Raw genomic sequence first — 72,089 nt, 5'->3', positions numbered from 1 at the left:
TCCTTCCTGGCAAATGTACTAGAAATATAGCTTGATGTTTCAGTCACTTTTGAGAAAGTTTGATGACAGAATTTGAATGAATGTATTCTAAATAATTACCAGTGACATTATTCAACCTCCCTATTTTCCACTCTTCTTCCAGAAACAATTTCATACTTAAAATACAAAATTCAACATTTTCTGAGAACCACACATATATTATCCACACTTTAAAGAAAAAGTAGTTATAAAACAGTGTGTCTTTGCTTAGAAGACATCTTCCTATGCCTTTCTTGTGTTTTGTTTGGGTGGTTTTGATTGTTTCGGTTTGGGGTTTTTATGTTTGTTTGTTGTTGTTTGTTTGTATGTATGTTTGTTTGTGGGTTTGTTGCCTGGTTTGTTTGTGTGGTTTTTTTCCTTTGGTAAAAAAATGTATTTCACTGTCTTTGAATGTACATAACATCCTAAATGGATTCTATTAAGTCAAATACTTATCAACTGCCCATTTAGGCACACCCATTATGAACAATTCCTTTTAAACGTGCCTTCTCACCATTTCCTCCCATCCTATCTGTTCCACAGCTCCAAGTATTTTTTGTTGTTTGTTGATCTTTTCCCTTAAATTCCCTCCTGTTTTTTATTGTCCTATAGATAAAGACAAATCCTCTCAACCTAATGTTTCCCTGATACCTTTTTTCATGTCTCACATAATTTTTCTCACTAACTTTGCTCCAGCTACTGCAGGACAAGTATGGAGACCTTTACATGTAGCTGCAAAAACCAATCCACTGACTGATTTATTCTACTGTCCAACAAGGAAAATGGCTAATGTGACTGCCTTTTGGAAGAAAAATGTGTCTCTGACTCAAGGATTCTGACAGAGATCGTAAGATCTCATGAGATGTCTCAGATCATGAGAGAGAGATCACGGGGGGTGGGGGAGAAAGATTAATACTGAATAGAGTTGCAATTCTTTCCCTTGATTAATTTATTTTGGTTTGTTGTTTTTTTTCCCCTAGCCAATCTCTCATCTCTCCTCCAGCTAAACTCTCACCTATCTTCTATCTGTTCTTAAACTGTGTTTAGTATCTGACTGAGTGTGCCAGAATTCCCCAAATTGAAGTTCCCTAGATTGGGCTTGTTCTTCCACATGTCACGTTTGTATCATCCTTTGTATCTACACGAACTATTTCTCTCTGTTCTGATTTCATATTACTTTAGGTTTTAGTGTTTTTCAAAAAAAAAAAAAAAAGAAAAGAATAAAGCACAAAACTTCACTAATATATGCTGAAGTCTGTAAATTCTAAAGTAATAAACATAATGAAAGATAAACTGAGCTGGATGTGGCAAGTTTTCAAAGTGACAGGAGACATGTTTTGGACATGTAGTATTTCTATACATAATTTTTCTTTTTTGGGGATGGGCAAGGTGACTTAAAGTGAGAAGCTAAAAAATGTATTGTAAGAACTCCAAACAACAAACAAAAAAACCCAAAATACCCCTCTTCGCTTGCTAGCTAATAGCTCTGTCATGTGCTTATCAATAGCTTCTTAAAAGATTAGCCTAAGATTTTTGTAGGGTTCCAAAAGTCAAAGCTGATTTTGAAAAGGCACAGTGGAGCTGGGGGCAAATATGCACGACTGCGTAATACATTGCAGTACTAGGAGAGATACTAGGGTTTGGCAGTTCCAGTAAGTTTAAATTAATATTTACTTCAGCCAGTATTTCAATAATGTTAAGATGTCTGTCAAATTTTTAATAAAATCTTTATACCAGCATTAATTTTATTTTAATTGATTAATGGATAAATGAAACAAAAGTATCAATTCATATAGAACACTATAATGGTCAGCAGACCACTGAAAGTTTTTGAGAATTAGTAAAACTTTTCTAGGGACTACTGTCCTGGGTTCATCTGTAAAAGTTGCTTTTCTCCTTTTCAGTAGCTGGTGCAGTGCTGTGTTTTTGACTTTAGCCTGAGCACAGTGCTGATAACACACTGATGTTTTTAGTTGTTGCTAAGTAGCGCTTACCCTCATCAAGGAATTTTCAGTCTTTCATGCTCTGCCACTGAAGAGGGGCACAAGAAGCCATGAGGATGCAGAGACAGGACACCTGACCCAAACTAGGCAAAGGGGCATTCCATACCACAGCACATCATGCCCAGTATATAAACTGGGGGGAGTTACCCAGAAGGCTCAGACTGCTGCTTGGGTCAGCCTGGGTATTGGTTGGCAGGTGGTGAGAAACTGTGTTGTGCATTACTTGTATTTATTGTTTTCTTTTCCTTTTCCCCTTTCACTTTTATATTCTCCCCTGTCCTGTGTTCAGGACACGATATCTTCCCTTGTTATTTCCCTTATCATTATTACTATTGGTGGTAGCAGTAGTAATAGTTTTGTATTATACTTTCATTACTGGACTGTTCTTATCTCAACGGATGAGATATACGTTCTTTTGATTTTCCTCCCCATCCCTTTGGGAGCAGGGGGGAAGAAAGTGGGGAGTGAGCGAGTGGCAGTGTGGGTCTGAGTTACCGAGAGCTTATACCACGAAAACTGGAGGCACAGCTACATGTTGGGCAGAGAAGAGATTTGGTGCAGCCATATGGAGAACAACTTGGGGGTGTCAGTTGATGAGAAAATGAAGATGAGCTGGCAGTGTGCGCTCACAGCACAGAAAACCAACCGTATCCTAGGCTGCATCAAAAGGAGCATGACCGACAGGTTGAAGGAGGTGATCCTGCCCCTCTACTCTGCTCTCATGAGATCTCGCTTGGAGTATTGTGCATAGTTCTGGTGTCCTCAACATAAAAAGGACATGGGACTGTTGGAACAAGTCCAGAGGAGCGCCACGAGGATGATCAGGGGACTGGAGCACCTCCCATACGAAGACAGGCTGAGAAAGTTGGGGCTGTTCAGCCTGGAGAAGAGAAGGCTGCGTGGAGACCTCATAGCGGCCTTCCAGTATCTGAAGAGGGGCTATAGGGATGCTGGAGAGGGACTCTTCACTACGTACTGTAGTGATAGAACAAGGGGTAACAGGTTCAAACTTAAACAGGGGAAGTTTAGATTGGATATGAGGAAGAAGTTCTTTACTGTGAGGGTGGTGAGGCACTGGTATGGGTTGCCCAGGGAAGTTGTGAAAATCCCTGGCGGTGTTCAAGGCCAGGTTGAATGAAGCCTTGGGTGACATGGTTTAGTGTGAGATATCCCTGCCCATGGCAGGGGGGTTGGAACTTGATGATCTTAATGTCCTTTCCAACCCTAACTATTCTATGATTCTATTCTATGATTCTAACTACAAGAGCAGGTAGTAGTCAAGTTTATAAATGTTATGTAATAGTTGATGAATGTAAGATTTCAAAAGGCACCTCAGCTTTGATGGAAATGTTTTATTTGTTCATTGTTTAAAATGCAGAAAACTATTGTTGTGTTACAAAGGAAAACTAATTGAAACACATAGAAATCAGAATGTGTGTTCATAGTAAACCATTCTGACTTCACAATAAATGAATCTGCTACTGAATTTATTCATTGAATGAAACAATGCAACATTGCTGCTTAGTTTTTTCTATAGCAAGCTCTACTTGAAGAACTCCAGACCATGTATCTCAACTCACTATTTTTCCTTACATTTAATTTAATACATAACACTAGAAGCTCGCTGAAATAATTTATGCAGTTTGGATGCTATGTTTAGAAACTTATATGAGTCCCTTATAAAGTTTTCCATATACAAAAGGGACCTACTTCTGAGTTCAGTATAAAGTTCGATTGAAACAAAAGTGTCTGATGGCAACTTATGGAAATATTGCAGAAGGTACAAAGCAAAGGTGTTCAGAAATTTAAAGTGAATATTTTTATTTCTTGGTCATATATGCGAAAATATATGAGAAAACAACATGGAAAGATAAAGGACTTTCCTCTGCCTTCCTTGGAATATTTTAATACTTGCATTTGGTTATTCCTGACTATCTAAGAGACCTATATTGGGAACTGGGAGAAAAGGATGAGGAAACAAATGTCTTTGTAACTGATAATATAACTGATAATATTTTTAAAATGATGCATCCTTACACTCTTTTTCTTTCTAAACTGAATCTATTATATGACAGAAATAAAAATAATTAAAATATCAGAGGGGGTTATGGACAAGATTTTTCCTCTACTCAAGCTTTACAACACACCGAAGGATGTGATTTCAGACGTAAAACATACTGCTAAAATAATTGTTTGTCTAAATCTGTTGTAAATAGCTTCAGCTATTCTAAAACTGTGCTGTGTGTTATCCCAGGGAAACATCTCCATGCCAGAATTTGATGAACACTCTCCTATGTTCCCTTTCTGACAAGTCTTTGCTGTGTTAGTAAGGTAAGGTAAACTGCAAACAAAGCTTTGGTTGTGGAGGATCCCACTTGTGTTAGAGAAGAATAAAGTTTTTCCTAGAGATTAGTGACTAGGATCTGACATAAGCAATGTCAATGAGAAGTTCAGCTAGAAGCAAATGAACTTTGGTGGACAAGTTTCTTTTCTATCAATAACGAACTCCTCTCCATCCCTCTCTGTCTCTTTTGATTTTCTTTGCCCTCTACTTCCATTTGTTCCTTCTCCTTTCTTCTTTCTATTCCAATTCTTGTGTCTTACTTTAATGAAATTTTGAGAAACCTTTTTTTCTGCAACTTTTACCTTTATATTTTCTCTTTTCATCTTTAGTGTCATCTCTATGGAGAAGCAAATTCATTATGTGTAAGAGGCACTCTCAGCAGTATAGGTATTGCAACTGCAATATTCCAACTTATTACCTTTCTTCTGCTCAGCAAGAAGTGTCATCTGGGTATCATAGTTTATTCTGGACTAGACCATAGCATTCAGACTCACATCTTGTATCAGATTATGTATCTGAATGTATTGAGTATATACACATATAAGAATTGCATGAAATTTTTTCAGAACCATGTTATACTAGTGTCTATTTTTTCACTCTTTCCTAAAACCATTTCTGAGTTACTGCTTTTGACTCTTCCTTATTTATTGCTAAGAAATTTTGAATGTCAGCCCTTCATGTTCCAAATGTCTTCCTTATTTTTCTGAAAATATTCTGTTGTATTAAGATTCTAAATATCACACACCTTAAAACATACCAGCATAGCAAATATAATATTTTTGTCACAATCTCTCAGTGCTCTGAGCACTGTATCCGTTGTGGCTTCTTGTAACATGTATCTAAGTTATAAGTTCTGCATTACTCAAAATAGAACTTACCCTGTAAGTAAGATCAAAAATAATATTGTTGGGTTTAAGTGCTTATTTACATGGATAATTACCAGCAAGTTGCAAAAGGGCAGAACAACAGACTGTTTAAAAATTTTATATAAGCTATTCATTAAGAAGACTGGTTGGGAAAAACTGAGGTATAAGACCAACTTTTTTATGATGCCATAATGAAGATATCCACACAACAATGTAAAATAAGTGTGCTCAATTTTTGATCCAGACTAGTTTGTTGTGTGATGATTACTTATATAACACATGCCAGCAAGTTCCTTAACGTAATTGAATTAATACAGACTGCTGGCTGAGCATAATAAAGCCCTTTAGAATTTTCATGTAACTTAGAGCTCTTTGAATTATGAACATAGTCTCATATAAAGCAGTGTACATGTCATAAGGTGCATATTCTTTGTTTTTCTTCTCATTGTAGATGAAAAAGCTGAAACTTTAATCATATTGGCATTTGTTGTAGTTACAGAATATACCACAGAAACTGAAAATGTAAGAATGAAAGAGTAACCGAAACTGGCTTTTGACATTAATTGGTTGAAAGAAGATTTTTTTCTTTTTCTTTTTTTCTTTTTTTTAAGGGAAACACATGGTATGGCAAGTCAAGGCAAAGCAAAGAAAGGCAAGATGAGGTGAGGCAAAGAAAAGTGAGGCAAGGCAAGGCAAGGAAAAGGAGAAAGAAAAAGCAGAACTTTCTTAAAAGTTTATAGCTGACTTTATAGTAAAGGTGTTCCATAAATAATAATAATAATAAACTAAACATAATGGCTTGAATAACTGTTTCAAACAAACTTTACTGAAAAATTAAACTTGCAGTGGAAGCAAAATAATACAGAAGGTCACTCCCAGACAGCAAGACGATTGCACTACTTTCCCAGCTACCAAAAGGTATAATTTAACACCTTACTAATCAGTTTCTGCTGGATTAATGTACCACAAATTAAAATGGTTTATTTCCAAATAAGCTTCCAGAATGTCTGAGGATATTTCTAGTCCATGAAACAGATTCTGTGCTCAAGACAGATTCCACAAAAAACCTAACAAAAATTAGTCAGGTAAGTAGCTGGGAGCTAACCCATTTAAAGACAATGAAAGACTGGCTTCAGTGAGAGTCTGACTATCCATGCAGCTTACAGAAACAAGCTTGATGTGAAAGAAAATGGTCAGTGTAATAAATCGTCTACAAAGCAGTATTTTAAAGTGTTCTATCTGTGAAGGTTAGCACACCAAATATCAGGGACCCAACTAAGACCTTAGACAGTGTCTGATAGTAGGTGAACCACCTTGATAGTAACAAGAAAGAAATTATATGACTTTCCTCATATGTGAGCAACATAAGGGTTTCTTAAGTATATAAAACACTAAAAATGAAAGAAAACCCCTAATGATCAAACTCCATCCAGGATAAAAATCTGGTTTTGATTGGTGATACTTGGGTGTTGGTTTTTTTGTTTGTTTTCTTGCTCTTTTTGTTTGTGTGTTTTTTTTTATTTTTTGTGGGTGTTTTTTGTTGTTGTTGTTGTTATTTGGGTATTTTTGTTTGGTTGGTTGGTTTGGTTTGGTTTTGGTTTTATTTTGGGTTGTCTGGGGTATTTTTGGGGTGTTTTGTTTTGTTGTTTTTTTTGTGTGTGTTTGCAGGCTTAGGGTTTTTTTTTTTTTTCCTAAGTTAAAATTGTGTTCATTTTTTATGTCTTAGAGCAATGGTTGTTTGGTATACATTCTTGGTTGTTCCTGAGATGCATTACAAATGACATAAAAATTTGCAAAAGTCCCTTTCATCAATAGAAGTGAGTTTTTCAAAGTTATAAAGTATCGTTCCACTGAAATTGAGATTTTTTTTGTTGTGTTTAATTTGTTGCTAGTTGTTTGGCCTTCCAGTTTGTTTTATTTTGTGATTATTCTGTGTACTTTAAGAAATCAAATTACAAGATTTTTTTATCATTACTCCAGAACAGATTTATGGTTTTCACTCTAAAGTATCTTCTTCTTTTGATCATGAATGTGATAGTTTTATTCATCATAAATAAGAAATATTGTTGGGAGGGAAAAAAGATCACTATGAAGACAGGTAGACAGATTAGATAGATAGATAGATAGATAGATAGATAGATAGATAGAGAGACAGACAGACAGATAGATAGACAGACAGACAGACAGACAGAATGTAGCTCTGTTCTGATACCTGGTTTGTACAGATTGTTGTTCTGGGTGGCAGAAATTTAGTGGCATTTAGTAGCAAATAGTATAACAAATACAAATGTATAATCCACTCATCAGAAAAAAATCTGGCTTGGACCTTAAGAAACATCTGAGATGAGATTTTGATTCTCCTAAGAGATAAATACTTTCTTCAATCCTCAATCCGCAAACAAGTAGAAATATGTTTTTAAAGGTATAGCCAACTGATCAAAAATTATTAACTTGTTTTCACTGCTTATTAAGGTAGTACTTATTAAGCATACCTATTCACCTTTTTAAGGAACATATTTGTGGATTGAGTTTCTCTAGTACTTATTAGTTAAATCTGTGGCAGAGTAAATTCTAATAAGGAGGAAGCATATTCTACAGAGACTTTTCATATGCTGGTTAGAATTTGCCAGAGTCATTTATATACATTTTTAATTAAATGCATTGTAAAGCCATCTGGCAAATGCTGTTTGTAGTTTTTTATAGGGCCACAAAGACCTTCCAGGTTTTTGCTCTCAGTTATCTCATTTATAAAGCTGTTAGGTAATTCTTCCTTAAAAGTAAAGCTCTTTTCTCTCTTTCTTTCTTGCCTTTTACAAGATGTTGAGTTTGGAAGATTATTCTTACCAGGTATATGCGGTGGGGTTTGCAGGGTTTTTTTTTTTACAAATCTGCAAGAAGGCATAGGTTGTAATTTCATTTCGGTTATCCTATTTTTTGCAGTTTTACTTAGAAGGTGTATTTCATTCTGAAAGTGTCTGAAACACTCATGAATATAATAAAAAGGAAGAAGAACAGTGGCAGAATTCACAAATACATGCTTTACTTTTTAAAAATGGGAAAAATGGATTTAGATGAAGTGTTTCAAATAGATTGAGTGGAAGCAATGAAGATGTTAAGGACAACAGAGAAAAAGATAATGTAATAAGAGAAGACATGTTAAAGATTTTGCTAAGAGTTTTTAATGCCTATAGGAATAAAATCAACTTCATATTTCAGAATAGATAATATATTTAAATGAGCTATAAAGATAAAATAGGTATTTCCTTTATATGCTAAGTTTCCAATTTATTATTGTTCACTGAATTGCAACATCTCCACAGAAATGTAGGATTATTCAGGTTGGAAGGGACCACAAGACATCTCTAGCCCAGTTCTCAAAGCACTGTTTAAACTGAATACGGATCATATAGCGAGGTGGGTGCCCTGGAGACAGAGGATATAAAGAAGGCAAAGGTGCTGAATGCCTTCTTTGCCTCTGTCTTTACTCCTGCAGACTCTCCCCGGGGGCCCCAGATTCCTATTGCCCCAGAAGGAGTCAGGACAAAGGAGGAGTTTGCTTTGGTAGATGAGGATTGGGTTAGGGATCAGCTATGCAATCTGGACATCTATAAATCGATGGGTCCGGATGGAATGCACCCACGGGTGCTGAGGGAGCTGGCGGAGGTCATTGCTAGGCCACTCTCCATCATCTTTGGTAAGTCGTGGGAAACGGGAGAGGTGCCTGAGGATTGGAGGATGGCAAATGTCACACCAGTCTATAAGAAGGGCAAGAAGGAGGACCCGGGTAATTATAGACCGGTCAGCCTTACCTCCATCCCTGGAAAGGTGATGGAACAACTTATTCTTGACTCCATTTCTAGGCATATCAAGGATGAGGGGGTTATTAAGAACAGCCAACATGGTTTTATGAGGGGGAAGTCATGTTTGACCAACCTTATAGCCTTCTATGAGGAAGTGACTAGGTGGAGGGATGATGGTAGAGCAGTAGATGTGGTTTTTCTTGATTTCAGTAAGGCATTTGATACTGTCTCCCACAGCATTCTCATAGATAAGCTAAGGAAGTGTGGGCTTGACGATCAGGTAGTGAGGTGGATCAAGAACTGGTTGGAAGGAAGAAGGCAGAGAGTTGTGGTCAATGGTGCAGAATCTAGCTGGAGGTCTGTGACTAGTGGAGTCCCTCAGGGGTCGGTGCTGGGACCAGTGCTGTTTAATATTTTCATCAACGACCTGGACGAGGGAACCGAGTGTATTCCCAGCAAGTTCGCTGATGACGCTAAACTGGGAGGAATGTCTGACACACCAGAAGGCTGTGTTGCCATTCAGCGAGACCTGGACAGGCTGGAGAGTTGGGCAGGGAGAAATTTGATGAAATTCAACAAGGGCAAGTGTAGAGTCTTGTATCTGGGGAAGAACAACCCCATGTACCAGTACAGGCTGAGGACTGACCTGCTGGAAAGTAGCGAAGGGGAAAGGGACCTGGGGGTCCTGGTGGATAGGAGGATGAACATGAGCCAGCAATGTGCCCTTGTGGCCAAGAAGGCAAATGGCACCCTGGGGTGCATTAGAAAGGGTGTGGTTAGTAGGTCAAGAGAGGTTCTCCTCCCCCTCTATTCTGCCTTGGTTAGGCCGCATCTGGAATATTGCGTCCAGTTCTGGGCCCCTCAGTTCAAGAAGGACAGGGAACTGCTTGAAAGAGTCCAGCGCAGAGCCACAAAGTTGATTAAGGGAGTGGAACACCTCCCTTATGAGGAGAGGCTGAAGGAGCTGGGTCTCTTCAGCTTGGAGAAGAGGAGACTGAGGGGTGACCTCATCAGTGTTTACAAATATGTAATGGGTGGGTGTCAGGATGATGGAGCTAGGCTTTTTTCAGTGATATCCAGTGATAGGACAAGGGGCAATGGGTGTAAACTGGAGCATAGAAGGTTCCATGTTAACATCAGGAAGAACTTCTTTACTGTGAGAGTGACAGAGCACTGGAACAGGTTGCTCAGGGGGGTTTTGGAGTCTCCCACATTGGAGATATTCAAGGCCCGCCTGGACAAGTTCCTGTGTGATGTACTCGGTTACCCTGCTCTTGCAGGGGGGTTAGACCAGATAATCTCTTGAGGTCCCTTCCAACCCTTGGGATTCTGTGATTCTGTGATATCACTCAAGCTTTTGTCTAGTTGGATATTGAAAACCTTCAAGGATGAAGATTCCATATCTTCATTGGGCATCCTGTTTCAATGCTTAATTATCACATCCTTGATTTTTTTTACCTCTCATTATATCTAGTTGGAAACTCACATTTCAATTTGTGATGTGTCAATGATAGTGTCTTGTTTGCATGCTGAATAACTTCAGTAAAAAGTCTGCCTATGTCTTCTTACCAGGCGGGGGGGCTGGAAATTGATGATCTTAAGGTCCCTTCCCACCCTAACTATGCTATGATTCTATGATTCCTGTGGCAACCTCCTCCTACTGGAAGTTAGCTGCTAAATCTCTCACACATAGCTTTCTTGTCTCCATACTAATAAACCCAGCTCCCTCAGTCTCTCACACAGGTTGTGTGCTTCATCTTCTGACCACTGTGATGGCCCTTTGATGTACTCACTGAAGTTTATCAGCATCTTTCTGGTACTAGACAGCCCAGACCTGATAACAATGTTTTACATATCATCTAACGAGAGTGGAATAGAGGAGACTGATAACTTCTCCTAAACTGTTGCCTATGTTTCAGTGAGTCCCTACATCATGCTGATGCAGAGCTGTTAGTCTGTTCCTCATGCAGTACTTTGCATCTGTTGAATTACATGCGGTTTCTGTTGGACCATTTCTATACCAAGTTTAGGATCCTCTGACAGGTCCTCTGAACTACAGCTTGTCAAGTGCACCCCTCTCCCTACCCAATCTGACACCATCTGCAACCTTGATGAGGGCATGTTCTATCTCCTCCTCCAGCTCACTGATAAGCAGAGTATGTTAAAGGACAGATCTTTGCTATGCTGCATGATAGAATAACTGCAACTGTAACCAAATTTAATGTAGATTATCAAAAACCAACCAGTTTTGATCCTCACAATCCAGCCATTTTCATTCCATTTAGTAGTCCATCCACTCTTTTCTATTTAGTGTCATCTTGACTGTGTTGTCAAAACTCAGATACAAGAATGCTGTAAGAGATTGTGACAAAAGTTCTGCTGTAGTCGAGGCAGATAACATATGCTGCTCTTACACTTGTTAGATCCAAGCTGGCTGTTTCCAATCACTTTCTCCTTTTTTCAGAGGCCCAGGAATGGTTAACAAGAGGACTTGTACCATGTGTTTCCCAGGGACCGAAGTGAAGCAAACTGGACTGTAAAGAAAGACCTGAATTCTGTTTCTTCCCCTTTTTAAAAATGGCTTCAACATTTGCCACATATCTTTTAGTTGTGGTTATTACAATCATAAGTAAAAAGTCAGGAGCTGCTATTCATATTACAAGTAAAATTACGTGGGCATGGTATCCTGGGTTCAGATGTAGCAATTCTTTTTCTCCTTCCTAGTAGCTGGTGCAGTGCTGTTTTTAACTTTAGTCTGAAAACGACGCTGATAACACAGCATTTAGTTGTGATAACACACTGATGTTTTTAGTTCTTGCTAAGCAATGCTTATTCCAATCAAGAACTTTTCAGCCTCATGCTCTGCTAGTGAGGAGGGGCACAAGAAGCCATGAGGAAGCACAGACAGGACACCTGACCCAAACTTGCCAAAGTTGTATTCCATACCACAGATATGATTTGAAAAAATGTAATTTCAAGCACATCACATAAATATACATTCTGAAGGCTCAGGCACAAACTCAAAAACAATTGGCATATCACAGCTGTATAAATTAGTTATTTTCAGAGCTGCAAATCTTGTTGGGAGTTTAGTATAAAGAGGAACTAACGTTATAACCAAAACCAGTTAAAAAAGTGAAGTGAATATTTGAATGCTCATATGTATTTTCACTCATCCAGAGGTATATAAAGTCTTACTTGTTCTGATCTATCACAATATTAATTTTCTGTACCACATATTCAACACATACAAATGTATTAAAGGACTGCCGAGGAGAGTTAGAAAATACAGCTGTATAGATACAAGGACTTTTTCACAAGGAAAATGCAGTTGGATTTCAAAAGAAATTTGCTTTGAATTTTTACTGTATTCTTATAAATTTGAGAGATTTTTTTACCAATTTTATACTATAATTTTTCTTTTCGTTTTTATAAACAACTTTTTAATTTCAGCTTTATAATATCTAGAATAGTATTTAAGTAGAATATTCCCATTATAACAGGTATTCCCTTAGAACAGATTTTTTTGTTTTGTTTTGTAAATAACAAAAAAGAATGATAATGAGTGATTGCATTTCTTTGGAAATTGGGGTGTCATTTCTTTAGAAATGCTCACAGAGTTGTCTCTCAACACCGATAATATACGTAACAGTATCTTGCAAATATTTAGCACTTAACAGTTACTTGTATTCCACTTCAAGAAGAATTTAATAATTTCCAGTCACTACAGGACATGAATATTAACAAACATTATTTAATTTTCAATAATCATATTTAAAAGGATGTATTTGTACACTACCCACCAATATTCACTTTTTAGTGTCAAGACTTACTCTTATAAATGCTGTCAAATAAGCTAATATCCAATGTAATTACATGGAGTTGGTTAAATATTATTTAGCTTCTGCTTTGAAAGACAGCACTTAGGAGATAGATAACATGTTCAAACATGTTGAAAATTTGTATGCCTAATGTTTATTCTGATTCAGTGTTAAATTAATGCAAGTCCCAGACTAAGGATTTATAGAGTGCAGGGTGAGAGACTGAGTAATGAGCCTGGGAGAAAAGGAAAGATTACAGTAGACCTTAATCAGGACATTTCTCAAAGATCAGGAGACAACAGTAATAAATGGAGAACGACAAGTCTTGTTATATTCTGTAGGCCTAGATCTTACAGTTTATTTGCCTGCAACAAGCCTTTATCAAACCATCTGAGTGGAATGTTCAGCTTGGTTTCCCATAGTGGAATGGCTGATTCCTGGTTTTGACTTTCCATCTTTTCTAGTGTGTCCTTGAAGACTGACAAAAACATTCATTTCCCAGATGACTTTCTACTCTGTTTCACTCCATTTTGTTGCTGTTGCATTTTTCTTTTTTCACCACAAAACAGTTTTCTTTATTTGTCTAGTATTGCAGTTCAGAGTAATAAGAATAATAATATGTATTTGATTAGGCAAATGTTTTTCAGATGGTCACAAAGGTTTCTGTTTACAGATCATTACTTGAAAAGAGTTTATTTCTACTGCTAGTATTTTTGTTTGTTTGGCTTTGTGTTTGGTTTTTGGTTTTGTTTTCTTGTTTTTCTTTTCTTGTTTTTGTTGGGTTTTTTTTAGTTGGTTGGTTGGTAGGCTGGGGTTTTTGTTTTGTTTTGGGTTTGGGTTGTTTCAGGGTGGTTTTTTAATGTTAGTTGTACCACTTAATTAAAAATGTAAGAAACAAACAAAATATCCACAAAAAACTAGTGGCTTCTAAAATTACCATTTAAAATTGTCTTTTTACTCAAGCACTTTCTTTCTTTTTCCTTTTTTTTTTTTTTTCCAGAATGTGGAGAAAGGGAAATATTCATATAACATTATTTTAAGTTTTGTTCTGAATGATTATAGAATTTACCTTGACAGCTTGACAACAAAAAATAGAGGGTCAGTGTTTTACCTTCTTTCTTTTCTTTAGAAAATGAAATAGTAAATCCATTTGTTGTGTTTCAGAAATACTGAAACCACAGTCATGTTTTCTTTTTTTCAGCTAACTCAAGAAATTAACAGACTTTTGGGAAAAAAAATAAATAAAAAGTCCTAGCAGATATTGCAAATAATGCACCATAGTTTTCAGTTTGAAAAAGAAAGAAAGAAAAAAACAAACAAATGAGCAACAGCAATTTTGAATGAATTGTAATAGATCTCATAGCTGGAGTAATTCAACTAGCAAGTGTTATGCGTCAGACATTCAATTGCTGGTCACCTAGCTGAGCTGGTGAGATCAGAAGAGACAGACCTGTTTATTTTGGTGTCTTTGAATATTTTATGTTTATAATCTGCCCTACTATTTCGTGTAAGTGAATGGTTAATATCTTTCTGTTTGTTCAGAGTTTAACACACATGGCTGTGTACACAACTCAGTAACTTCTGTGCTTTAGGAAGACAAAACAAGGCAACTTTGAGTATAAGAAACTTTCCCTCCAGAGAGATTTATAAATACTGTGATGACCAGCAAATGAGCAGTAACTGACTCCTGAAACAAACATGACAAAAAATATTTTATTCTTGTAATTAAAAAAAAATAAATTGTGTGAAATAAAAAATGATGAATTCTTCTGCTTGATTAAAATAGGCATTTGGAATGTCATAAACTGGCACTGTGCAGTGTAAGGCACACCGAACAGTACTGAGATGAGAAGTGGAAATCCCAGTCAAAATTTAAAACCCCAAAAGTTACATGATCTGCAATGATGAATTAAAGAAACCATGCAGTTTAATGTGACACATTAAAGGTAAGCATTAAGCTAACAAGACAAATCACATTCTAAGTGAAGTCATGCTAAAATGTATCAAAACACTGTTCAGCAAAGGACAGTGGGATGAATTTAAGTGACCACAAAATGGAATAAGTTTATGGCCTGGGTTTAGCAGTAGCAGTCATTTTTCTCTTTCTTGGTAGCTGGTGCAGTGCTGTGTTATGACTTTCAGCTGGGAACAGAGCTGATAAAAATGATGTTTTGGTTTGGCCAAGGTCTTTGTGGTCCTCATGCTCTGCCAGGGAGGAGGGAAGCTGGGAGGAAGCAGAGACAGGACACCTGACCCAAACTGACCAAAGAGGTATTCCATACCACAGCACGTTATGCCCAGGATGTAACTGGGAGTGAGCCGGAAATGCGAGGGGGACTGCAGGGTTGGAGTAGGTATCAGTTGGTGCTTGGTCGAGCTGGGGGGAGCAAGTTATCGGTCGCCTGGTGATGGGGTGTTGTATTCTCTTCCCTTGTTATTTCCTTTATCATTACTATTATTGGTGGTAGCAGTCGTGATTTGTGTTATACCTTAGCTACTAAACTGTTCTTATCTCAACCCGTGGGAGTTGCATTCTTTCTGATTCTCCTCTCCGTCCCTCCAGGAGTAAGGGGAGGGCAAGAAAGGGAGGGGGAGTGGGTAACAAGCTGTCTGGTTGGGTTCAAACCATGACAGTTTATAATGTTCCAATTACTGGAAACAGTGACCACAATGTATGCACCACAGGTGATGACTTGATGTACAGTAATGTTAACAATATTTTAAAAGCACAAATTATTCTCAGGTTCCTAAATTGTTTGAAAGGATCTGAAAATAGCAGCAATTCCACCCCCTGTCAGAGGGGGGAGAGAAAGGAAAGTGGGGCATGTATACAAAATCCCAATATTAAGAGCAAAATACAACATAAGATGTAGTGAAATATTTTAAATGTTTAATACTGATTCACCAGCTCTGTAATTGTGAGCAACAGAATGAGCAATAGAATTGGAGCTCTTCACCATGAGCATAATTTTCACCTATTTGAAGTGCTTACATGAAATTAAGAAACATAGTATGTGAATGTCGCATTTTAATATAAATGTCTGTGTGACCCTTATGATTAACAGCATAACAACCTATTTGGAAACAACTGTCCTAAAAAGAGATTAAAAGATGCCATGCAATTTCCTTGAAGATCCATCTCACAGGGTGAATACATTTCAGCCACCACCCTATTGATAAGAATAATTTGTTGTCTACATAGTCACATACCTGGGGTAAGTAACTGAAAAAATCCTTATTTTGGGCATAAGGGAAAAGTTACAAAGTGCAGGAGATTATTTTCTTTCCGAGAAGAAAAAATAAGAACATATTAAGACCGTAAGAATGGTTGCTGGCCTATGTATGACCATCAATATCATGAGAAGTGAGATTAGATAGGGCTTACCTCTTAATGGATTTCACAGATAGTTTTTTTTCAGTGATCTCAATCTTTCTTACCTTAGAACAATGCTTCTGTGAATTAAATCTCTGCTAAATATAGGCTGAATTCATTTTTTCCTGCCTTCCTGGCTCTCTATACTGAAAGATTATATGAGAAAAACTAAAATCCTATTTTGATGTGAGCATAAGAGAAAAAGACTTCAAGAAATTATAGCAGAAGAAATGTATTTTTTTTTTCTATTTTTTTCCCCTCCACAAGGCAAGGGCTACTGCTAATGAAAAGTATATTTGATCTAGAACATGCTCTGGAAACTTTCCTAACATAATCATTACCAGGAACTCCGACAAGAGCCTTATATTTAAAAGAATTAGGTGTTCATAATGTCCGGACATTCAGTTCTTTCAAATTAGTGCCTACTTAGAGAAGGCATTGACTTAGGATGAAACACGCTCATATCAGTAATGGTTTTGCTTTACTATGAAAAATTAGTATGTTTTAAAGAATGCTGTTGTAATAAGATAAATTGCAATTCTTGGAGTAAAACCAAGAGTAAGACTTGAATTTGGTTTTATGCAGGAATAAAAAAGTTCCATTAAATTCTGTCTTCAAGAATGTGAAAGGGAAAGCTTTGCTGTACAAAGATAACCAGAATAATATCTAAAAATGGGAGATTCTTTGTCATGTGGATATCCTAGTAGATGGGATTCATGATGTTACTTCAGAATATGAACATATTGAAAATAATTTCAAGAGTACTTGTAGAAAGGAGCAGATAAGCTAATTCATGATAGTATTTATTTTTAGAACATGATGGACAGGTGTGCGACAAGTTTTTTTTTAAATCACTTCTTATAATCTATCTTGGAAGCTAGTCAGTAGTCAAAGGGAAAAAACATCAATAACTCATCAAAACTAATACTACTTATACAATAGTTTCTAATAAACACCTAGCAAATCTTAATCGTGTTGTTGACCTATTACTTGCAGCAGCTATGATACTGCAGGTTGAAATAAGGAAGATTCTTGAACCTAGGTAATGCTTTTTTTTTTTTTTTTTTTTTCAGCTGGCACAGTACAGCAAAGTAGACTTTGAAAGCTGGAAGCAATTGCTTCTTTTATCAATTGTCTGATGAAACAATGTGAAGCCTTAATATGTACTAGTTTATGGGATGAAAATTTATTTAAGAAATTTATATCAGTTTGTTCAGAGGTTGGTGTAAGTTCTTCTTACATAAAGGATCTTGATACTTTTAAAGTTACTATGAATTTAATGTTATTAAGATTGGAATTATTGAACGTGAAATTAATTTATGATTCCAATGAAATAGCGATAATAGCTACACTGATGGATGATTTATCATGCTAGTCTTTAAACCAAAAATTTCAAAAGTCTTCTGAAAAAAAAAGAAGGTGGGATGTCTGAGAAATGTGTGGTTAGAAGTTTTCCCAACATAATTCTTTTAATATGTACCTGGTTTTTATTTTGTCAAGACAGAGACTGGGATTTTAATGAAAAAAAAAATGCGAGCAAGAATACTACAAGAGAGCATCTTTATTTCCAGTTATAGAGGCTGTTACTGCTGCTTTAATGATTTTACTTTGGTAATCCAGTTAATTACTAAATATTTAATTCAATAACCTAAGTATTATTTTCTAGGGAAAGCCCTCCATAACATGGCAATATTAAGAAATGCTAATCTAATTTAACCCTAATCTGAAAATCAACAATGTTTACTGATGTTCTAACAAATCATGAAATAGTATAATCTCTGTTATGGACATCAAACTAGAAAACAGCAAAATAGTCTTAAAAAATTATGTCATTTATAGTAGTGAATTTTCTTTTGTCATTTTTTCTTGAAAATAAGTAAGAATTATGTTAAATTATAAATGTATTGGATTCTGGTGCTATTTGTAATTATTACCTTAGACCTTTAGATAGTGTTCGGAAAAGCATAAAGATCTCACATACAGATGGAATATTATGTAGTAGGCAAAAAAAACTAGATTCTAATTATTGCAATATACAGAGAGAAGAATGAAAGATAGTCATTAAAAACCTGCTGAAGACTGAAGAAGAAATTGTTTCCATCCTGATTAAAAAATGACCAAAATAATTTAAGCCAGATGGCAATAGTTATAAGTTAATTGAAGAACCCATGCTAAATACAATCTTATTATTGAAACAAATTTCTCAAATTGTAGGGAACAAAAAATAAACCAGAAATTAATGAACAATCAAAGAAGAAACCATGGTCAAGCTAATAAAATTACAAATCTAAAATTATAATTACTTTACAGTTATTTTCTTACTTTTGGAATTACTGAACTCAGGAATAACCTCTGAGGTTTAAAAAACAATTAGGTAAAGCAGATTCTAGAAAAATATAATTTAAATGGTACTGGAGATGGAAGTATAGCTAAAGGAGGCTCAGTTCCATGACTGTAAGTCTCAGTCATGGTTTTCCAGGCATCGGCCACTGGAAATTCAGAAATTAATCTGAATATCATTGCATATATCAGTAAAGATGACTTCATAACTTTCCTGTGAAGTACTTCTCTAAAGTGATTTTATTTAACCAAAGTAACAATCTTATCTCAGGAAGCACTGCAAAAGCTGAAACCAAAATATTCAAAGCATCTTTGGATAGAGCATCTGTGATAGACAAGACCTAAGCTACTAATAAAGCATGAAACCTGCTGACAATGAAAAATTATGAATGTATTATGAATTTTGATTACAATAAGGGTGTGTTAGAACAGAGTTTAAAACTGCTTTTGAAAAGCTGTACAGTACTAGCACTGTTGTGGTTTAAGTCCAGCTGGTAACTCAGAACCATGCAGCCACTTGCTCACTTCCCCTGCCTTCTTCCCCTCCCCAACTCCCGGAGGGAAGGGGAAGAGAATCAAAAGAATGTAAATCCCATGTGTTGAGGTAAGAACAGTCCAGTAACTAAGGTATAATACAAAACTGCTACTGCTACCACCAATAATAATAAGGATAAGGGAAATAACAAGGGGTGAGAATACAATTGCTCACCACCCACTGACCAATACTCAGCAGGAACTAAGCAGCAGTCTGGGCTTTCCGGGTAGACTCCCCCCAGTTTATATACTGGCCATGATGTCCTGCGGTATGGAATACCCCTTTGGCTAATTTGTCTCAGGTGTCATGTGTTTCCTCCCGGCTTCCTGTTCCCCTGCTCACTGATAGAGCATGAGACTGAAAAGTCCTTGATCGGAGTAAGCATTACTTAGCAACAACAACTAAACTTCAGTGTGTTATCAGCATTGTTCTCAGACTAAAGTCAAAACCATAACACTACAACCACTACTAAGAAGGAGAAAACTGCTACAGCTGGACCCAGGACACACTGTCAATGAGGAAAATGGTCAGGGAACAGTTTCACCTGTTTAGCTGCATACCTGTCCATCTGAGGCTACTCTTGAAGTGGAAAGGATTGGACACTCTCCAGGTATAAGTCATCTGACCTAATTTGAACGTTTTAGGATTAAATAAATCAGCTTCTAAATACACATTAATAATGAAGACTTGTTCAAATAAATCTTTTGTGGAGTGTCTGTTAAGATTGTAGGAACATTCTCTTAAGAATCCGTAAGATATTTCTAAGTATTTATAATAATTCTGCTGTAGCAGGTGTCTCAGGAAAACAGCTTGCATCAATATAATTATTGTGAACAGTTAGGAGGCCTCTATGACCTTCTGAAAGTGGGTTACTTGCACAACATGGGAGAAAGGAAATTTTCCTTAGGTACAGGAAGCAGAATGGAGAAATGCTGGATCTAATGGAATATCTCAGAAAAGCAAAACATATACAAAAGGGGAAGGAATTTTTTCATTAGATTGGACATGCGAAGATATTATTCACTGAACACAAAACCAAAACAAATGTAAGAAAAAAAAAATGTTCCATGATATTCTAAAACAACAGCACTGCAGCTATAACAAGTTTCTCTGTACTTTTTTTTGCTAGACAGTCTAAATTTAGAGAAGTTACAGATTTTTATAAAATTCATACACAAATAAGTGCTTTAATTACTAAGATCCAGGTAAAATAAAATTTCATAACAATGAGGGTAAAAGGAATCCTAGCACTGATATAAAGATGAATATGCTAATACTAATGCAGAAAAGCAAAAATACACTCATGGTGTCTTCTTGCAGTTAGAAAAAGTCAAGATGGTATATTCATATCAAATGATGATCAGGATGAAATACCTCCCACTCACACAGTAACTCTGGAGGTTGTTAGCAGCTACTAAAACTAGATATTTTAAAATGTCTTGCATACAATAATTTTGGAAAAGATGGCTGAAGAGCTCTCTGGACAATTGACATTGATTTTTTCAATAAGTCTTGGAACACTAGGAAAGCTCCAGAGGTCTGCAAGAAAATTAATGGGTCAATATTTCAAAAAGGCAAGCAGGATGAGCCATATAAGTTTATGTCCATAACCTAGCTTTGATCCCAGGAATACACTGAACATTTCATGCAGGGGTCAAAGACTAAAGGATTCAAAACAGGTAACACAGATAATATAACTTAATACTGATTCACTGAAAACAGAATTTATGAAATTTCTGGTTTTTCTTCAGACTCCATGCCTGACATATGCCATAGCTCTGATGCAATTCTTAGCTGTATGTCAGTGTTCTACTTCATGTGTCAACAAATTTTAGAAACAAAGGACTTCCTGTGCTGCTAAAACAATTCATCAACTCATTTTTCATATATGACCTCCAGAAACAGAGAGACATATTAATAGTAACTGAAGTTTTTACCCTATTCTCCAGGAATGTAAACCTAGAGTAACACTGAATTTATTTTTTTTTTTTCTGAGAAAGTACTATGGTTTTATAATTATTTGTACCTTTTTTTTTATTGTTATTTTACTATGAATTTTATCTGGTGGATTTAATAGGGTTTGACTTGGGATTTCTTCTTGTTTTGGTTTTGAATTAGTGTTTGGTAGGGCATACAAAACTGATACTTTTCCAAAAGTGCCAACTTATTCAATAAGTTTTTCAGCCACTTTTCATGCAGTGGGTTCTCAATTTTAGACAGCTTTAGTAGCCTCTTTTTAATCACCTTCTACTCATAATTTGTCTTCACAACATACATGAGTGTCTAGATCTACATAAAAGTAGTGGTATGCATACTGTGTATGGTAAGCACATAACAGATACAAATTACCCTTTGTATGAACTTGCACATCCTTCTTTTAAAGTCAATCTATTACTCAACCTTTCAAGGTCATTCAAATCTTTCCATATGCTATTTTAATCTTCTACATTAGTAGCACCTCACATCACTGTATAATTAGAATATTTCATTAGCAAACACTTTTTTTTTTTTTTTTTTCTTTGAGCCAGTCACTAATATCAGTCTCCTTAAAATGATCAAAGACAAACTCAGAAGTTTACTGAAGTCGGGGCAAATTAGAGTTGTCACAATTCTCTTGACTCAAGAAAGCTATTAGATTATTCTGGTAGAATCTACCTTTGGAAAAATTATTTATTTATCATGTCTCTATATCTTTAATTGCTGTTTTCTTTAAAATTGGTGTTGTGTAATGTCAAGGTCAAATTAATTTTTGCTCTTCTTCTTCACATTACTATTATATTTGCTACTCTTCCAGTGAAATGGTATCCACCATGAACTAATATTTTTAAGTAAAAAACCTTTGTCACTGAGTTGATGACATCATATGCAAATTCATTTAACCTTTTGAGAGAGAGCTGATACAGAAATCCTGAATATTTTTCATTAAACCACCAGTTTTCAGTTCTAATTCCCCTGAGGTATTGTATTCTGGGCCATATCCTAGCTACAATATCTACTCATATGTCTGCCTTTGTTTTCTTTTGTATAAAAGAACATTTAATATTTTGTTTATTTAAATTTACTTTGTAAACTTAAACTTGATGTATGCTTGTAACTCACTAATCACTCAGACAATTTTCCTTGATTATCAGCAATTTCCCACTGTTTGTGGGGTTTCTGTGAACCACCAGTTTACTGGTTGTTTTCCTGTGAGATTTACAGATCTTTTCTCCAAGCTACTTCAATACAGGTACTTACGTACTCCCTTAAGAAACAAGAAAATTTTGGCAACTGTGAATGATACAAATCTTGAATCCTCTCTCCTTTCAAGTTCTTCTGACTAAATTGCTTCAATAAACAGTTTTGTTAGCTTTTTAGAGTATTCTTGTTTGATAGAAGCAACAAAAAACAATTATGATCTTGGTTTTAGTTTAACTTTCCAGGATAGAAAGTCAGAAATATGAGGGTTTTGCCATTATTTGTGAAATATAATGGTGCAGTCAAATTTCCGTATTGGTATTACTTCCAGTAGCACTATCTCAGTAACTACTTAAAAGGTACTTTTTTTTTTTTCTTTTTTTTTTTTTCAGAAAACTTCACAGAGCATCTGCTTTGCATACCATAATGGGGAAAGCCACAAGGTACTCTGTAAATCTCAGTAATGAAGTCTGCATTAAAAAAATTGTTCAAAATTACAAGGTCAAGCTGAGAAGACAGAACCACCACAGACGTCCTGGGTTGCTACATTTAAAAGCAATTTAAATGGTGAAATTCCTGGAAAATGCTCTGTGCCATAAAAGAAAGATAAAAACAATCAAACAAAAACATTCTTTGCTGCTAACTTTAAGGGAATATTACTCTCTAAGACCCAGATTTGTCAGCCAATTTAAACCCAGGAGTAGTGTGCACAGGTTGTGTCTTTTTCCTGATTTATCTCTGTTTATGACTAATGGCTGTTATTTCATGGAAAGTAAACCCACCTTTGCCCTTATCCTTACCAGGAGCTGTAAAGTTACACACCAAAGGAGGAAAACATTCATTATGATTCTATTGATGATGAACAAATGCCTTGAAACAGGGACTTAATTTCAATAAACTTCAAAGAAATCAAGGCAATATGTATCAGTCATGTTAACGTTGTCATTATTGAGTTTTCTTTTCATACCAAGCTGCTGAAGAAATTAATACACTACAAAATCAAATTGCATATTATACTATTAACAGGGAATTATCATCAATTGATTCTGTTGTCACCAACTTTCACTGACAAATCCACTTTTTATTCTTAAACTATATTAAGAGTAACCTGGGAAAAATACTTTTACCTGAAGTACTAGAATTCTTGGTACACTGATTTCTGCCAAGGAACATGTTTTCGTAAAGACAAAATAAGGTTATATCTTAAAAACAAAAACATACTTCAAAGTATAGGGCACTTATTCTTTAGTTATTACTTTGTCCTGAAAAACTTGATGACCATGGTGATTAATTTGCTAAAGATAAGACCCTGATTTAGTGCTGTGTCAGAAAGACTAAATAAAGTTAAAATTAACAAAAAAAAAAAAAAAAAAAAAGAAACAAGATTTTGCACTACTTCTGTAGTTAACACAGGTAACACTGATCTCCTGCAACGCACCCTTAGCTCAGTTTTGCTATTCACACTACTGTAATGCAGTATCTACATTGTGTCCACCGAAAAAAAAAAAAAAACCGAAAAAAAAAAACCCAAATCAAGCCCAAAACAACAAACAAAACAAAAAACAACCAACCAACAACAACAACAAAAAAAAAAAAACAAAACCAAAACCAACCAACCAACCAAACAAACAAATAAAAACCCAGAGTAGATGAAATTCTTAAGTTATTGGAAAGGGTTTCAAATGGAATCATGAGGATGAGTAAGGAAAACAGTTTTCATCATTGCCATGAACATTCAATCAATTTATTTTGTTAAGAGAAGATTAAGAAATGATTTAAACACTATAACTGCTTATGTGATGAGTAGATTTGTTAGATTTTTCACATTCACAATGGAAATTATTATGAATACAAGCAAGCTAATGTAGGTATTAAGCATTCTAAGGATTCCTTGAGTAACTGATATGTGTATATTTTAACACTACAGTAAGTATAGAGTTTATAACATTTCATTAAGTGTTTGGAGTTTAACACCTGGAAGTAATGCCAATTTAATTTAACAAGGTAACTGATCTTTGAAATAATTTTTGCAGCTTAATAGCATTTTCCTGTCTCAAATTAATTTTTAAAATATCGAGGTGGGGTTTTTTGTGTTTAGGAACGGCACTCCTGAAGTCCTCTTCCAGAGTTACATTTACCTCTATAACTTTGGTCAATATGCATTGAGATGAGCAAAATAACCCTTCACAATAAAATTATGCCAAGCACAGCTGATTGTTTACTTGCACTTGATCCAAACTATAAAATGCTTCTGCTATTCAGGAGAATGTGTAGATGAATTACTGAGGCTCAGATTCAAATGTTAGCGTTGATCTATTTGCAGTCTTGCTGGGACTGGCAACTCTCTGATCTTGTATTATTGATGGTATTTGAATATGATTACCAACTGTTATTTACAGTATATCAATGGTTCTCTTTTATTCCCAAACATTCATGAATGGGCTTTTGGGGGCTTTTTTTTTTTTTTTTTTTATTTGTACGTTTGTACTTAAGTCGTAATTTTGTAATTTGTACTTTTGTACTTATAATTAAGAGATACAGTGTGGAAGAATATTATGTTTGGCTTGAAAAACATGGATACATTGATAGATTTTCTATTTGCAACAGTATCTACTTCTTAATTTAGGTTGCAGCCTTACCCTGGATAGAAAACTCTTAAGAACCAATCTGCTTGAGAACAGCTGAATACATCTTGTCAACAGAAAAGACACAAGAGACAAGCTAAAATTTTGCATATGTAGTTGATTTCACTTTTAGAGTGTCTTACTGGAAACCATTCATCTCTGTTAAAAGTCACCAATGGTGGTGACCTCTACTTTTTCTAATGCCCAGATGGAAAAATCTCCTGTGTTGCCAGTTGTTTTCATTTTCTTAAAAAGAGGTACACAGGGTCCAATTGATTAAGATCCTTATCCTTCTTAATTAAAACTCCACACTGCGAGAAGGAATCTTACATAGGAACAGAGAAACCCAATGCATTATCTATACAACCAGAAAGATATACAAGCCTCATGAAATGGATCAATTCAATGTCCATATTCTTATTTTGACTGCATCTTTGTCTTTACTAATGTACAGGTATTTCTTAGAAGACATTGATTTCCAAACAGCTTGGTGACATATTTATGTCATTTCAGTTAGAAATAAATTATATTCTACAAGGATGCAATTGTCTAAGGTATTGATGAGACAATTTTATTAAATGTGTCAAAAAAAGGACAGAGCTTTATGGTAACAAATATTGTTATTGCTAATACTATTTTTAGGAGAGGTTTTATTATTCTTTTCTTTATGACTTCTGTGTAATTAAGTGGGCAATGTTCTGTTTTTATGAATATCAAGTAAATCAATTTGGCAATCAACTACCTTGTATATGAGAACTACTTTATACATCCTAGGATAGCCATTCTTATGAGCACAGGCTCCCTTCTATATTGGCTGAGGTAGAATACAGAAATACAGGAACTGATAATGATCTTGGTTACTCTAAATCTGTAAAAACATTTTTCACTCTACTGATAGGCAAAAATAAGATTCTGTCAACATTTTAAGATCTCCTGTATATGTGAGGGGACAGAACATGCCTAAAATCCCTGGCAGTCAGAGAAGTCAGTGAAGACTAAGGAAAATTTGAAATGTCAGAAGACAGAAAGAAAGGATTAAGTTGCCTATCCACAGGTACCTAATCCCATTTAAAACATTATACCCGTATGCATATCTGCACAGGGACAGTAGGTACAGCAGAGACCTTACAGGATATTTGCAATCTCTGCAGCCTCTTGAAGTGGCAGCTGATAGCTGGGTGGTATTTTCCATGGTGCATTAACATTAGAAATCTTACATCAGGTGAATGCCCCAATGGTGTTCATGCAAGCAAATAGTTCTCCATGACACAGTGACTGAAATAACTCATCTAAACTAAAACAGTTGCTCCCAGATAGGCATCTTTTGTCATCTGGCTTCTCTTAGGATATCTAAAATGTACATGATACTGTTAGATGTGACACTGGGCCATTGGGACTGTAAAATGCTGAAGCAGCAGCTGGAGGATTGGGCAGATAGATATCCTATAAGACCAGCCCTAGTACCGTGCACTGGGGAACACCACTTGTGATCAGCTGCCAACTGTATTTAATTTCATTCACCACCAGTCTTTGGGCTGGGATGTTTGAAAATTTTTTTATGGCTCAGCTCTGAGACTTGACGGTTCAGATGTGGCAGCCTGTGCCTGATGCAAACAGAGCAGCAATACTCTGGGAGGGAATAGAAAATACTCTCCAACAGAATATCCATATAAAAGGGATGTGATATAAATCACAGCTTGGGTGACATGGTCTAGTGTGAGGCATCCCTGCCCATGGTAGGGGAGTTGGAACTAGATGATATTAAGGTCATTTCCAACCCTAACGATTCTGTGATTCTGTGAAGATCTGATATGATAGCGACCATTTGAGTTAAAAAAAAAAAAAAATCAGATACCTGAATATGTGAATTTCATATATAAAAGAGTTAGCAGAGTCTTTTAGAAATATCAAGAGAACAAATCAATCTCTGAGATTTTAAAAGTCTTTACAATTAAAAAAATTGGACCCTCAAGTGTAACAATTCTTTGTTAATAGTAGTTTGACTCACTGTAATAATCTCTTTAAATCAAATGCATAATTTAATTATATTCAGAAGACGCTGAATAACAACACAAACTTGACTGGTTTTACCTAACTCATTAAAAAAAGAAAAAAGAAAAGAAAAAGTGGAACTTGTTAATGAAATTCAATAAAATGGTTTAAAATAAAGCTGATTTGCTGAGCAGCCAACCACAGTAGCAGAAACATCACAGAAGCAGTTTATCTGAATTAACATAGAAAACAAAAGAGTTTGAGAATTTCTTCCTTAGGGAAACAGACCAAGGGAGATATATTTTGCTTTCTGAACATTTTAGAGAATTGCAACAAGTGTTCGAGTTACAAGATATTAGAAAAGGCAAATTGTGTATTCTGAAGGTAGTACTGAATTATTTTGTTACAGGCATTGGACTGTGTTTTATTATTGGGTACTATATTATACAATACAGTATACAGCATTATGGAAATTTTTGCAGGTTTTGTTATTGTATTCAATCCCTATATATAACAGAAAAACACTCCTGTTTATAAAGAACAGCCTAGCATATGGATTTCTGATATCTCTACTATTTTGATATATTTATTTATATATTATATATAATATTAATAATATAAATAATTTTCTATACTTCTACTCTGATATTCTATTATATTCTAGTATTCTATTTCTAGTTCAATTACTTATATCTATAATAGAAATAATGGAAGAAGAGATGTATCAAACTCAATGCAGCAACATAGCAAATGCAGTGTAACAATGAAGTGAATGGTGCAACAGTGAAGCTAACTCAATGTAACAATGTAGCAAAGTAGCTGTAACAATATAATAAATTCGTGTGGTTAACAATGTAACAGTGCATCAAACACAATGACCCACAGTACACTATATAATGCAATATATTCCAATATAATATAATGCAGTAAATTAAATATATATAACTTAATATAATATAACATAATAATGCATATCAGCCATCTGTAATGTCAAATGGATGAGAAAATAGGAAGAACAAATACTCAAGTCTGAAAAGAATATTCCAAGGGTATAATTGACTGTAGGACACTTTACAATAATGTTTCCTCTAAAATCCTGTTTCTTTGTAAATGTATTGACTGATTCATTAAGGGAAAAAATTGAAATATCTGCCCAATGATAAATGGCAAGTATTTAAACTTGGTGTAGAATTAAATGTTTATAATGACAAGTTACATGATACATATTCAAAGGGTGGAATGTTTACATGTTTAGAATATGCCATATTTGAAAACAATATGAGACCATCCTTTCTAAAACTTCAATTTCAAATGGTGTTCAAGCTACTGGTGTTTTGTTTATTTATTTTTTTTTCTAACTGTCTGGAATATTATTCCTGTAAGAAGCAGTGCAAAGTTGAGTGAATTGCAATAATATAGCTTTTCAGTTTCAAGTGATCTTGATAACTGAAAATATTTTCACTGTCTTGATCTTCAGGCATGTGAGAGCATTTAATGTTTACAGAATTTTGTTTGAAAAAATATGCACCAATATATGGTCATTTTACAAAGCAACTTCATTTAATGATATGGAAATGGAATTGCAAAACACACAAATTCAGGATATTATGGTAAGGGGCATTTCTGAAATGTCTTGAGAACCACCAATCTGCTCTGAGCTCAGTGGATAGCCACTTACCAATTTTAATCTTCAAATTATTAAGAAAACAGGAGAACATGACAAAGATGGGGGAGGAGAAGAGGAGAATAAGGACCATATGTTCTGTGTTGTGTCAAATTTCATAGAGTGCTGTGAAATAATATTGCAGGACGGTTATGTTTAGCAAAATTGTCCTATTTCAGAGTAGATTTCAGCTTGAGTAAACATCTAAAAGTTAAATGCTTCACTAAATTAAAATAATGTCTATATTTGCTATTGTTTGAAAATCTCAGCTCTAAAGTAACTCATGCTCGAATGGAGAGAATAACAGATAACTGTGCAAGTTAGAAAACATCTGTTATAAAAAAAAAGTTTGAAGCCTGATTACTGCTGAAGTGTGGCTGGATGAGAATAGGGTGTCTTGTTTTTGTTTATAGCTAATCTTAAATATTTGCCCAGCTAAATCCTTAGTTTAGAGTTGTTAAGGTAGTAGTACTGGATGTTTACTTTTAACTTCCTATGAATCTACCCTGTTTAATGTTAAGGTCCCTGTTTATAATTCCCACTAAAAAAAAAAAAAAGAAAAAACAAAACAACTCTTTACAAACATGGATAATCCTTTATTTACTGTTTATTTACTTAGTTCTCCTGTTATCATAAGCTTTCACACAGCAGGTTTTGCAGTCAATAATTATTTTTGTCAAAACAGACATATGTAGTAACTGGGTTTCTTAATGTATGTTGTTTTATTTAGCTCATCTATGAAATGCCAAAGCAGATATTATTTTTAAACCATAATGAAGAGTAAGGCACTGAAATTGCTTGTATTATGACTGTTAAGTTTTTTTATGTTTTTACATGTCTTTTCCAACGACTTCTTTTCAGCCTTTAAATGTACCTGTGTCTCATATCATTACTACAAGTCTATGAAATTATAGTCTGACTTTCAAATCAAAGCAACATTTGGAGATCATGAAGAGAATGGTGATTATCATATCTTAAAATAATTTCTCCCAGAGCCCTTCCTAAAATAAATCAGTTTGTGTATAAACTGTTAATTTGGATTGCATTTAATTTTTATCTGGTAACAACCTGCCAATATGTTTTATATTTCTTTGAATATGCTGACTTGGCTCTCTCAGAGCACCCAATTCTCATAAAAACTCAATGGAAAGGAGTGCCTTTAGAAGCTTCTGGAGGAATATGCTCTCTATTAAGCTAAAGTATTTATGTAGATTCCAGAAGAATATTTTCCAAGGTGCCTGTCTCTGTTTATGGAAAAGACAAGATGACAATGCAGGGGTTTATGAGGCAACCTGAAAGGTATAGAGAAACTAGAGGGCAAAGGTAGGTGAGATAAGCCTTATTTGGTCTCTAAAATGATTCTACATATGCCACCCCATTTATAAGTTCTGCTATAACATTTACCAGACAAAATATAACTGGATGTGCATGAGATCTGGGTGACTACTGTAAGTTACTCAAGGTATTGGTCAAACCCAGAATACTGATGATCTCTCCTTTTTTTGATGATTACTTTACCAAGTTTCTTTCGGGTACTTTGTAACTACAGTATGTTATTCTATTCTTTGTAGAACAACTTAACCATAGAATCATAGATTGTTTTGGGTTGGAAGTGACCTTAAAAATCATCTACTTCCAACCCGCCTGCCAAGGGCAGGGAAACCTTCCACTAGACCAGGTTGCTTAAAGCCCTGCCCAACCTGGCTTGAACACTTCCAGGGATGGGATATCCACAACTTCTCTGGGAAACCTGTTCCAGTGTCTCACCACCCTCACAGCAAAGATTTTCCTCCTTTTATCTAATCTAAATCAACCCTCTTGCAGTTTAAAGCTGTTACCCCTTATCCTATCACTATATGCCCTTAAAGAATTCCCTCTACAGTTTCCTTGTTGCCCCCCTTTAGGTACTGGAAAGCTGCTATAATATCTCCCCTGAACCTTCTCTTTTCTAGGCTGAACAAGCCCAGCTCTCTCAGCCTGTCTTCACAGGTGGGGTGCTCCATCCTTTTGATCATCTTCAGGGCCCTCCTCTGGACTCACTCCAACACGCCCTTTTTATGTTGGGTGCCCTAGAGCTGGACACAGGTCTCCAGGTGGGGTTTCATGAGGGTAGAGTAGAGGGGGAGAGTCACTTCCTTCAACCTGCTGGTTAAGCTCTATATGGTTGGCTTTCTGGACTGCAAGCCCACACTGCTGAATCATGTGAAGCTTCTAATTAACCAACACCCCCTTCTTCTCAGTATTCCTCTCAAACCAGTCCCTGCCCAGCCTGTATTTGTCCTTGGGATTGTCCTGACCCAGGTACAGGACATTTCACTTGGCCTTGAACATGAAGTTTGCATGGGCCCACATTTCAAGCCTGTCTAGATCCATCCAGATAGCATCCCTTCCCTCCAGCATGTGAACCACACTGCACAGTCTATCATTGTCAGCAAACTTGCTGAGGGTGCACTCAATCCCACCGTCCATTTTCTCTAGAAAGATGTTTAATGGCACCAGTCCCAGTACCGTCCTTAGGAAATGACACTCATTACTGATATCCACCTGGACATCAACCTGTTGACAACAACATTTAAGTGAGGTCATCCAGACAATTTCCTTATTCATTGAGTGGTCCATTTGTCAAATCCATGCAGGATGTTATGTGGGACAGTGTCAAATGGTTTGCACAAGTCCAGGTAGGTGATGTCTGCTGCTCTTCCTTCATTTACCAATGCCGTTGCCCCTCCATAGAAGGCCACCAAAATTGCCAGGCACAATTTGCCCTTAGTGAAGCCATGTTTGCTGTCACCAATCATGCATTTTCTGCATTACACTAGGCTCAGAGATGCAAGAAGATATATTTTTTCCCTGCACTCATATGTGTATTTTTAGGTAACACTACAAAGAATAAAAAGTAGGAAGCTGAATTCGCAGAAAGACATACTAACGGTATCAATACTGATAGTAAAAATAGGAAGAAACAACAACAACAAAAGAGAGAACTGAAAATTCAGAAAACACAACTGATGCACCATGCAGTTGCTCACCACCCACTGACTGATACACAGCTCAACACAAGCAGTGATCGGTCCCTTCTGGGTAACTCCTCCCAGTTTATATACTAGGCATGATGTGCTGTGGTATGGAATGAATACCCCTTTGGCTAGTTTGGGTCAGGTGTCCTGTCTCTGCTCTCTTCTGGCTTCTTGTGCCCCTCCTCACTGGCAGAGCATGAAAGACTGAAAAATCCTTGATCAGGGTAAGACTACTCACCAATAACTAAAAGATCAGTGTGTTACCAGCATTATTCTCAAACTAAAGCCAAACCACAACACTGTAGCAGCTAACAGGAAGAAAATTAATTCTATCCCAGCCAAAACCAGGACAACGATATATCTAAAAAAACCCAAACAAAACAAAACAAAACAAAAACAAAAAAAAACCCAAACAAAACAAACAAACAAACAAAAACAAACAAACAAAAAACAACATGTTTGGAGAGAGGGAGATATAGCTGATTTTTTTGTTTGTTTTCATGATTGCTACACGTTTTTTTTTTTTTTTTCATGAGTACATACTAAAAAATAGTGTTCAGGATGGCATCCCTGGCAACATCTTGGTTGGCTGACATGTGTAATAGAAACAGAACTACTCTATCCTGTAGTGTCTAAACAGCCTTTTTCATCAAAGCAGTCAAAGCCAGCTCTGATAAAAAGGTGATATTTCAATAGGAGGCTGGGTGGTGTGGAACTATGGGAGAGAATACAAAGTAGCTAATGTACAGGAATTTTCTCCCATCTGCATCTCTTGTGATGAAGACTGAATCCCTTCACCTGTATGAGTTCTCAAAAGGTATGTTCTAGGTGAAATACAGTGTATTCTATTAATTTTTGTGTTCTAGAAAGGTATCATGGCAACCATTACACACAAAAGCATGTAGATAGATGGGAAAGTTCAGCTGATAATTATGTGAATTCAAAAACAGTGAATCATCTTTTGACTGCTATAGAACTGCTAAGTCATCATAAAGCGAACTTCTGCTTCTTTTCAAATGGATGTCTCATATTACTAGACCTACGAATCAGGGCCAATGATGCTTTACATCAGCAAGTTCAGAATACTCAGTTCTTTAGACAATGCTGAATAACTCGCTGACACTCTACAGGTTGAGGCTGCAACACCATAATACGTCTGAATAATTTAGAATGACGAATGTATTTTTTCAAAATCATTGTTTTCAAATGAGCCATTAACAGAAAAAAAGGTGTATATATTGCTACTGTAGCTAATTCATTCAGTTTTCACAACAATGACAGTTCCCTGACTCTGCAGTTTAGGTTCGGCAGAACCATTCCTCTTAAATCCTCTATCAATATATACTCATGCAAAATATTGATCCTTCTGGTTGAACAGCACCCTGCAGGCTTAAAGCAATTTCACTGAGTGCGTTACTAAGGATAGAGAAATCTGTTGAAAAGTATCTGCTACTTACACTACAGAGCAGAAATTTAAAGTAGCTACAGCTCTAAACACACATAGTAGGAGTTGAAGAAGTAAGGCAAAGCCATCTATTAAACACAGTATTGCCGTTTCTGGTGTCAGGCAGCCGGCTTTATATTTTCACAATTTTACTTTTCACAATTTTGAGACTGCATATACATTTTTTTCTTGTTTAGCCAGAACAGGAGCTAATGAATACATATCTGTCACCAAAATTACTGTAATTTGCTTAGCTTTTTACAATTTTGTTCTTTGAACATGTTTTCCTGTATTAGATTTTCCTGTTCCAACTATATTACAGAAATGCTCCACATGAGAAGCCAGGAGCCAAGGGGATAACACACAGCACAGTGACTGCACCAGCCACAGAAGGTCAGTGATCATGACAGATTCTCTCAATGTGACAACTGAACAAGCAAGGTAACAAGTCAAGTTCAGGATCACTCCAGGAAGCTGTGACAATGTCCAGATGAGCAGAGCACAGGACACCTACATCAGAAATGAACTTAAATGGAGTTTCTGAGATGTGGGCAGAGGATGTCAGTGAAGGTCACAGATGAGGCCAGTTGGGGGAATTAAGGCCTGTGGATGCATTTGCAACCCATATACTTATTATAATAAATACATTAGTATAGAGCCATATTGTATGTTATTATATATTTGCATGTTGATATATTTACATGCTAAGAGAGTATCACTATAAATGGGAAAAAAAGAACCAACAAAAAACAACCCAACTCACCCACCCCCACAACCCATTCACTGTATTTTGGTTAAAATATATATAAAAAAAAAAAAGATTAAAATGACAATTCCTGGCTTCATATATAAGGTGTGCTCCCTTTTTTGCCTGTAACAAGTTTTTTTTCAGTATAGTACAAACTGAGCTGTGTTTTAGCACAAGCCCCTTTCTTTTCCTCATTCCCCTCTCCTCTCTTTCCATTATTTCCCACAACAGTTAACGTAATCTCAGTCACATGTACACAGGATTGTGTGCCTAGAAGTACCTTTCTCCTAAACACTTTAATATGTCTTGTGTTGAATTCGTCAAAAAGAAGGCTAGAGTAGCAGTAAGACTTTCCCCCAACACTGAGATGCTGGAACTGAGCTGGAGTAGAAAGAAGGGGAGAGGGAGTCAGTCCCCCTGTGCTTCAGTGAGTGCCACACTTATGTCCACAGTGCTGAAAAATCTGCCCTCTTTAAATCAGAAGAGGAAAATATGTACTGGATTAGTCTGAAATGAAATTAATTTGGTGCTCTGTTTTAGATTTGTAACCAGAACTGTATCAGTAACACTAATGTTTTGGCTACTGCTGAATGGTGCTTGCATCGCATCAAGAATTTTCTCACTCTCCTGCCCCAGCGAGTACGATGGGGTAGGCAAGATGTTGGGAGAGGATGAACACAGATGATCTGAAATGACTAAAGTGATATTCCCATGTAACATCATGATCAGCAATAAAACTCTGTAGGAACTTTTTCAAAGAAGCCATTGTTGTTCAGAGACAGGTTGAGAATTAGTCTTCTCATGGTGAGTTAATGCTTTTGCAACATCTTTTCTTTTCTTTTCTTTTCTTTTCTTTTCTTTTCTTTTCTTTTCTTTTCTTTTCTTTTCTTTTCTTTTCTTTTCTTTTCTTTTCTTTTCTTTTCTTTTCTTTTCTTTTCTTTTCTTTTTTCTTTTCTTTTCTTTTCTTTTCTTTTCTTTTCTTTTCTTTTCTTTTCTTTTCTTTTCTTTTCTTTTTTCTTCTCTTCTCTTCTCTTCTCTTCTCTTCTCTTCTCTTCTCTTCTCTTCTCTTCTCTTCTCTTCTCTTCTCTTCTCTTCTCTTCTCTTCTCTTCTCTTCTCTTCTCTTCTTTCTCTTCTCTTTCTTTCCATTTCTCCCTTTCTGCCAACTGTATCCTGGGCTGCATCAAAAGCATCATGACCAGTAGGTCGAAGGAAGTGATCCTGCCCTTCTGCTCTTATGAGACCTCACTTAGAGTATTGTGTACAGTTCTGGTGTCCCCAACATAAAGACAACATGGAACTGTTGGAACAAGTCAAGAGGAGGGCCACGAGGGTGATCAGGGGACTGGAGAACCTCTTGTATGAAGATAGGCTGAGAAAGTTGGGGCTGTTCAGCCTGGAGAACAGAAGGCTGCGTGGAGACCTCATAGCAGCCTTCAGCATCTGAAGGGGGCTTATAAGGATGCTGGGAAGTGACTCTTTGTTAGGTTCTCTAGTGACAGGACAAGAGGTAACAGGTTAAAACTTAAACAGGGGAAGTATAGGTTGAATATAAGGAGGAAATTCTTTCCTGTTAGGTTGGTGAGGCACTGGAATGGGTTGCCCAGGGAGACTGTTAATTCTCCATCCCTGGCAGGGTTCAAGACCAGGCTGGATGAAGCCTTGGGTGAGATGGTTTAGTGTGGGGTGTCCCTAGCCATGTCAGGGGGGTTGGAACTTGATGATTTTAAGGTCTTTTCCAACCCTAACTATTCTATGATTCTAACTGTTGGAGCAAGTCCAGAGGAGAGTCACGAGGATGATCAGGGGACTGGAGTACCTCCTGCATGAAGACAGGCTTAGAAAGTTGGGGCTGTTCAGCCTGGAGAAGAGAAGGCTGCATAGAGACCTCATTGCAGCCTTCCAGTATCTAGAGAGGGCCTATAAGGATGCTGGGGAAGGACTCTTCATTAGGGGCTGTAGTGTTAGGACAAGGGGGAATGGGTTCAAAAATAAGCAGGGGAAGTTTAGATTGCACATGAGGAGGAAGTTCTTTACTGTTAGGGTGGTGAGGCACTGGAAGATGTTGCCCAGGGATGCTGTGAATGCTCCATCCCTGGCGGTGTTCAAGGCAGGGTTGAACAAAGCCTTTGATGATAAAGTGTAGTGTGAGGTGTCCCTGCCCATGGCAGGGGGGTTGGAACTTGATGATCTTAAGGTCCTTTCCAACCCTAACTATTCTATGATTCTATATGCTGAAACACAGAATGTGCCTGCTTCCTGAAACTTAAATATTACCATCTTTATATAAACATATGAGAAAAAATTCCTTGTAAGCAAGTGGGTTAGATGTATTCTCCTAACTTTCATAGAACCATGAAATTAAATTGAGATGTTATTTGATTGATTAATTCAGTATTGTTTCTGATGACTCATTACATTCAGGTATCCCTATGCAAATAATAATTGTCAGTTTATATCAGATCTAATAGAATTAGGTCTGCAAGTACTATTCTCCCAGTCTTATTATCTTTTGCTTAAAAGGATGCAGCATGCAGTCTGAGCTCAGTTGTCATGTAAATGAATACATTGGTACATTCTGTGATGTCATTTGCTTACAGTGAAGTATATATCCCAGAGAAATGCATACAATCGAGACGGTTCTCTTTTCAGTTTAGTTAAACCAGTCCTTTAGGTTTTTTACTGTTTGTGTTTTATTGTGGTTTTTTTTCCTTTTTTTTTTTTTTTTAATTAAGCTTGTAAGAGGTGATGAAGGAATTGTGTCACAAGCTGATGTAGTAGGTTAGTTGACAATTTTGTTATTCTCAATCTGTCATTCTGAGAACTTTATTATATGTATTATTTCTATGGAAACAAAGATAAAACATTCAGTCTGAGTTTCACAGCAAATATTTCCCAAGCATTTAATTAGCAAACTTTCGCGAAGTTTGAATTACAGAAGTTTTAAATTTTTCAGCATTGGACTTTATTCTGGTAGCACTCCAGTGGTTTCATTTTTATTTTTTTTTATTGTATTTGAAATACTATTACCTTTAAATAGACTCAGTTCTCTTTCTTCTTTTCCCCTTAGCCCATATGGTAAATCAATATTTAAAAGGACATATTTCCAGAATATTCCACCAAAATCTGGCAAAAATTGGAATAGAGAATTTTTCTTTTCTAATTCTGTCTGCTAAGTACAAAGGTATGATAGAAATTTAAAGTCTGCCTGTATATGTTTTTGTAGATATGTGTAAAATCTGTACATACTTTTTGCAGACAGACACATTTTGCTCTATATTTTGTAGACCTGCATATATATATACATGTATCTAATTGTACTTGCAAGTGCAAATAGAATGATATATAAATAAATTGCTTATAGGGCAACAGTATACATACACATTTTCTTTCATATATGTGTCCATGAAGCCTGTCCTACAATGTCTGTCCTTACACAGTTACAGCTTTCTTAATAGGAATGGGATTAGAATACCTGTAAATGAATCTCACTGAAGACATTCCAACAAACACTGCCCTTTCTTTCAAGGGAAAAGGCTTGGTATGAGCTCATGTAGATTAGCTTTTTAAAAATTATTTTCTTTTAAGACCATGTTAACCAAAGTTATACTCTAGTGAACATGCCTTAATTCTGGAATTTTATGTTTGCCTTGTCTGTAAAGTTATTACCATTCAGAAATTCCCATATTTTGTTACCTCTTTGAAGCTAATCTTTCTGAAGACCATAGGAAGTGCAGATGTACTCGTATTTGGTAACAAATACTGACCACCAAAGAATTTCTCTGAGCAGGGAAATACTTTGTATAATGATGGAGGTATTGGTAACCTTCATTTTGTTCAGCCATCCCTTAACATCAACAAACCTGATGGAAGTCCACTTAATTCACTGGTCAGTCCATGTTGACAAATAACAAATAAAACAAGTCTTTCATAACAATTGGTTCCACCTTACTTAAAGCAAGTACTCTGTAAAAATACATTTTCCTTCTTTCACACCTACAGCAGAAATTATGTGAGCTGTTAGAAGGAATTTACCTGAAAAAAGCCAAATGTATAGTTAAAATTCTCACCCAAACAAACACGTTTATTGGTAGAAGTTATTGCCTTCTGCAGTATTAAATAGAGCAGTTCTTCACTGTTGTTTCTTTTTGCGGTTTCTTTTTTGTTGTTTGTTTGTTTGTTTGGGTTTTTACTTGGTGGTGGTTGTTTTTCTTTTTCCACTGGAGCTGGTGAGAGCAAGAAAATCAAGACATGGTCTTCTTAAACTTTGGTCTTCTTCACCCTTGCACAGTATAGAAATCATACATATGTGGGTTTTGGTTCCGGTGTTTTTTGATATACAGTAAGTTTGGTAATATTTTTTGTTATAGCTATAAGAATTCTGATAATAAAATTTGTCTTTTATGACATGCTCATGCATAACAAAATTATGTTTAACTATGCTGATATTAAACATCTTCTAGAATCAATGGCTGGCAGAAGATAGTGTATGCTCAATTTTAATACAAGTTAACCTGTAACTTGCAATCATTCCAGCTCTGCTCACGTGTTGTGCATTATAGACCAAAACGCATATTCCGATGTCGATTCTCATGCTCTGCACCCTAACTTGTCACTGGATCCCCTGATATTGATAACTTACTAATAAAAAATACTGTAATCAATATGCTGAAATGTACCTGAAGCAAGGATTTGAAATGGAAAACATCAAATTTGCTCTTGGAAAGCAGTTTACATTTCTCAGCTGAAATTTTTGCACTGAACTATATAAATTGTCATTTGCTTAAGACCAAATTGCTTGTTTCTTTGATAACCTTACTCATTAATGGAATATTTTTACTACCTTAGAATGTTAAATATTCATATGTGTAGCTGGAAAGGGATAGTGTATGGCACTAATTATCCTCAAAAACTTGTGGCAAAACTTTTTCTGTGTGTGCAGTTAGTATGCCTTGTAAGTTCTTCTTTCTCCTCTAATAACAGTTTCCTTGGTTAGTGACTTTAAGTAACCCCTTCTATGAAACTGTTCAGCTGACACAGCTTGGCACAGTATGTCACAGAAGAATATATCAACTTGAAGAACATAAAATGCATTTTGAAAGCTGTTGCTTGAAATCCTGGATTCTACGCCTGTTGGGGCTGTCATTCTCTTCAAGTCTGCTAGTTGAAGACAATTGTCCAATGCTTTTAAACTTGGATTTTACACTGTACTGTACACCCCTACCAGCTGTGACTGCATTCTCCTGTTCTGCTCGTTAAAATTGCTTTTATTCCTAAAATGCAGAAATCTTTTCACAATATGCACACTGCAGTCTTACCTGGCAGGAAACTTTCATTTAAGTGCATTGAGTATTAAGATCAATCATTCTATTTTTGTTGGTTTATTGCCAGATTTTTTCTTCCATTTAAAAGAAAAAAATGAACAATTTGAGAAGCATTCTACATGTATATTATGCTTTTTACTTCAATGTCTACCAGTATAAGATTGCATGAGAAATTACCTACGAATCTTGTTAATTTGTAAGAAAAATCAGACATATAGTCTGTCTACATTTTGGACTGAGCAGAACTTCACTGTCTTTGCAATCTGTATTGTTGGTGGAATGATTCAACAAAAAATTTATCACTCTGAATCTATTTGAAAATATTTCCTACTGCATGCAATATTTTTCTCCTTAAAAAATGTGAATCAGATTTCAATTAAAGACAGGTTTTAAGTGAACCAGCTTCTGATAACAAAAACATTTCATAACATGAAAAAATCATACAAAACCAGCATTATCATAAATAGACACATATTTGGTTGAAAAGACTTTCCTTGACAAAATAATTGGACACATTCCATTGTTAAAATCACAGTAGGTTTTCATAGACATAAACAGGGATGTAAGATCATTCATAGCATGTGAGATAGATACACTACAGGATGTGCTGAGTATAAGTCTGTCTTGTTAGAAAGAGAAATCAGCTGGAATCATTCAAGTAAAAAATCTTATTAGATGATTTTTCTGAAGAGGGATGTAAAAATACACATTAAAAGAATAAAATCAAGCTGAAGAGAGGATATAGAAAAAGCCAGACACCTTTTGGCTCCTGAAACATAGGCAGGAACATAAAATAACTCTATTTTTCTTCAGTTGCACAAGTTAATTATTTCAATTAAAAAACAAAACAAAACAAAACAAAACATTTTCATCATGTATGTCAGTAGAAACACTACAGAACGCTTTTCTGACTGCTGAACATGTAACCTTCATGACCTCTGTCCTTTTGTCTGCACAGAGACATCTTCTAAATATTTTTTTTCTTTTCTTAAGTACTTTATATTTAAATATTCTTTTCTTAAGTGTTATGTATTTAAGCCTACCAATTGCATTTGGGAATTTTAAATTAATCCACAAAATTAGTGACATAGAAAGCCTTACTGCTGACTGGCCTTTCTGTGCCGGAGTTGTACAAGAAGGCAAAGTGTAAACATTCCTTCAATGTGTCCCAGTTTTATACATTATGAGGGTTCCATGTCTGCAACAAAACTATTTCACCTATTTTCAGAAAGCAATTAAGACATTTTCAGGTCAAAGGATGGAGAACCTATGGGACTCACACGACATCCTTGTCTCTAAATTGGAGAGATATCTTTAAATTGGAGAGACATCAATTTGATGAATGGACCACGCAGTGGATAAAGAACTGGCTGGATTGCCGCACACAGAGAGTTGTGGTCAATGGCTCAATGTCCAGCTGGAGACCAGTGTCCTGGGTTTAGCAGCAGCAGTCGTTTTTTCTCTTTCTTGGTAGCTGGTGCAGTGCTGTGTTTTGACTTTCAGGCTGGGAACAAAGCTGATAAAAATGATGTTTTGGTTTGGCCAAGGACTTTGTGAGTCTCATGCCCTGCCAGGGAGGAGGGGAAGCCGGGAGGAAGCAGAGACAGGACACCTGACCCAAACTGACCAAAGAGGTATTCCATACCACAGCACGTCCTGCCCAGGGGGGAACTGGGAGGTACCCGGGAGGACAGGGGGTTGGCCGGGTCGGACTGGTGGTTCGGCGCGTGGTATTGTACTCCTTTCCTTTCCTATTTTCTCTTATCATTGTTGTCGGTGGTGGTAGCGGTGGTGATTCGTATTGTACATTAGTTGCTCGACTGTTCTTATCTCAGCCCGTGGGAGTTGCATTCCTTCGATTCTCCTCCCCACCCCTCTGGGAGCGGGGAAAGGGGGCAGTAGCCCCTGGGGAAGGGGGGGACGGACTAACGTGGGCCTCAATTGCTTCCAGCCTGGCACCACTCACTGGGAGTAAGTGCACAAGCTGTCTTGGTTGGGGTTAAACCACGACAGTGGCTGCTCCTCACCGTCCTGGCCCTCGCCCTCGCCTCCGTCTTGGCCAAACCAAAACATCATTTTTATCAGCTTTGTTCCCAGCCCGAAAGTCAAAACACAGCACTGCACCAGATACCAAGAAGGAGATAAAATGACTTCTGCTGCTAAACCCAGGACAACCAGTAACAAGTGGTGTCCCTCAGGGATCGGTGCTGGGACTGATCTTGTTTAACATCTTCATTGCTACACATGGACAGTGGGATTGAGTGCACCCTCAGCAAGTTTGCCGATGACAGCAAGCTGTGTAGTTCGGTTGATACGCTGGAGGGAAGCAGTGCCATCCAGAGGGACCTTGACACGCTTGTGAGGTGGGCTGATGCCAACCTCATGAAGTTTAACTGTGCCAAGTTCAAGGTCCTACACCTGGGTTGAAGCAATCACACGAACAGCTACAGGCTGGGCAGAGAAGAGATTCAGAGGAGCCCTGCGAAGAGGGACATGGAAGTGCTGGTCGATGAGAAAATGAACATGAGTCGGCAGTGTGCGCTTGCAGCCCAGAAAGCCAACTGCATCCTGGGCTGCATCAAAAGGAGTGTGACAAGGAGGTCAAAGGAGGTGATCCTGCCCCTCTACTCTGCTCTCGTGAGACCTCACTTGGAGTATTGTGTGCAGTTCTGGTGTCCTCAACATAAAAAGGACACAGATCTGTTGGAACAAGTCCAGAGGAGGGCCACGAGAATGATCAGGGGACTTGAGCACCTCCCATTTGAAAATCAGCTGAGAAAGTTGGGGCTGTTCATCCTGGAAAAGAGAATGCTGCATGGAGACCTCATTGCAGCCTTCCAGTATCTGAAGGGAGCCTATAGGGATGCTGGGGAGGGACTTTCCATTTGGAACTGTAGTGATAGGACAAGGGGTAATGGGTTAAAACTTAAACAGGGGAAGTTTAGATTGGATATAAGGAGGAAATTCTTTCTTGTTAGGGTGATGAGGCACTGGAATAGGTTGCCCAGGGAGGTTGTGAATGATCCATCCCTGGCAGTGTTCAAGGCCAGGTTGGACAAAGACTTGGGTGATATGTTTTAGAGCGAGCTGTCCCTGCCCATGGCAGGGGGGTTGAAACTTGATGATCTTAAGGTCCTTTCCAACCTAACTATTCTATGATTCTATGACTCCAATACCTAGATCAAACAATTTCAGAACACTCTATGGTTATCTTTAGAAAATTAAAGAAAACACTTTTTAAGACAGTAAAAACTTCAACTAAACAAACAGTAAGTATCTGCAAAAGAGTACAAAAGATTAGACAGATAATGATAAAATAGTAAATTTACCATCATTTACTTGAAAATGATTGGAACAAATTTAAAAAATACTAGTAAACACCCAAATGAAAACAAGGCAATAAGAAAAACATCTAATTAATGTTGTTGACTTTATATTTTGTGATATTTTTGAATCTGGGAAGATCTTATAGCAGCTTTCCACTACCTAAAGTGGGGAAACAAGGAAACTGTAGAGGGAATTCTTTAAGGCATATAGTGATAAGATAAGGGGTAACAGCTTTAAATGGAAAGAGGGTAGATTTAGATTAGATAAAAGGAGGAAAATCTTTACTGTGAGGGTGGTGAGACACTGGAACAGGTTTCCCAGAGAAGTTGTAGATGTCCCAACCCTGGAATTGTTCAAGCCAGGTTGTGCAGGGCTTTAAGCAACCTGGTCTAATGGAAGCTTTCCCTTCCCTTGGCAATGGGGTTGGAAGTAGATGATCTTTAAGGTCCCTTCCAACCCAAAACACTCTATGAGTCTATAATTTTCATTAATGGTTTTTTAATGCAGCAATTGTATTTGTCAATACAAGTAAAATGGCAGAGGAGATTTAGTATTGCAAAGAATTCTATTTTAGAGAATTTGCTTAAGAAAAGTGTGTTAATATTAAAAACTGAAGTGTGGAAAATACTTAGAAAGGAATCATAAATCGTACTTCTGCAAGTTGGAGATCTAGGATCGCTAGCTACCGGAATTTTGATGTTATATTTCTGAATATAGGTGAATGGTGCCATGCTGCAGAAATAGTAAATATGCTATCACTTTGCAACATTGTCTAACCTCCAACAATAAAACTCAATTCACCTATTCATAAACACCTACAATGGCAGAATCTGCTTCTGCAAAAGTAATCCTAAAGTCCTTTAGTCATTTGAGGTTTCTTCAGAGGATGTCCAACAAAGATTACGTGAATCTGTCTCTGTAGATACTTGCTTCTGTTTATTTTCTACAAAGGGTGCATAAGGAAATCAGCTTGGATTCAGATGATTAAATTTTAGATACCATGTTTTTCTTTTGGCCTATCTTCAGGTGTGAAACAATTCCTCTACTCTGGTATTTGTATGACCTTTGCTTGGTACTGAATTCCAAAAGTCCAAAGTAAAGAAATGAGCATTTAGTGACTTCCAGAAAACATGGCTTACAAATGAAGATTGAAATGATCAGAACTAAGGTGCACAATGGGAGGGCTGTACTCAGTGCTCCCTGGTGGAGGTCCTCCAGCAGGAGGCTGTGCTGCAGGATGCTATTAATAGACAGCAAGATGTCAGGGTAGCTGAGACAAAGCAGGAATGATTGCTACCGGCCCAAACTGTGCAGGGGGCTCAAGCTTCCCCTCTAGCTCATGAAGGAAAGAAGAAGGCCGTTAACCCGGAAACCTAGGAATTAGTGACAAAAAAAAAGCAACAAAAAAAGGAGGAAAAGGACAATTAAAAGCAATGGGCTTCCCTTAAATCTGTTCTCCCCACGCAGAACCCCTTTGCTGTCCTGCAGGGGCTCATAAGGAAAGGCATTCGCACAAGGAACAGATGGCTGATGCACTGGTAAAGAAGATCTCTAGTGGTGCTGCCAGGAAAAAGCAGAGTCATAGTTGTAGGGGACTCCACTTTGAAAAAGACTCATCTTTTGGCCTGACCCGGTCTCAAGGCAGGTGTGTTGCCTACCAGGTGCACGGATCAGGGATGTGGCAGAGAGGCTGCCTGCTCTAGTAAGTCCCGTGGACTATTACCCACTTATGGTGATACATGTGGGTGCTAGGGATATAGATAGTAGTAGCCTGGAGAACAGAAGGAAGGACTACAGAGCCCTGGGAGAGGTGGTTAAGGGCTCTGGAGCTCAGATAGTCTTTTCGTCAATTCACCAGGATACAGGGGAAGACCAAAAAAAAGCTAGGAGGATTAGCCAGGTTAACAAATGGTTAAAAGGGTGGTGTCACAGTCAGGGATTTGGGTGTCTTGAACACGGGACTCAAGTTTGTAGGCCACGTCTAGAGGGGGTTGGTGGAGCTGGTCTTAGAAGGGGCAGAGCAGTTTTGGTAGGAGGCTTGCTAGAGTGGTCAAGGAGGCTTTAAACTAGATGTGTTGGGGGAGGGGGGGATCATTCCATCCCAACACACCCAGTCAGTTGCCAGCATCTCTAATAAATGCTCAGAGCAATGTAGATAAATTCCAGCTGCTTCAGCCAATGAGCTGGCTTCATTTGGAGCTCGGCTCAGATGCCTCTATACAAATGCCCATAGCATGGGGAACAAACAAGAGGAATTAGAGATGTGAGCAGGTCTACGGGGGTATGATATAATAGGCATCACAGAAACATGGTGGGATGGCTCCTATGACTGGAGTGTTGGAATAGAAGGTTACAGGTTTTTTAGAAAAGACAGGCCTGGCAGGCGCGGAGGGGGAGTTGCCCCTTATGTTAGGGATAGGCTGGAGAGTATGGAACTCTGTCTGGGGACAGGTGAGCAGTTAACAGAGAGTTTGTGGGTCAGGGTTAAAGGGAAAATAACTATAGGAGACTTACTGTAGGGATCTGTTACAGACCGCCTGATCAAGAGGACTCTGAATGAAGCACTCTATAGACAGATAGGAAAAGCCTCATGCTCACAGGCCCTTGTTCTCATGGGGGACTTCAACCACCCTGACATCTGTTAGAATGACAGTACAGCCCGGCACCAGCAATCCAGGAGGTTCCTTGATTGTGTAGAAGACAACTTCCTTCTGCAAGTAATAGAGGAGCCGACAAGGAGAGGTGCCATGCCTGACCTTGTGCTCACCAACAGGGAAGGGCTCGTTGGAAATGTGACCCTCTAGTGCAGCCTTGCTTGTAGCAATCATGAGATGGTTGAATTTGAGATGCTTAGGACAGTGAGAAGAGCTTACAGCAAGCTTACTGCCTTGGACTTCAAAAGAGCAGGCTTTGGCCTCTTCAGGAACCTGCTTAGTAAGGTTCCATGGGGTATTGCCCTAGAGGACAGGGAAACCCAAGATTGTAGGTTGATATTCAAGGAATACCTACTACAAGTTCAGGAGTGTTGCAACCCAACTAGAAGGCAGTGCAGCAGGAGGGCCAGGAGACCTTCTTGGATGGATAAGGAGCTGCTTAGGAAAGTTCAGATAAAAAAGAGGCTTATAAAAAGTGGAAACAAGGACAGGCGGCCTGGAAAGAGTACAGGGATGTTTGCCTGGGAAGCTGGGGACCAGGTTAGGAAAGCTAAGGCCCAGTTAGAATTAAATCTGGCTAGGGATGTAAAGGATAACAGGATTCTGTAGGTACGTAGTGAATAAAAGACAGGCTAGAGATAACTTAGGCCCCATCAGGAAGCTATCTGGAGAAATGGCTACCCTGGATTTGGAGAAGGCTGAGGTTCTGAATGAATTCTTTCCCTCGGTCTTCACTGGCAAAGGCTCTGACCACATCACCCAAGTCTTGGAAGGCAGACGCAGGGACTGTGAGAATGGCTACCCTGGGCTCACTGTATCAGAGAACCTGGTTCAAGACCATCTTAAGATCGTGAACTCGCACAAGTCCATGGGTCCTGATGAAATCCATCTGTGGGTCCTGAAGGAGCTAGCAAATGAAGTTGCTAAGCAGCAGGCCATCAAGTTTGAAAAATCATGGCAGTCAGGTGAAGTTCCCAAAGACTGGGAAAAGGGCAATATACCACCCATTTTCAAGAAGGGGAAAATGGATGACCCGGGGAATTACAGACCAGTCAGTCTCACCTCTTCGCCTGGCAAAATCCTCGAGAAGGTTCTCCTGGAAGGAATGCTAAGGCACATGAAAATCAACAATGTGCTTGGTGCCAGCCAGCATGGCTTCACTAAGGGGAACTCCTGCCTGACCAATTTGGTGGCCTTCTATGATGGGGCTACAGAACTGATGGACAGCGGTAGAGCAGTTTATATCATCTACATGTACTTGTGTAAAGCGCTCGACGCTGTCCCACACGACATTCTTGTCTCTAAATTGTAGAGACATCAATTTGATGAATGGACCACTAGGTGGATAAAGAACTAGATGGATGTCTGCACGCAAAGAGTTGCGGTCAATGGTTCAATGTCCAGCTGGAGACCAGTAACAAGTGGTGTCCCTCAGGGATCGGTGCTGGGACTGGTCTTGTTTAACACCTTCATTCGGTTGATATGCTGGAGGGAAGGAATGCCATCCAGAAAGACCTTGACATGCTTGTGAGGTGATCTGTTGCCAACCTCATGAAGTTTAACCATGCCAAGTGCAAGGTCCTACACCTGGGTTGGAGCAATCCCAGGCACAGCTACAGGCTGCGTAGAGAAGAGATTCAGAGCAGCCCTGAGGAGCAGGACTTTGGGATGTTGGTTGATGAGAAAATGAACATGAGCTGGCAGTGTGCATTTGGAGCCCAGAAAGCCAACCGTATCCTGGCCTACATAAAAAGGAGCATGACCACCAGGTCGAAGGAGGTGATCCTGCCTCTCTACTCTGTTCTTGTGAGACCTTACCTGGAATATTGTGTGTAGTTCTAGTGTCTTCAACATAAAAAGGACATGGAACTGTTGGAACAAGTCCAGAGGAGGGCCACGAGAATGATCAGGGGACTTGAGCACCTCCTGTATGAAGACAGGCTTAGAAAGTTGGGGTTGTTCAGCCTGTAGAAGAGAAGGCTGCATGGAGACGTCGTAGCAGCCTTCCGGTGTCTGAAGGGCACCTATAGGGATGCTGGGAATGGACTCTTCATTAGGGACTGTAGTGATAGGACAAGGGGTAATGGGTTAAAACTTAAACAGGGGAAGTTTAGATTGGATATAAGGAGGAAAATCTTTCCTGTTAGGGCGGTGAGACACTGGAATAGGTTGCCGAAGGAGGTTGAGAATGATCCATCCCTGGCAGTGCTCAGGACCAGGTTGGACGAAGACTTGGGTGATATGGTTTAGTGTGAGGTGTCCCTGCCCATGGCAGGGGGGTTGGAACTTGATTATCTTCAGGTCCTTTCCAACCCTAACTATTCTATGATTCTATTTGTTCTATAGAAGAAGAAAATATATATTAGAAAGTATTTACAAATATAAGAAGCTCTTATAGGAAAAGGATAATAAAACATTTTCAACATGGAGAGGTGGTTTGAGCAAATATTGGATTTCACTTGAGTTGAGCAAGTATTGGATTTCACTTGAGTAACACAAGAAGAAAAGCTAGTAATGAAAATAATGCAGTACTCTGACAGACAGGTAGGGGAAATTGTAGAATCTGCAGAAGAAGAGCTTAACAAAGACAGATGAGATAATGTCTGCAAAAATTAACATTCACTGTATCTGAGAGTGCAAACTAAGTAATTTTTTTATATCACTTAGAGTCTTCTTTTTTTTTTCAAGTTTTCCAAAACTGCAACTGCCTCAGTGCTACAAAGTGTTGATAGTGATACTTGTCTTCTGCCTCTATTCTTGAAACAAGAACTCTCCAGAACCCTGTTACATTAACTTTTATTACTAGACTAACATATGACAGCATATGTGGAACCAGAAATACGCGTTGGGGAGACTTCTAATTGCTTAAAGATTTTTTTTGACTGATATAGCAAAATAATAAGGGTTGAGTTAAAAAATTGAAAAGGTAAACAAGACTTCTTGTTGAAAACATTCTATGTTGCTATGACAGGTCTAAGCAGTATAGGCAGTTTTATGTACAAAAAATAATTGCTTAATGCAATACAGTACTTGTTTGTGATTTTCTTCCCTAAAAGAAAATTGCAGCTTGGGAAATAGAAATAGAAAGCTTTGAAATGAGTTTTGAAAACATTTCTTTCTTACACAGTAAGTTGAACAAACAACAAATGAGGTCAAAATGGCCAAATAATTGAAAATGAGGCTACTTCTGAAAGAAAAACAAGGTTAAAGTTGGAAAGCACATACGATACCATTGTTATAATATTAAGTTTGAAAAGATGATGGGGTTCTGTAAGGAGGTCAGCAAACATGAGGATATTGCACTATAAGAAAAGCTGACTTGGAGGAAATGTGAAACAAGTTGAATAAAAAATGACCAAAATTCAATAATTCATGTAAAATCAAGTGTGGAAAAAATGAAAATCTATTCTTGGTAGGCCACATTAGGAAGAAAAAGAAAAGAAAAAAGCCATCTAAGCATAAATAAATGCATAAAGTTGAAAGAGCAGCAAAACAATGTGGTCAAAACAAAGAGGTTCAAGTTCCTCTGTGACAAACGACAGCAAAATAAAGAAAAAAACCACAGAAATTCAAAGGAGTTTTAGAAGCCTTAATGGTGGTGAAAAACATTAAACAGAGAAAGAAGAAATTATAGAAGTAAATTCAAAACATATTTAGAAGAACAACAAATTGCAGCTTCATTCAAATCACTAAATACAGAATAATGTTTCTGAAGTCAATATTCTTACTCTAGATTTTCACCAGGTAGTAGAAGAAAAAAGCTGGTCCCATTCATTATGGAAAACCAATTACCATTTTAATTAGGTCCAGAGGGATATAAGAACTCTCTTTCTATGAAGCTGTCAATGATCAACTATCCTCCATAGTATTGCTATTACTTATTTTTCTACACAATGGGAAGAGGAACAAAATAAAAAAAAAAAAAAATGATATTTGCCTTTATCTGTTCTTTTTATTTTCTGGGATTTTGTTTGTTTGGTTGGTGGATTGGTTTGGGGTGGTTGTTATTGTTTTGTTTTTGTTGTGGGGTGGGGTTATATTTTTTTTATATTATATGCTATTTTATCTATCTTAGAAAGGAAGAGAGAATAAGTTACTGTTTATGGCAGATAGCATACATGATGTTGACTTAAATCCCAAGATTCCATTGGAAGCATACAGTATTTATCTCATGGTCTTTTATGTACTAGGTGCATAGAAATCTTTTTCTTTTTTTTTTTTCTGTCCTGCTACATTTCTAGCATGCATAGGTTGAGATTTATCACTTTTATATTGTAGTATTATGGGTGCCATAAAATATACAATCACAGGGAAAAATAAGACTGATTTTCAAACAATAAATGGCAAAAACTTATGTGATGATATGTTCGCTGACTCAGTCCCTTATCCTTCAATGATGCTAATGTACAGTTAAGAAGGATGTGATATGAAAACTGTGGGAATTTTGAGAAAAGGCTGCAAAATGCATGAAGAAAAACAAATTCTTTGATTTTTCAAGGCTTTCACTGAAGCTCATGGCATTTGAAAGAAAGAAAAGTTATAGTTGATTTCTTAAATGTTGATTTAAACTGTTGATTTTCTTACACTTCTTACATTTGCAATTTTGCTGCTCCCTTGCATCACAAAGGATCAATGTATTTATTCAGCCTGATTGACTCCCAGACTTTCACTGACATTCTACATCTTGTTATTCACTAGAATGAAAATTGCTATATAAACAAAAGATTTGACAGTTGTTTCATATTTCATTATCTAAGGGGAAAATAAAGAAAAATGAAAGGAAATCCTACAGAAAACATGCAGTTGATTCTAAAACATTTCAATGTAGTATTACCTTCAGTAAAAGAAAGGAACAGTTGTCACGCCAACAGCTAAGAAAATCTGCTGCTGAGTATGAAAGTATGTTTTTGTTTTCTGCATTTGTATTTCCATTAGCAGGAGAAGAAAGTTCATGGGGGCATGTCCTTTTCTCAGTAAGGTTCATCACTGCTGTGCTCTCAGGTGTATAGCTAACATTCATGTTTATTTAGATGAATCCACCCTTATTTGCTATTCCATATAGCATGAGCTTGACTGATGACTTTATAATAAAAACATAAGAAAGTGACACTCAAGAGACTACAGGTATGTCTCTGGGCATTTGGAAATGTCATCCAGAAGACATCTTGACTGCATGTGTATGTAAGTAGAAGAGCATTGCCTATTTTTATGATTATTTGAATCTATAAGACCTTTTGATATTGACTCTACCTGATTCAAAGACTATACATTTGAATATATTGATAATGGAAATCTCTATCACAAAGGTAGAATCATCGAATAGAATCATAGAATAGTTAGGGTTAGAAAGGACCTTAAGATCATCAAGTTCCAACCCCCCTGTCATGGTCAGAGTCACCTCCGACTAAACTGTGCCACCCAAGGCTCTGTCCAACTTGGTCTTGAACGCCGCCAGAGATAGGGCATTCACAGCTTCCCTGGGCAATCCAGTGCCTCACCACCCTAACAGTAAACAATTTCTTCCTTATATCCTTATATTTAATCTAAAGGCTGTCGTGGTTAAAGTGCAGTCAGTAACTCAGACCCAAGCAGCCTGCTTGCCTACTCCTCCCGGCTTCTCCCCTCCCCCCGCTTCTCCCCTCCCCCCACTCCTGGGGGGACGGGGAGGAGAATCAAAAGAATGTAACTCCCAGGGGTTGACATAAGAACAGTCCAGTAATTAAGATATAACACAAAAGCACTACTGCTACCACCAGTAATAATAATGATAAAGGAAATAATAAGGGAAGAGAATACAATACTACCTGTAGATACCCAGCCTGACCGACCAGTGAACCAGCTCTTCCCGGTAACTCTCAGTTACATTCTGGGCATGACGTGCTGTGGTATGGAATACCTCTTTGGCTAGTTTGGATCAGGTGTCCTGTGCTCCCAGCTTCCCCTCCTCCCTGGCAGAGCATGAGGCTCAGAAAGTCCTTGGTCAGACTAAACATTTGAGCAGTAACTAAAAACATTGGTGGTATCAGTGCTGCTCCTAGGCTGAAAGTCAAAACCACAGCTACTAAGGAGAAAAAATGACTGCTACTGCTGAACCCAGGACAAAGGGTAAGGTAGATTTCTCATTAGTTGTTTAAACTTCTTTTTAAAGACTAAAGAAATATCCTCCTACAGATAGGGACTATATGATTGTTAGCATTTTTTGACATAAATTGTTAAGCAAAGTTTGGTAGCCATAGGAAGAATAAGTATTTTTAAAGAATGTTCAAAATCTTGCTTTCCAAAGACACAAATCACTGAACAAAATTATATTTCATTTCTTTCCAAAGTGCTGTCTTGTATTTGGAGCTGCTCTGAATCTTCTACTCTGTCTCTGAGTGACACAAACCGCTCCAAAAACTATAACTAGAAACCTCATCCACTTTGGTCCCTCACAGTGCAACGGTGACAACAGAGACCCATGCCTTACAGAGCAACTGGATTGACAAGGAACCCTTGTGATGACCTTGCTGCATAAAACGATGTACCTACTTATCACAGCTATGTTAAATAGCCTTGTGCTGTGTGGGGTGTCCATGCCCAGCTACTGGCAGTATGGGGTGCAGGATGGCCTCTGTGAGGAGAGGCTGGGGCTGCTCCATCCTGGACACAGCCAATTCCACAGAGCTCCAATGGACTGATGGTCTGATTCTCAAACACAACTATAGTATGCTTCAGACAGAGAGAGAGATAGATGAAGACAAAGCTATCAATTCTAAATCTTTCTAAATGAGAAACTAACAAACTGGGCTAATACAGAGTACTACGCAAAGCTGAAGAGGTCATGATATGTTCCTGTCTCTCTGGGCTGCACTGTTGCATGTTCAAGTTAGTTTTCAGAATATCAGTGTGATACTATGTTCTTCATGTTTGAACAAGAGACAGACTTGTTACCATCATGTTTACAAGCACATATTTGGAATGTTTTCAGTGTTGTGACTACTTTACATAGTATGATGTAATTCCTATGTTACCCATTGTTGTTTTTTAAGCCCAGCTAGTTACATTACTACATTAATTACATTACTACAATACTGATGTGGCACACCTGGTGCCGGAAAATCCTGACTCTCTGCACAAAGATCTTCCTCAGAGTAGAGGAAGCCCCTTGCTGTGCCCTTTGGCTTGCAGAATGCCCTTAGCAGCCGGTAACTCAGAATCATGCAGCTGCTTGCTTGCTCTCCCTCTTTTTGACTCCCCCTGCTACTGGAGAGGTAAGGAGGAGAATAAAAATAATGTAACTCTTATGTATTGAGATAAGAACAATCTGGTAACTAGGCTGCAACACAAAACCACTGCTGCTACCACCAATAATAATGATAAGGGAAATAGCAAGGGAAGAGAATATAACCGCTCACCATTCCTCTACTGATACCCAGCCCTAGCCAAGCAGTGACCTGGGCCTTCTGGGTAACTGCCCCCAGTTTATATACTGGGCATGACGTGCTGTAGTATGGAATACCCCTTTGGCTAGTTTGGGTCAGGTGTCCTGTCTCTGCTTCTTCCTGGCTTCCCCTCCTCCCTGGCAGAGCATGAGTCAAAAACACAGCACTGCACCAGTTACTAAGAAGGAGTAAAAATGACTGCTACTGCTGAACCCAGGACACCCATAAAATAAACACAGTGGCAAATAATGAAACGGTCAGGATACAAACAAACACAAAGCTCTGGATGGGTTTTTTTTTGTTGTTTGTTTGTGGGTTTTTTTATTTCCTGGAGGATCCTTGGTCCACTCCCACTCTCTATCCCACTCTGTATATTTCAGACGAAAAGTGGCAAAAATCTAGACTAGAACTTCCTCACAGATTCCCTGATATACAGTGTATTCCAGAATTCAGTTCAGCACCTCCAATACTCAGAGTTTACTATGCTCAGGGATCACAGCTATAAATGCTAACAACTGAACCAATTAATTGTATGTCAGTCCAGAAAAGATAATGAATAGTTGCCTCTACCTGTTTTACCAATCAATAATGCTACTAGTGTTACTAATATAGTGGCATATCTATCAGCAATATCTGACATTGGCATTTTAACATTTCAAAGGCTAAACTGTCAACCAGTAAGTACACCTGTTGAAGAAATGCTAATCAAAATATTATGCAGTCTGTCATTTCTTTGAGTTTGATATTTTTAAATTTCTAGAGAGTAGTCAGATACCAAAAGCACTAGAGCTAATGAGGAAAGATTGGTTAAGAAATAAACACTAGTAAAGTAATATTTTTAGTACTGTTTACACTCAGTGTAATTTAAGAACTCAAAGTTGGTTGAAAAAAAAAGAGAAAGCGCTCTAGGATAACCACTTTTCTTCCGTCTTAGATCAGGACATTCTATTTTATGTATTATTTTCTTTGCATTTTGCTTATTTTATTTTTGTTTCATGAAGTTGTTCTTTTAACACAGATTGTTTTAATTTCTTTGCTGGTAACTGCTTTTTTCTTAGCTAACCGTTACCCTAAGAAAGACAAAGGCAGCAAATTTGTAAGATAAGACATCTAGAAATTACAAGAATTACTACTTCAGGTTTTTAAAGGGAATATCAGGTAATAGCAACAGAAGCTCACTTTGAAAACTTCAGAAATAACTTTGAATAAAAAAAAATATTTAGTCTTAAGCTTCTTTAGTATGCTTATTCTCTTCATTTCTTTGTCTTCATCTGCTTGTTGATTTCTTTTTCCATCTAACTTTTTACCCTCAATTTGTTTCCTTCTTTTGCCATGTTTTTTGCTGTTGATTCTTTAAAAAGTATATAATCACCAAGTAAATTCAAGTATTTGAATAATTTGGCCAGTTAAAACAAGTTTTAATGTATTTTGTGCCAATTGTTCTGTACTTACAGAGCACCAATTATTGGACAAGTCTATGCTTCTTGTCTCATTCTTTTAAGGATAGCCATTCTATGACCCTCAGCAAGAAAATTATGATTATGGGCATATGGTGAAACAATTTAATATTTTACTTATTTTAAAGCATTCCTTATTGCAGCTAGGTCTTGCAGGATGATCCAGCAATAAATCATTTGGCCGTGTAGAATTCATAGTCCTGCAATTGATCTTTTAAAGTGTTTTCAGATGAAACTGCATGCTACTTTCTAACTAAAGGTAAATCAGTAGGTAAATTGCTAACGTCCTTGAGGGAGCATAGCTGAAGAAAATTGAATACAGATAATAAAACTTACCACCTTTTCCCACCTTTCCACTTTAATTTGCATTGCCTATAAGAGGAAATTGTTATCAAAACTGTAATGAAACTATGAATCTGAGAATGTCATTTAGATCATTCAGTTTTACTAGATCAGTGGAAAATGTGGAAATAAAAAAGGTTTTGTGCTAAGTGTTTTTTCACAGATACCCTCTATGATACAAATACAGATAGAATTTTTCATAGATAACTAAATTATCATAGAAAATGTGAAAGCAATCTCCTTTTTTGGTTCTTGTCTGTATGCTAACATTGTAGTGGGCTCTTCCAGAAAGTATCATATTCAGCAAAATGGTTTGATTTTTTAAAAAATTGGGGGAATTTTTGAAAAAAAATAAAACCAAAACCACAACAAACCAACCAAACCAAACCTCAGAACAAACAGCTATGCAATGCATAGAACTAAATATGTTTTCAAAAAACTCTGTATTGCATACAATTCTGATATATTCACCCCAACAGAAATACAAAGATGTGATTTAATTTACTTAAAAAAAAATCACTTGCTAAAATGTACTTTGTCAAAGACAATGATTCAGGTTATGGCTACAAATGCTATTAAATTTTAATACATTTATGTATGAGATGTGCATTGATCATCTCACATTAGCAGCATATATTTCAAAATATCTAAGAATGAAGTAGATATGTTATACATCCACAACAAAAAATGTGTGTTAAAGTTATTATTTATATCAGAAAAGATAATCAGACAATCAGGCTAGGTTAATATGTTTCAATGTCTTCTTCCTAAATGGTAGATTTTATCATTAAGACATCAGTGTGGATTTAATATTTCCACCAACAGGTCTTTAATTCACAGTATCACACAGTAACACAGTATGCTAGAGATTGGAAGGGACCTCAAAAGATCATCTAGTCGAATCCCCCTGACGGAGCAGGAACACCTAGATAAGTTTACACAGGAACGTGTCCAGGCAAGTTTTGAATGTCTCCAAAGAAGGAGATTCCACAACCTCCCTGGGCAGTCTGTTCCAGTGTTCTGTCACCCTCACTGAGAAGTTTCTTCTCAAGTTTAAGTGGAACCTCTTGTGTTCCATTTTGTACCCATTGCCCCTTGTCCTATCATTGTTTGACACTGAAAAGAGCCTGGCTCCATCCTCGTGACACTCCCCGTTTATATATTTATATACACTAATAAGGCCACCCCTCAATCTCCTCTTCTCCAAACTATAGAGACCTAACTCCCTCAGTCTTTCCTCATAAGGGAGATGCTCCACTCCCTTAATCATCTTAGTTGCCCTGCGCTGGACTCTCTCCAGCAGGTCCCTGTCCTTCTTGAACTGAGGGGCCCAGAACTGGACACAATATTCCAGATGCGGTCTCACCAGGGCAGAGTAGAGGGGAAGGAGGACCTCTCTCGACCTACTAACCACCCCCCTTCTAATACAACCCAGGATGCCATTGGCCTTCTTGGCCACAAGGGCACAGTGTCGGCTCATGGTCACCCTGTTGTCCACCAGGACCCCCAGGTCCCTCTCCCCTACACTGCTCTCTAACAGGTCGTTCCCTAACCTATACTGGAACCTGGGGTTGTTCCTGCCCAGATGCAGGACTCTACACTTTCCCTTGTTATATTTCATCAAGTTATTCCCTGCCCAACTCTCCAGCCTGTCCAGGTCTCGCTGGATGGCAGCACAGCCTTCTGGCATGTCAGCCACTCCTCCCAGCTTAGTGTCATCAGCAAACTTGCTGATAGTACACTCAATTCCCTCATCTAAATCATTGATGAATATATTAAATAATACTGGTCCCAGTACTGACCCTTGAGGCACTCCACTAGATACAGGCCTCCAACTAGACTCTGCCCCATAGACTACAACTCTCTGGCTTCTCTCCTTCAGCCAGTTCACAGTCCACCTCACTACCCGAAATTTAGCTGTGAGGATGCTGTGGGAGACTGTGTCAAAAGCTTTGCTGAAGTCAAGGTAGACCACATCCGCTGCTCTGCCATCATCCACCCACTGTGTTATTTCCTCATAAAAGGCCATGAGATTGGTCAAGCATGACTTCCCCTTGGTGAAGCCATGTTGACTGCCCCTCGTAACCCTCTTATCCTTGATATGCCTTAAGATGGCACCAAGGATAAGATGTTCCATCACTTTCCCAGGAATGGATGTGAGGCTGACTGGTCTATAGTTACCCGGGTCCTCCTTCTTGCCCTTTTTGAAGACGGGAGTGACATTTGCTTTCCTCCAGACCTCAGGCACCTCTCCCGTTTCCCAAGACTTGGTAAAGATGATGGAGAGTGGTCTAGCAATGACCTCCGCCAGTTCCCTCAGCACCCGTGGGTGCATTCCCATCTGGACCCATGGATTTATGGATGTCCAGATTGCTCAACTGGTCTCTAACCCATTCCTCATCGACTAAGGCAGACCGCTCCGTTGACCTATCTTCATCTGAGGTCTCAGCGGTACAGGGCTCTTCAGGACTGCCTCCGGCAGAGTAGACAGAGACAAAGAAGGCATTCAGTAACTCTGCCATCTCTGTATCTTCTGTCACCAGGGCACCCGTCCCGTTCATCAGCGGGCCTACATTGCCTCTGGTGTTAGTTTTATCTGCCATGTATTTGAAAAAGCTCTTTCTGCTGTCCTTGACCCCTCTCGCCAGCTTTAATTCCAAGGAGGCCTTAGTCATCCTAGCTGCTTTCCTACATCCTCTAGCAGCAGCCTTATATTCCTCCCAAGTGGCCAGCCCTTCCTTCCATGACCTGTAAACTCTCCTCTTCCACTTGAGCATACCCAGCAATTCCCTATTTAGCCACGCAGGTCTCCTGACCCTCTTCCTTGACTTCCTACGTGTCGGGATGCTCTGATCTTGAGCTCGGAAAAAGCAGTCCTTGAACGTCAACCAACTATCTTGGGCCCCTTTACCTTCAAGCAGCCTAGCCCATGGGATTTCCCCTAGCAATTGCTTGAAGAGGCCAAAGTTTGCCCTGCTAAAGTCCAGGGTTGCGATTCTACTTGCTATTCTACTGACCCTACCACACAAGATCCTGAATTCCACCATCTCGTGGTCGCTGCAACCAAGGCAGCCCTCAACCTTCACTGCTTCAACCAGACCCTCCTTGTTAGTGAGGATGAGATCCAGCAGCGCACCTCTCCTGGTTGGCTCATCCACCATTTGCATGAGGAAGTTATCATCCATACACTGGAGGAACCTCCTGGACTGCGGCTGGGTTGCCGAGTAGTCCTTCCAGCAAACATCAGGGAAGTTAAAATCCCCCACGACGACCACGGCCTGTGACTGTGAGGCCGCTCTCAGCTGCCTGTAGAAGGCCTCATCAACTTCCTCACCCTGATCCGGTGGCCTGTAACAGACCCCCACAACAGTATCGCCCCTGCCAGCCTGCCCCTTAATTCTCACCCACAGACTCTCGACTCGCTCATCATGTGTCCCCGGACAGAACTCAACGCATTGTAGCTGCTCTCACACATAAAGAGCAACCCCACCACCCCGCCTGGCTGGCCTGTCTTTCCTGAAAAGAACATAGCCCTCCATGACTATATTCCAGTCATGTGAGCTGTCCCACCACGTCTCTGTAATTGCCACCAGGTCATAATCTCCTGACTTAACACAGGTTTCTAACTCCTCCTGCTTATTTCCCATGCTGCACGCATTGGTGTACAGACATTTCAGGGAGCGAGCTGAGCACACCGATTTCACCTTAGGATTATAGCAGGCCTCCCAGTCTTCACCAGTTCTGGAGTGCTGCCCCACTGGGGCAAGCCCAGCTACAACACCATCCCCCTTCGAATCTAGTTTAAAGCTCTCCAAATGAGCCCTGCTAATTCGTGCCCCAGCATCCTTTTGCCTCTGTGAGATAAACCTTTCCCACATGCCATTGTCCAAACTGGTGCCCTATAAAACCAGCCGTTATCAAAGAATCCAAAGCCCTGCCTGCAGCACCAGCCTCGAAGCCAATCGTTTATGGACTGAATTTTCCCATTCCGTCCCACATCATCAATGAAAGATTGAAGGAGTGAGGAGAAGATCACTTGAGCCCCAGACTCTTTCACTATCTGCCCCAAGGCCCTGTAGTCTTTCTTCATCCCCCTCAGACTGCAGGAAGCTTTGACTTTCACCTTATAAAGTTAGGAATAGCAAGACAATCAGAATATTAATACGTTGCATACTCTTTTACTGAGCTGCCAATACACATGCAAAGTTCACTACAATGAAAAGAAAAATTAATTAGACCTTAAGAAGTAGATATGTCACCCTTGTGATGTGGCATTATATAGAGTAAAATCAAAATTATTCAGTACTTCCAAGCTTATTCTGGAAAGTGGCCAGAGAAAATCTTTTCAACAGAGGTTACCTGGTCAACTCCTTTCTACCTACATCAGGGATGTCTTTGTTGCACTTTTTCTTTTCTGGAACATATTATGTATAGCAATTTGTTATTCCAAGGACCAACACTTTATTACCTTTTAGCCACCCTTTTAATTTTTTGCTATTGTTCCTTCTATTTCTTGCAGGTAAGTAGAATCTGTAGTAGCGTATATACATTTTATCAGTGCCTTCAAGTTGTGGAAACAATTTTTATCTGATAACTTAGAATCATAGAATCAGCTAGGTTGGAAAAGAGCTTTATTATCATCAAGTCCAATTATTAACCTATGTATCCCTATATATTTTTGATCTCACTCTGGCTTTCTGATTCACACAAGAGAGAATGGCAAAATAAGATGTTAGGATAGAAGTGGTCAATAAAATCATGAGGAAGGAGAGGTCATTTTAGTTGTGACCCAAGAGCGTGAAATAAAAAATACATAATGTTACATTCCTTAAATAAGCATAGCACTAAATAATGAGAACACAAACAGCTGCAAGCCACCACAAATTTATTTTTACTTGGAAATTGTACTGAGAACTGGACAAGTAGGGAACTATTTCTACATCAAAATTGAAGCTTTAGGAATAGATAAAGCAGGGAGTTTAGAAAGAGCAATCTAATTGCACACAGTGGAAAAGAGGAGTCTAGAATCACATAACTGACGATGCTCCCACTTGATGGCTTTTTTGTTGTTTTTATTTAGTATACTTATTAAACTGAACACTCAAAGTGCAAAGGTGAATGTATAGACATCCAGAATTAAAAAAGCTTATTCTGACATTCCTGTGAGGTCATAACAGTGTGTCTTAAAGTCATGAAGTTGCTGTCGTCTATTGTTCCATCAGATCTTACAAGAATCCTTTGCAGACTCTGAGCTACTGTTCGTTAAAAGAGGATCACAACTAAAGGAAACACACTTCAGGGATTAACTATCTGACCATATATGCAACGAGTGGCTTTTTGTCAAGGATGTACAGAGACAGCACCTCTTAGAGATGTCTGGAACTCCCTCTTTTTTAAAACCCTTTTTATTGCAATGACAAAAAGGGCAAAATTAGTAAACCAGAATAGTTAATGAACTATACATTCTCAATACATAGAATTCTGCATTTGAAATAATGCCAGATGATGAAGCATTTAAAAAAATAACAGTAAAACATTTTTAAATATTACAGACATCCATAGAATAATCCATGTACATGATAAATACATGACAGTTGCAGTGTCAACTCAGAACATAAGTACATTGAAAAAAGTAGCACATTGATAAAGAAATTGTATGGGGCACCTTCTTTTGTCACAAATCATTATGCTAACTGACTTAAAGGGTGAAGTTCTTCCAGCATTAAAACTGGAGAACTAAAAAAGCCCTGGGAATCTTTCACAGAATCAGAGAATTGCTGAAGTTGGAAAGGACCTCTGAAAATTGTGTAGTCGAACGCCCTTCTCAAAGGAGGGTTAGCTAGACCAGGGTGTTCAGGACTGTGGCAGTTATGTCTGGAGTATCTCCAGTGATAGAAATTCCACAGACTCTGACAACCTGTTCCTGAGTTTGCTCACTCTCATAGTAGAAAAGATTTTGTTAATGTTCAAGTGGAATTTCCTGTATCTCTGTTTGTGCCCATTGTGCCTTGCCATTGACTACCTCTGACAAGGGTCTGGCTTCATCTCCTTTACTCCCTCCCACTGTGTATTTATATACATTGATAAGATTCCTCTCTGAACCTTCTCTTATTCAGGCTGAACAATCCCAGATCTCAGCCTTTTCTCATATGTAGAGATTTCATTCACCTTACCATCTTTGTGGTTCTTCTGTACCTTCACTCAAGTATGTCCCTGTCTCTCTGGGGAGTCCAGATCCCTCACTCCAGGTGTGTCTCACCAGTGCTAACGAAAGGATCTACTGGAAGCTCCACTTAATGCCCCCAAGGGTGTAATTAAGAAGAACAGTTCCTGCTTCAAGACAATTTTAATACAACACACTAATCAAAGTATCAAAGTCATAAATATCTATTGATACTTCTTGTTACACCTTTAGACACACACAGTGCCCATGCACTGTATGGACGTAGATACAGTCAGCAACTCTCATTATTTTTTAATCATTTGCACAGTAATTCTTTTGCACAGTAATTGTTCCAAGCTGAAACAAATTGGAACTCCATTGACTGAAAAGCTGTACATATCATGGAGTCTAAAGAGAGAGTGACCTAAAAAAGAAAATTGGATTTATGCCCACACACTTCACTTAGAAGAATGAAAATCAGTATTTGAATAATGAAGTCAGTATTTAAAGTAAGAAAGGCAAAAAAAGAAAAGATTTAATTTGGCGTTTCAGGTAAGTCAACACTGCTGAGCAGAAGTCAAGATATCCATATGGCACTACTAAATAACATTTCAATCTATACATTAATCTTCTTTTTAGTGTTTGAAATCCTAATTTTAGTTGATATCTTTTCCCTGTCCTTCCATTGATGATTAGGATAGACAATCATTCTGACAGGGGTTTCTTCCAGGTCTTTGAAGTTGTGCAGCAGGGAGCCACCATCAAATGGCAAAATTGCATGTGGCATAGCTGTGTTAATGTGATGTAAAAGAAGATAAAAAGATCTGCTTGTAGGGTTGTTTTTTTTTTTTTCATTCGGACGAATTTGGGACACATAATGTGGAATCTCAGAGTTTAGACAAAGCTGTTTGGGAAACTTGCTAGGACCTTTTGATCATAATACAGATTCAAACAGTGATAATTTTCTGGGACATGCACTCTTTATTGTTAACTGCTGAACCCAGTTTTTCAAGTGGAGACAGACAAAATGGTGATTATTCAATAATTTCCTCCAAGTATAAACATGACATTTTCACAGCAAGAATATTTTCAAAATAAAGCTTTCCTCCCCGTAAAACTGCCCCTAGTGACTGCCATAATTGTGTTGCAAGACAGAACAAGACAGAATTAAGAAAAATATTTCTCTTCTCTCTTGATAACAAGAGTCTAATTAAAGGGTGTATACCCTCCTGCTAATTAAATCAAAAGTACAAATTTCTTATTGTTGGCAGTTGCTGACAGTGATAAACAGAGACTATGCTTTGTAATTGTGGAGTAAAAAGGTGTAAAGTGAGTACAAGCCTCAGTGTATACAGTCTACAATGAAGGCAGTCTCTACATAAGGAGCATAAGACAGAAAAGCATTTGACCAATAACCTTTGTAGGAACCCACCTATATAGTTGGAGATTGCCTGTTATTTGCTCAGGCTCCTGCAGCATCAAGGCTGAGCAGAAAGGCACCCTGACCTATATAAATATACCGATTTTACATTAAGAAAGAAATTCAGAAGCACTGTCCCTTTCTTTTTGCATGTGTGTTTGAAGCTCAAAATTAGAATAAGGCTAATCAATTCTCAGGCTTTGGAAGAAATGAAGAATGAAGCCTTAAACTTTTGTTTATGTGAATTGAATTATGAGTATGATACAAAGAAAGTTTTTTTCATCTAAGTCAGACATACTCAGTTACCATTATTTGTCAATTAGAAACACAAATTAGAAGGAGGTATTTTCCCAAAGTTTTTTTTTTTCACTAGTAATCAGTGTAAAGTATAAAATAATAATAATGTAATAATGTAATTATCCATCCTAAAAATTATCTTCCTATACTATAAATTATTTATCTGGTAGAAAATTACAACATATGCTAATGAAATTTTTACAGTAATTGCAAAATTTTTAAATTGCATTAGGCAATACAAATCCCCTTTAAAGTTATTAAACAAGTCAGAAAACAGGTGGGAAAACCATATGGACAAAAGAAATAGTTTTTGTGAGACTAATATTTTGTCGTTCTTTCCCTGGACAGTTATTTCTTCTAACTTAGATTCCTTTTTCTCCAGTCATATTAAAAGAACTGTGAGGTAAAAAATGAGTAGTATGTAAAAGTCAGTCACTTTGATTCTAATTGTAAAAGAATATTAAATTTAGCTCATGATTTCTCCTGGAATAATCTTATTATTGTCTTGATAGTTTTCATGTGATTATTCTGAACCAGTTCCAGTAGAATTCACATGTAAATTTTCTAAGTCTAACGTAAAGCTCAGTTTAATAATTAACATTTATTATTAAAAGATTTAGATTTCTGCTGTTCATAATTTTGAAAATATTTTAGCATTTGAGAAAAATTAATCTATTCTTATCTGTTTTAATACATTTTTGGTAAATTATATTAAAAATGGCTTATTTTTGGTTTTTGTTTCTTATTTTTTTTAAATAAAGGAAAATATTACATAATATCATGTACACACAAAAAAAAAAATAACCCATGGTCATTGTTTCTATGTAAAGCTCTAGTTTTGGGCTGTTTCTGAATTAACTTCTGTGCAGCTTCATTTTAATAATATCACCTTCTCTGTCTTTCCGAAAATGTACAAAATATTCTTTTTAATATTTTCAACATGTATTTCTAGAGCAACTCAATAGAAAATCTGTCTCTGGCAGCTCTCCAGTCTTCTCACTCACTTTCTTTTAACTCAAAATACATTCAGACTATTTTTTCAACTTACCTAAGCAGATGTTAGACTCTAAGGTTTTCTCTGTTCATATGACTCAAAGTGCTGATGATAAAAATGCATGTTCTGTTAAGCAGTGAGGGAGTATGCTCTGAACGCTGGTAAATTCACTACAACTTCCACATCTGGATGCACACATTTTATTAAATCCCGATGAGTTCTTACTTTAACATTTCCTTTAAAATGAAAAAAGAAAAAGACAGAAATGTTACCTTGCTTCTCATCCTTTTAAATTCTGCAATAAAGTGATTCCCTGTAAGATCAACATTTACTCTGAAAATACTCAAGTGTAAATTGCAAAACACTGCAACATGTGTTGAACTTTTTAACAGCTCATCTGAGTTTTAAGAAGTAGAAATGAAATATAAATTTAGGCACTTTGTTGATACTTGTTTCAGGGGTCCAACTGCTTATAAGCATTTGCTCCATATGCAGCAACCCTAAGCACTCAGCTCTGCACTGAGCATTGTGGTCTGGCTTTAACTGTAAAAGGGGGGCTCTCCTTTTCCTAAAAGGGGGAAAAGTGAAAGGGGAAGAGAGGAAGGCAAGGAAGAAAGAAGGGGAAACAGAAAATTAAAAGGGAAAGGGGAAAAAGGGAAAGGAGGAAAAAGGTGGAAAAGGGGGAAAAAAGGAGGAAAAAAGGGGGAAGGGGGAAAAAGGCAGAAAAGGGGTTAAAAGGGGGGGGTAAAGGCAGAAAAAGGGGAAAAAAGGGGGAAAAGGGGGAAAAAGGTGAAGAAGGGGGAAAACCATGAAAAAAAGGCATAAAAGAAGGAAAAAAGGGGGAAAGGGAGAAAAAGGGGAAGAAAAGGGGGGAAGGGGATAAAGGGAAAAGGAAAGGGGAAAAAGGAGAAAAATGGGGGAAAAAGGGGAAAAGAGAAGAAGGGGAAAACGGGAAAGAAAAAGGAAAAAGGGGGAAAAAGGAAATGGGAAAAAGGGAAATGGAAAAAAGGGAAACGGAAAAAGGGAAAATGGGAAAAAGGGAAAAGGAAAAAGAGGGAAAAAGGGGGTAAAAAAGAGGGAGAAAAGAGGGAGAAAGATGGAGAAAGAGGGAGAAAGAAGGAGAAAGAGGGAGAAAGGAGAAGGAGAAAGGGAGAATGAAAGAGAAAAGGAAAGGGAAAAGGAAAGGGAAAGGGAATGGGAAAGAAATGCGATGCTCTTACTAACAAGGCTTGATGATGCTCTTGGCACTTATACTAACTCTGCACCTGAACAACAATTTAAAAACAGTAAATAACAGCTTTGTAATCTTCCATCTTTGCCTACAAAATGAAAACACTTAATGATTCAGACAGTCAAGGACTTCTTGTTGCAGGTTATTAGGCTTCAGACAAAATAGACATGAAACATTTCAAGTATGTAGTCACTAATTATTGCAAAATAATACTTTAGAGCAATGCTGTGGGAAAAAAAAAATAATCCCATATAGAATTCTCATAGCTAACATTATCAGGATGGGACAACAGAAGAAGACCTGCTATTAAACACTTGATAAACCCACTCTTATTTAAGTTGCAGCTGAATACTCTCCCTCAACATCTCAGTAAGGGAGTTGTTTATTGAAAAAAAAAAAAAAAGAAAAAAAAAAGGTTGCAATATTTTAGTTACCTTTGCTTCAGATTTCTAATGCATGTTTTCTCAATAGTGCATGCACACAGTACAATAAATCTGGGAGGTGTGCGGGATTTGAATTATTTTGTGTTGATCTTAAATTTGTACTTATACAAGAGTAAAGGATTTATTTATAGCACTAAAGCTTTGCAGTTGAAGCATCCTAGGGTAAGGATTCTGTTTGTTTTGTTCTAAAAGAGCATATGTTACATGATACATAACTACTAATAAGCACTGAAAAATATTTTTTAGAAAAGAACTTAAATAGATGTCAGAAATCAAAACTGATCAGTGTTTTTTCATTAATCCACTTTTCAAGTGTGCCTCCAGGGTGCACAACATAGAAGATAAATTGCTGAAGGGCTTTTGATTAAGGAGTTTTGATAAGGACATTAGAAAGCTGTAAATCCCCTAAACCCATCTTATTTGCTTGAATAGCTCAGGAACACTAGTGAATGTGGGTTTGTAAATATGTTTCTATAAATTACACCAAGGATTCCTTAAGTTCCAGACATTTAATCTTTCTGAATTTCATTTTCAGCTCTGGAGCTCTTCCAAATCTAATGTTAAAATCTGTATAATCTTGTTGTGTTTTTTTTTTTGTTGTTGTTTTGTTTTAGTTTTTTGGGTTTTTTAAATATGAAATACCATATTCTTTGGTTCATTTTCCTGACTGAGAAAAAGATATAAATGTCTATTTATTTTCAGCTTTTGTATAGAACCTTAAAGAAGGCAAAAAAGTTCTTTGTATCTTCAAAGAAAACTTTAAATCCTGATAAATCGGCAGTCTACCTTGCAAGAATAACTTTGTCTGATTAGACCATTTGGCTTTCAAAGGTCCTCTACCTACAACAAGAGATTGGAATTATCACTTAGTATTACGCTGAAAGATTAAGTGACATGATTAATGTTGTCTCTGTGAGATAGGGTGGGTATTTGCAAAACCTTACATTTTTTTAAATATAGTCTGAAGATTTTGTATTTTGAGAGTCAGAAACCCAAACATTAGGAATAAAAAAACAACACTCAGTTACAGGGCCAAGGAAAATCTTTATCCTTTGCTTTTCATTGCTCACTGTAGCCTATCTATTAGGGTCAGTTAGAGGTTAAAATAGTTAGTGAATTCAGTTAGGCTGCCTACAACCTCATGCAGGCAACATCAATCGGGTACATAATACTGACAGAATTGAGATTTTTATAGTAACAAGTAATAAAAGTTATCATAAAAATTTCATTCTGCACACTTTTGACATATTACCCAACTTATGTTATCTAACTCAAATGGCATGGATTTAATTCACAGGACAAAATCTTAACTGTTCTTTAGAAGTAGACAGCCTCCAGAGAGACTTCTATGTTTTTTTAGTTAATTTTTAAATGTACATCTTAACTTTTTTTCTTTTCTTTTGGTAGTCTTATTAATGCTTAGGCTAATCCCTTTGTCAAAATTGTTTTATTAAATCAGAGAAAAGGGACTGGCATTTGCAAACATTTTGCTTAGAAAACTAGTGAGTAATAGTCAAATATTCTGTTCATAGTAATTTCCTAGATTCAGATTTAAAAATCTCTAATTACTAAAAGTGACAAATTAATGGAAAGACTAGAAAACATCACTGCTGTGTTTACATTCAGAGGTTTGATCAATAAGACTGCTTTATCTGAGAAAAAAGGTCAGGGTATTAACTTATTACAGACAACATAGTTATAGATTCCAAATATATTTTAAATATGTATTTATATAATTTTCAATGTATATTTTTGGAGCTCAGGCAAATTTTTCCAATATTTGAAATAGCCTTTTTTAGGTTTGTTGTTTGGAAATTTATTTATTAACTCTGTGTGTTGATTTGTCCATGTTCATACTGTTTTAAGAAGTTGAGAATGACTTCTGATCTAAAGATCTGCTTACTAAAGGTTTGATATTTATTACTGTTAAAAAGGCATTGTTGCTATTCCTGTAATAGTCTAACTAGATATAGAAAATGACTAATACAGTGTGCATTTATCCAGGATTTGACTTTAGATTATAGGAACTAAAATAATATTCATTAGTCTAGAGGAACTCTATGTTTTTTTCTTATATAAAGCAAAGCTCATGACAATTTTTATTAAATCCACTGAAATACACATTTTCTCCTTTTCACTTTCTCTTCACATGGAATGTAAAATTGAAAATTAGTTGATTTATTGAACTTAATTATGGGAAGAACCTGAGCCTTCTTATTAGAATTTTATTCTTTTTAATTACTGGAATTCATTTTCAGACACCTGAGGTTTTCTGTGATAAGATGACATCAACAGAAGGTATTATGATATTGCTCAAACATGGATTATTTACTTATCAGTCAACATTTAAATGTATGGTTTCTTTCTGTGCATACAAAAATACCTTGCAGCTAATCAAAGGATTAGACACATAATCCTTTTCACACATTCCATACTTCTCATGCCTCAAGTCTGTAATAAAGATAAAAACCATGTGGTAACCTAAGGGGAGAGATAATGCAACACAAATTGGTTGTCCAGAGAATACATTTCACGTCATCCTTGAATTTTCCTCTTCATGGAGAATCTAATGGGAAGCTTTCTCATCATTAATGTTTCCTTTTAATAGTTGTTTTAACTTTCTCAAAGATCTGCTGGAGTTCAACCATGGGTTCATAAACTGACAGGTTTTAAGCTAGAGGGAATTCTCAGTCTTCTAGCCTGACTCCTATATACAGACTTTGGCATTTCAAGTCATTCATTGGTCTTGGTGTAGAAGTTATTGACTGAGAAATTAGAGTCTGTATTATACAGATCATCATACTATCCATTTTGTCTTGAAAGATGTTTTAAAAGTCAAAGAATATTGCCATTATTAATAACTCAATATGAATAGGAATTCAGTCTTATTATAATTATTATTTATACTACCTATCTTATGGGGGAAATAGGACAAATAATTACAGTCTGTAATACTAGGAGAAGAATATACACAATTGAATACAATAGAGGGATGAGGCAGAAAGACTACTGACCTAAGGAGATAAAAGCCATATTGTTGTCTCTCTTTTTCATTTTTTTTATAATTTTATGGTGCCTAAAAATAACAACATGCATGAAATTCATAACAATTTGCAACATCAGGCAGAGTTAATTTTCAAGATACCACCATGAAGTAAATCCACTTTTCTTTATTAGCATGCGCTGTACACTAGGAGCAGAAAATAGCAGCTGTTCAGTGGTGTTGCTCTGGGACTAAGGAAAGCTTAATGATATATTTGCTATTTTAAAACTAATGAAGACCATGTTGTAAGTCACATAACTCCAGCTCAATTTGCACTTAGCAATTTGCTGTATCTGGACCTGAATTTTATCAGTGCCATAATTTTTGTGAGTACCATTTTCCACTCATTAGTGTGTTTCACACTTGTTATTTTTTTATTTGGATCAAATACCTATTAAAATTTCTTCTTAAAATTTGGTTCAAGGAATATCAGCTAGGAAAGGTCAAGGACACATGAATTCTATGTATAAAATGTGTCACAGATATATTCTTTAATATTTAGAGAACAATTGTTCTTTGTCTTCTGGCATACTTCAATATTCCTAGAAAGCGTCTTATCTCTAGGAAAAAAAAAATAAATTACTTTCTTGGCGTTTTTCCTCCAGTTCAGCAAGAATGTAGTTTTTAGCTAAGGGGTAATATAGAGGTTTTTTATTCTCATACTAATAGAAAGACAAGCAAGGTATATAATTTGCAAAGCCTTGTGCCTAAGCCCACCTACTATACACTTGTCAGGGTAACAGTTAAGGATATCATTATATTAATATTTTAGAAGCATTTATAAATATTTCCTTGAGAAATGTTTCATTTCACTGTGAAACCTGTGTTCTCTATATGTTCAGATATAGCCTTGAAAAAGATACTATATTGCTTTAATATGCACTGTAGAAAATCTCATCTACCTCTACTTCAGAGTGCATTTCAGAGTTACAATGCTATCAAGAGACAACTCCTCACTTACTGACACTTTAGCCTTGCCACTGATCAGGAGACTGTGGCTAAGGAAACATGTAAATTTAAAGTAAAAGTAATGACCTATAATTCAAAAGAAATAAATTTAAAATTTATTTAACTTTCCCTTCCCCAGTGCCATCTGCATGGTATATACAAAACTATTTTAGCATCACATTGATTAATCTATTCTTTGACTTTTTTTCTCCTCTAAAACAGTACTGAAGAAGCACTCCTGCTCCATGTTCTCTTTATCTTACTAGGTAAGCATTTTCTTACAAAACATACTTTCTTGTTGTATCCACTGCTTTCAGAATCTGTTTAGTAAATCCTGTTTGTCTTTAGAATATTATCACGTTCTCTAAAATCTCTACAGTTTCTGGGTTAAAGACAAGTTAAAATGAATCAGTAACAAACATAAGAACAAGCACATCTTCTGTCTAATTAACAGAATGTTATATTAAATAACATGCTTCTTTAGGAAAATGTTAGTTAGCCAAAGTATTTTTTTTACATAGTATTACCACTTTCTGGCATTCCACCCTGTTTTGGAGTGTTCTGTTTGTTTCTATGTTTGGCTGAAACTCAATATTTGATAGCAAATACTCTGAGGATCAACAAAAATATGATTTTTTTGTTTAAAATCCAACTGTTCTTTTCAAAATATAAATCCTATAAATTGACAAAAATACCCACTGAAGAGTCTGAAATATTAGAACATTTATAAAATAGGAATATAGAAAGCTTAAAGTGATAATTGATGTTATAGTTAGAGAAATGAATATAATCTTTAGAATCAACATAAATATTTTAGTTAGGCAAAAACATTTTTTCCTTAAAGTATTTTTCTGACAAATGTGCAGTCAGGAAGAATAGATAAGTTAGACTGTTTAACTTGAGTTTTGTTTTCCAAATTAATAAAACATGATCGATAGAGAAATAAGTTATTAATTGGCATTGCATTTTTCTGACAGGATTTGGAGGAGGAACAGACATTCAGAATAGATTCAGACATTTACACAATTTATTAATTAATCTAAAAAAATAATAAAAGGCAAGGGAAATGGCATCCACCATGTCAGAGCTGCTGTTTTATTTTTGTACTAATAAGAAAGTATCTTAGCAATGTTTGCATGATTTTTCAGTAGAAAATAGTTTTTTTCTCTGGGTGGGCATGAAGAGGTAGCAAATATGACTAATAGTTTAGACAGTGGTTTCAAGAAATTTTAAAAGCTTTTTTTTCCTTTATTTTTAACATCATAGGAAAAAAACTGTAATTTAGGCTTTTTGTTCTAATAGAAGCATTGAGTATTTTTATTTTTACTTAAAAAGTAATAGAAATTTCTGTATGCCAAATTTTTTATTAAAATCGAAATAGTAATGCTACTGAACAGAGCTGCTCATGTATGAAACGACAGTTTAGAGCATAAGGAGTATTACAAACCAAATTGCTTTTCGCACTTATGGTATTATTAAAGGTCCCTCAAGTAATGTAATTTAATTTTACAATCTTTTCATTTGCATGCATTTAAATATTTTTAACGGAATAACATTTCTTTGAAACAATATCAAGGGAAAAAAAAAGATTTTTTTTCATCTTCATAACCTCAAATAGTAGCCTTTTCTGGTACAAATTATTCAAGTAATGTTAACATTTCAGCCAGATCTCTCTGGCATCAAAGATTATCCTTAATACCTTGAACTACATAGTTCATACAAATTATAAATTAATGAACACTTGGTATGATCTCATGTTTTGCTTTGGTTTTGCAAAATTCCTGCCTTGAATCTTTTTAAATCTGTGCAAGCATGTTTAATATATCTATTTTTACTGGTTAATTGTCATACATGTGGAAGTATAGTTTTTTGTCCTTTTTATAAAGGAGTCTGTAAGTAAAATTAAAGATGATTTCCTGTTTGCTGTAGTTCAGTCCATGTATTTCCTTATGTACTTTTCCTGATATTGGTAGGAAATACTGGTCGTAGAACACCTGGACTGCTGAGTTGCTTTTATCAAGGTAACCAGCCATCCTTTACATGCATAGGTAATAATAGCCATGATTTTTTTTTTGTTTGTTATTTTAAAAATCCCAAAAATCTGAACAAAGGTATCCTCTTAAGAAGCAAGTTATGATACGATGGCATGATATAAGCATTTTAATTTAATTACTTTACTTCTGAAAAGACTGAATTTATATATACTCTGTGTATATATTTAATTATGAATACTTATATATATATATATATACATATATAAAAAACAAATCTTGGAAGGGAGACTCAGGGATTTTGAGAATGAAGACCTTAGGCCAACTGTAGGAGAGGATCTGGCTTAAGACCATCTTAAGAACCCGAACGTGCACAAGTCATAGAATCATAGAATCATAGAATAGTTAGGGTTGGAAAGGACCTTAAGATCATCAAATTCCAACCCCTCTGCCATGGGCAGGGACACCTCATTCTAAACCATATCACCCAAGGCCTCGTCCAACCTGGCCTTGAACACTGCCAGGGATGGAGCATTCACAACCTCCCTGGGCAACCCATTCCAGTGCCTCACCACCCTCACAGTAAAGAATTTCCTCTTTATATCCAATCTAAACTTCCCCTGTTTCAGTTTGAACCCATTACCCCTTGTCCTATCACTACAGTCCCTAATGAAGAGTCCATCCCCAGCATCCCGATAGGCCCCCTTCAGATACTGGAAGGCTGCTATGAGGTCTCCACACAGCCCTCTCTTCTCCAGGCTGAACAGCCCCGACTTTCTCAGCCTATCTTCATAGATCATCCTCGTGGTCCTCCTCTGGACTTGTTCCAACAGCTCCATGTCCTTTTTATGTTGAGGACACCAGAACTGCACACAATACTCCAAGTGAGGTCTCACGAGAACAGAATAAAAGGGCAGGATCACCTCCTTTGACCTGCTGGTCACACTCCTTTGGATGCAGTGCAGGATACAACTGGCTTTCTGGGCTGCGAGCGCACACTGCAGCTGGCTCATGTACATTTTCTCATCAACCAGCACCCCCAAGTCCTTCTCCACAGGGCTGCTCTGAATCTCTTCTCTACCCAACCTGTAGCTGTGTCTGGGATTGCTCCAACCCAGGTGTAGGACCTTGCACTTGGCATGGTTAATCTTCATGAGGTTCGCTTCAGCCCACCTCACAAGGGTGTCAAGGTCCCTCTGGATGGCATTGCTTCCCTCCAGCGAAGGGAACCAAACCACACAGCTTGGAGTCATCGGCAAACTTGCTGAGGG

Source organism: Neopsephotus bourkii, unplaced genomic scaffold, assembly GCF_033783945.1.
Source record: "Neopsephotus bourkii isolate Nb327-2 ecotype Australia unplaced genomic scaffold, CSIRO-AGI_Nbou_v1 NB_1511, whole genome shotgun sequence".
NCBI classification, from domain to species: Eukaryota; Metazoa; Chordata; class Aves; order Psittaciformes; family Psittacidae; genus Neopsephotus; species Neopsephotus bourkii.
The sequence above is the reverse complement of the archived record's forward strand: the minus strand, read 5'-3'. Positions refer to the sequence as shown.